The sequence below is a fragment of the Stomoxys calcitrans genome, chromosome 1 (assembly GCF_963082655.1).
Source record: "Stomoxys calcitrans chromosome 1, idStoCalc2.1, whole genome shotgun sequence".
Lineage (NCBI taxonomy): Eukaryota > Metazoa > Arthropoda > Insecta > Diptera > Muscidae > Stomoxys > Stomoxys calcitrans.
In genome coordinates this window covers 101,706,080-101,770,576 of record NC_081552.1, presented here as the reverse complement: position 1 = coordinate 101,770,576, position 64,497 = coordinate 101,706,080, and the positions used below count along the sequence as shown (strand labels likewise).

General features: G+C 40.1%; 1 protein-coding gene across 2 annotated transcripts; it reads right to left on the bottom strand.

Moving 5' to 3' along the window:
- Window positions 1-5,162: 5,162 nt before the first annotated feature.
- Window positions 5,163-57,480, bottom strand: LOC106092368 (E3 ubiquitin-protein ligase NRDP1). 2 transcript variants are annotated; one of them, XM_013259203.2, is made up of 6 exons: window positions 57,238-57,478; window positions 57,044-57,172; window positions 56,842-56,984; window positions 36,333-36,777; window positions 16,432-16,597; window positions 5,163-6,543 (listed from the first exon to the last, which is right to left on the bottom strand). In XM_013259203.2, exons 2-6 carry the CDS (start codon window positions 57,131-57,133, stop codon window positions 6,440-6,442), a joined length of 948 nt encoding a protein of 315 aa, XP_013114657.1. In that variant the 5' UTR covers window positions 57,134-57,172; window positions 57,238-57,478; the 3' UTR covers window positions 5,163-6,439. The 2 variants fall into 2 exon arrangements, with proteins under 2 accessions (XP_013114657.1, XP_013114659.1); XM_013259205.2 differs by lacking the exons at window positions 5,163-6,543; window positions 16,432-16,597 and adding an exon at window positions 35,956-36,273 and having other exon boundaries at window positions 57,238-57,480.
- Between the last annotated feature and the right edge of the window lie 7,017 nt (window positions 57,481-64,497).

The following is a 64,497-nucleotide window of genomic DNA, read 5'->3' as shown; positions in this document are numbered from 1 at the left end:
CCAGACGACTATGGCCAGATAGCAACCCACTTATGTCGGGGCTGTAGGCCTGGCCATTAATCGGGACACAGCTGCCAACCGGCGGTATATACACGTTGTATATCTCTATCTCGGCAGTACCAGACTTGACTGCTACCCCCATACATTCCATGTATGGGTCACTAGCGTCAAGCGCAGGCGAGATAGGTCTATACTGCATGGAATGGTGTATAACGAAGGCCAATCCCCCACCTCCATTCCTTGAGCGATCCTTACGTAGCACATTGTAGCCGTGACAACTGTGCAAGCTGCAGGTGTTAGTCAGCTTTGTCTCCTGGATCGCTGCGACCGATATGCTCTTCCGACTCATAAAATCCACAATCTCATCAATCTTGCCTCGCAGTCCATTGCAGTTTAACTGCAGGAACGATACATTTCCCGACACTGGCCTGGCAATAGTAGGGCTAGGGTGCTGTCTTTGCATAAATTGCCGTACGGGAGAGGTCGGGGGGGTCACATAGTCCGACGACGAGGACGCCGAAGGCGACGACGGCGACGCTTGTGACCCACTGCTGGCTGAGTTCGCACAGCACCTAGCGACATAGCCAGTATGACTATACTCCCGTAGCGAAGTTAGGCCAGAGCAAGAACGGAAATGTACCCACTCCAAGCACCTGTTACACCTCACCGACACTGACCGATGATGAAGGCGGTTCTGGCAAACGGAACAGAACCAGGGTCCGGGGTTCTTTTCAATCCCGGCACGGACCAAAAGCATACGGAGAAGGCACTCCGGGATGTGCCTCTCCCATGACGAAAAAAGACGAACACGTACACTGAGGCGGCAGCCCTTGCCGATGAAGATTCCATCGGGTCAATCCGATACGTACAACCGGCTGCCATGGGATTGCTCGGCGTCCTCGTCGTTGGACTATGTGACCCCCCCGACCTCTCCCCGGCAAGATCGATGAGGTCATAAACTTTATGAGTCGGAAGATCATATTGGTCGCAGCAATCCAGGAGACAAAGCTGACCAACACCTGCAGCTTGCACAGTTGTCACGGTCACAATGTGCTACGTAAGGATGGCTTAAGGAATGGAGGTGGGGGATTGGCCTTCGTTATACACCATTCCGTGCAGTATAGACCTATCTCGCCTGCGCTTGACGCTAGTGACCCCTACATGGAATGTATGGGGGTAGCAGTCAGGTCTGGTACTGCCGAGATAGAGATATACAACGTGTACATACCGCCGGTTGGTAGCTGTGTGCCGATTAATGGCCAGGCTTACAACCCCGGCATAAGTGGGTTGCTATCTGGCCATAATCGTCTGGTTCTGGGGGATTTTAATGCGCATCACACGTCATGGCATTCTCCACTAGGTAACGACCAGCGTGGCATAGCTTTGGCAGAGCAGATAAAGAGGAAATTCCGAGACATCATTAACGCAGCAGCCGTTTGCTTTATACCAGACGGTCGAATACCCCAAATGCGACCCAATTTCCCGGCGCAAGCAGTGGTACTCGCACGAGCGTGATGAGATTCGTGCTATGGACCCGCTAACCCCAGAATCAGCGAGCTGAATCTGGAAATAAACAGGGTAGTCAACGAACATAAGCGGAATTTGTGGCTGGAACACTTGGAGCAATGTAACTTAGGCACCGGTGTAGGCAAACTGTGGGCTACTGTCACTCTCGAACCGCGGTAGACGGGACGACAGGACCTCGGTCACTTTTGGCGAGATAACCGTGACTGATCCGAAGAGATGCGCCAGGTTGTTCAACCGTTAATTTATTGTGCATCCCGAGAGAGACAGGGCAAGGAGGAGAGCCATTCGCCGTATTCGTGGTCTCCGAGCCGATGAACAGCCATCACAATTTACCGTGGGCGAAGTTACGAATGTCATCCGTGGCGCCAAATCTTCCAAGGCGTTGGGCCCCGACGGAATCTCTATATTGATGCTGAAGAATCTGGATTCATCTGGATTTGAGTACCTTACCACTGTTCTCAACCTGTCATTGAACACTCTTATAGTTCCCGATGTTTGGAAAATGGGCAGAGTGATCCCGCTACTGAAGCCTGGAAAAGACCCGAGTTTGGGGGAGTCGTACAGACCGATCTCCCTTCTCTCACCAGTGGCAAAGACGCTTGAGGCATTACTCTCCCCGAGACTCGTAGGAGAATTTCCATTCGCCGAGCATCAACATGGATTTCGGAGACTACACAGCACAACAACAGCTTTGCATTCGCCGTATTTGTGGTCTCCGAGCCGATGAACAGCCATCACAATTTACCGTGGGCGAAGTTACGAATGTCATCCATGGCGCCAAATCTTCCAAGGCGTTGGGCCCCGACGGAATCTCTACATTGATGCTGAAGAATCTGGATTCATCTGGATTTGAGTACCTTACCACTGTTCTCAACCTGTCATTGAACACTTTTATAGTTCCCGATGTTTGGAAAATGGGCAGAGTGATCCCGCTACTGAAGCCTGGAAAAGACCCGAGTTTGGGCGAGTCGTACAGACCGATCTCCCTTCTCTCACCAGTGGCAAAGACGCTTGAGGCATTACTCTCCCCGAGCCTCGTAGGAGAATTTCCATTCGCCGAGCATCAACATGGATTTCGGAGACTACACAGCACAACAACAGCTTTGCATGCCATCACCACACACATTTGCCGTGGCTTCAATCAACCCAGGCCATGTGATAGGACGGTCCTCTTGGCATTGGACCTATCGAAGTCATTTGACACGGTCAGCCATGCCAAATTATTTGAGGACATCGCCAACACGTCCCTCCAGCCAGGCCTGAAACGATGGGTCGCGAATTATCTGTGTGGTCGCCAGTCATTTGTGGAATTTTGGGATAAGAAGTCGAAACACCGTAGAGTGAAACAGGGAGTTCCCCAAGGTGGGGTCATATCTCCGGCTCTGTTTAACCTCTATCTATCCTCCATCCCACCCCCTCCAGACGGCATAGAGATCGTATCATATGCGGACGATTGTACGATCATGGCATCAGGCCCCCACCCATTGATGACATCTGCGATAGGTTGAACGTCTACCTCAACGAGCTTGCCTTATATTTCGCTGCAAGAAATCTGAAGATATCCACCGGCAAATCTTCAGCCACACTATTCACTACAAATACGCGTGAGGTGAATACTGAGCTGACTGTGATGGTCGATGGAGAAATGATTCCGACCACCAAGTGTCCCAAAATACTTGGCGTCACATTTGACAGCTCTTACACATTCTCCTCACATGCCACAGCAATCTGCAATAAAGTCAAAAGTAGAAACAAGGTCCTCCACTCGCTGGCAGCACTTGGGGTGCAGACAAAGAAACCTTGTTGACCACGTACAAAGCAATTGGCCAGTCTGTGGTAAGTTATGCAGCGCCGGTGTGGTCTCGTCAACTTTGTGACACGCAGTGGAATAATATTCAGATCTGTCAGAATGCCGCCCTCCGAACTGCGACAGGCTGTCTCCTCAGTTCTCATATGGACCACCTCCATCAGGAGACAAAGATCCTACCAGTGCGAAGACATAACTACATGCTGTCTAAGCAATACCTTTTGGGCTGTTATCGCAGAAACCATCCAAGTCATCATCTTGTGGATAGATACCCACCGCCCAGAAGCCTTAAGGTAGATCCACACGATCTAGAGCGTGAGGTTCAGCGCTACAAGAGAGAACCTCTAGATCAAGCGGCATATCAAGCGGGTCTGAACAACATTCATGCAGACACGGTAGCAGACGCGGTAATTGGCTACCGGGTGAATGTAGTCCTTGGAGAACGACCGCCACCCATTGCACCCGAAGAAATCGACCTCCCCCGGCAAACCAGAGTGGTTCTGGCTCCATTACGTTCCGGCAGATGCAGCCGCCTCAATTCCCACAGAGCTAGGATTGATGCCGACGTGCAAGATGTATGTCCCGATTGTAACCAGGGACCGCACGATACACGTCACCTGTTTAACTGCCCGGCCAGACCCACGCACCCCATCTTAGTCGCAGAGTTCCTGGGTCTTGACACTCAACAGAATCAAGCAGACGAAAGATAGGACACAATAAACTGCTACAACAACAACAATACCATGAAATGTACGTTCTTGAATGACATGGTGGAGTATTTCATCGGCAAGGGCTGACACCTCCGTGTACAACAACAACAACAGCCTTGATAGATGCACAAACATATTCTCCGTTTAAACTAATCCTCAATGGAAATGGATATTCAAGCCGGACGAGTTCGGCGAGTATTTACTTGCGCTGTATTATGAAACCTTTTCGCAAAGAAATCTCCTCTTGTATTCTTTTTTCCCAACACATTTTTCTTGCTCGATTGTAGAATTTTTTTCTCTGAGTTTAGTGTTATTTTTTCAGAGTCGTTTTCACCGTATGGTTGACCAAAACGCATATAACACTTTGTTTGCTTATGCTTATTATTCATCAGTGATAATAATCTTAGATACAAAGACATTTCAACAATATTGAGTTCATTTAAGATTTGAATGATTGCTGATACTGTTTTTTACAAGTCTTATATTTGAAATCATACTAAGACTAATAGGAAAAAGCCAACTAATTTCAAAAAAAGCAAAAGATGAAAATTACAATTTATGTCTGTTGTTCTTACTATGTAAACTCTAATACAATATTTAAAAACTAACAAAAGATTTAACAAAAATGTATAAATGTATGCAATAATATTCGTAAAAACACTTAAGGTGTCGAGATCGCTTAAAATAAATTAGTGATACTTAGAGGTGGAATTTCAAATGAAACTGCTATTTCTGTCTCTTATCTATTCTCTTTGTAAAATTATGTAACATAAACATTTTGAAGTATTAAAGAGAGACACGAACAAAAGAAAATAACATGAAAAAATACACTACTAATTTCATTGAGGCCAATTTAGAAATTGAAACGAAACTTAGTGTGTGTGAGGATGAATGTAAAGTCATGGAGGCATATGAATTGTGTATGTGTGTGTGTGTGTGGGTATTGCAGTGTATGACTGACTTCCAAAATGTATCAATGCAAAGTTAAAGTTAAAGTTCTGAAACAAAGCTACCGTGGGCTTTGTTTACACGTACAATACATAATTTATTTTTATTAAAAGATTGGTACCATATTCGGTTTTCGCGGTGAAACTCCATATAAAAAAATAAGCGGAAAATATTGATGAAAAGTGTTTATTTCGCTATAACTAGTTTTTTCATCTAGGGGAAATTTACATTTCACGACGCCCAAAAGTAAAATAAATACATATATAATTGTAACTAAGTGTTTGTTAGTGTAAGTGATCTTGTTCACACGTACTTACTCGGGATGGAAAACAATTTAGTGTTTATGGATGCAAAAATAAGAAAGAATTTGTTTATAAATATAAATATGCTTCTAAAACTAAAAAAAAAAAATAAAAAATGTTTCTTTCATAACAAGCTATTGCAAGGAATCTGTACGAAGTGATAACGATTGCGAAATATAGTGTTGTGCTTTTGGTCTTGCAATTGCAACATTGTTTTCAAACAAATGGAAGATGCTGGCAAGGTTTTTGAAAAGTTGTGCTTATTTAACTTATACCAATGAAAAGCTACAAAATTTAGTTATATTTACAAGTAAAAGCTGCATTCGTTTCTTTTAAAATAGTTTTGTGTTTCATCATTTATTAATTTTGAAGGGGTGGGTTTTGACTGAAATTACAACACATATGAATTTGAGAACGATCCACACACTCACAATTTGTGTGTAACATGTACGTGAGCAGCTTATCAACTGCTTGATTGGTGTCATATTAACTTTTATATGCAAATGGCAACATTTTGGCCAAGAAATCCAAACAAATCAAACGTGGTAATATTGTCAAACCACCGATAGAATGAATCAAGGAAAGTTTTTCAAAAAAACAAAAAACCTAGTACCCACCTAAAAATGTTTAAAATATCAAATAAGTGATAAGAATATTAAAAATGTTACCAAAACATAGTTAATTTGTTGCCCTTTTGTTATCCATTGTATGTGCAAAAGCAAAAAAGCATCAACAATCTAACTGATGATTTGTTGTTTTTATGTTGCGTTAAAAATACTTTACCGATACATTTTGAAATAGTATACAATGTAAAAATGTAGTATTGTGGCGTTTTGAAACACAATACATCGTTCGAATAAAAAGAAACTAACATTTCGTAAGTCACCCTATGTTTGCAAAAAATTAACACAATATTCATATGCATTTTGAATGATAGTTAACATTAAAATCGGTGAAAGATTCAATTTGGTTTCACTGTTCGTTTTACAATAATTTTGAACTTAGAACATGGTACGTACATATATACCTATGCAGGTATTATTACCGTAGTAAGGTAGTGAGTCTGAAGCATTTCAAAGACAATGTATAACATTTCGTTTGAAAAATAATTTTTAAATTTTATATATATGTTTATATTATTTTGTTTATTCTATGCCATGAGCAAATATCATTACAAGACCAGGCTCGACCATTACATCCTCCGACATGTGGGAATTATCACAACTTAAAACCAAAACAGCTTGCTTGCCTGCAAATGAAAGAAGAATAAAACAAACATGTGTAAACCTAGTCGATACTGTATTGGGTTTCAATTGATTGTATTGTAATTGACATCAATTATAATAAAGTAATTGACATCAAAAATAAAAAAAAAAGTTTGCATATTATTTTCCAAATTGGGCCTCATTAAGAACTCATGGAAATTCATTTTTTTTACATAGTAACCGTTGAGTGGAGCGGACATGTTTTAATTTCGCTCCTTGAAGAAAAATGTCCGTATCTGGGAATGGCAAGGAAGCACACCAGAGTTGACTTATGCAGTCATCGATGTCGGGAGTGCATCTGATATGATTTCACCAAATCATCGGTCCCAAGTGGAGCATCTGGTAAACGAACGGCTTTTCGAACTTGGGTTCAACTCTAAAGGGAGTCCACCCATACGAATTATGAGCTGTGTCAGCAGCTCAAAATTCAAAATGTTCAAAAAGTTCGTTGGAAGCATCTACAATACCTGGGCCCTTGTGAGAAAGATGGACATCCCACAGTTCACAAAGGCAACGAAACGCATGATGGACAAAGATTTGGTCGTGGAGAAATGAGAGGCCTTCCACAGGGAGGAGAAGGAGGAATGCACACATTGTGGTGAGCATTCATCAAGTCTCCGTGACAAGTTTGGCTACGACTGAAGGCATGGCGTATTATAGGGGACCGACGACGAGACAATAACCGACTCAGGACATGAGGTATTTTAAGGGTGCGATACAAACTTTCACCACATTTCGTGGGGTAGTACCATTAATAAGTGGGGCCAAGCCCTCTCAGAATTGTTGAATACTAACGATCTAATAGCATAACAACATTGGTAGCACCGCTACCTCTGCTAATAGGATGAGGTTAAAGATGTGACAATATGTTCGGAAAATCTGATCGATGAGGTTCAGGATGGAGACCCTACAGTCTCCATGGAGTTCTCTTTCTCTGACCATCGCTACACTGGTTTTAGAATAGCACAGCCAGCGCCGAATTGTAATGAGTTGAAAACAACTGGATAAAATTCAGAAGACTGATCAGAAGAAGACTTGGGAAGATAATTAAGATTGTCGAAGCATGGAAGACATTAACTCCAATGTCAACAAGATTACGACTGCAATAGTGGGGTCTTTCGAAGATATTTGTCCTCTTCGAGAAAGGAAATCAGCCCAAAGGAAACCTGGATGACCGGGGAGATACGCAACATTGGGAAAGAGGTCCACAGACTTTACAAAAGAGCACGCACACCGTTCACGGCATATAATAAGATTACCAAAGCGGCAAAACGTGTCTCCTGGAAGCTTTACTGCGACCAGGTCGATAGCGTTAATGACGCCCAAGATTATTAAGTTTCTCTTAAAAATCCATGCCCAAACTGAAACTTTAGTAGACGCCATGGGAGTGAGAGCAGAGACAACGGATGACATGTTGATGCTTTTGATGAATACGCATTTTCCCCAGGATACGAAGGGGCTCATGGAGACACCGGAATCTTGGAATAAAGAGGTTGATCGAAGGCTTATCATTACGGAATTTATGGTAAAGGAAGCCTTGAAGAGCTTCAAACCATTTAAGTCACCCGGAGCTCATGGAATATTTCCGGCGTTACTACAGAAGGAGGCCCACTTCCTGGCGCCCCATCTGGCCACAATTTTAAAGTGTGCATAGGATTTGCATATACTCCGAAAGCCTGAAAGAAGGCAAGGGTAGTATCAATACCCAAGCCCGGTAAGGCAAATTATGCGACACCAAAGGCCTACAGCCTTAAGCCTTACGTCCTTTCTACTCAAAGCCAAGGAACGTATTGTGGATACCATGATAAAGAGTAGGACATCCAGCGAAATGCTCAAATACAAACAGCATGCCTTTGTCAAAGGAAGGTCGGTGGAGCACGGGATTGTACATAAAATAGAAGAATCCTTCGATGCCAAGACGTACACACTGGAAGTATGCATTGACATCGAGGGGGTTTACAACATGTGCGGACCGACACACTATGCTACGGAACAGATGGATAAATTGTGGGTCTCATTACATAAATATAAGGCAGCAAGTGGCACAAGGTGGGGCATGTTATCGTCACTCCTATGGGTGACCACCATAAATGACCTATTATGGATGCTGACTCAAGAGGGATTTGAACCCTTCTGCTACGCGGACTATTTTATAATACATCTAGGGGTAAGGAACCGAACCAGCTATGCAGAAGGTCCGAAAGGATCTTACATATGGCACACGACTGTGCTAGACCTAGGGGTCTCAATGTTAACCCAGAGAAGACTGAAATCTGCCTGCTCACGACGAAGACGAAGATGGGCCACTTTGACGCACCACGTTTCCTCAATAGAACGATTTCGATATCTGACCAGGTCAAATACTTAGGAGTGATCTTGGACAGGAAACTGAGTTGGAAGTGTCACATTTAGCAGCGTACCGAGAAGACTCACAGATGTTGGGCATTATGTAGCCGGGCCATAGGCTCGAAATGGGGCCTGAATGCCAGGATAGTCCACTAGCTCTACAGGAACGTGATTAGACCGGTACTTACTTTCGCCTCAGTACTTTGGTGGACTGCGATGGAGAAAAAGTTCAACGTTAGGATAATACTTCTACTCAAAAGAGGTATCGCACTGGGCACGGACTCGGTTATAAAAAGAAGGCCCCTTACCATTGAGCTTAAACTTGAATCGGACTCCAATCATTGATATGTGAGAAGTTTGCCCCTTTTCCTTAATGGAATGTTCATGTGCAAATTTGCATTTGAAAGGGTAATATTACGGGTTCATAGAACATGTCTTGGCATAGGCGGAGCGATAAGGACCAAGCCCATCAGGGCACTGGAGACTATTCTAGTTATCCGACCCGTAGACATACAAATTAAGTGCGAGGTTATACTGCGGCTATGAGACTTAAGGCGATGGGAGAATGGATTGAGGACAGGAGCAGCTCATACCATCGCCGTATAATCGAGGCGACCTGGAAGCAATGGAAGAGCTTTCCGATCGGATACCTTAGACGACACTTGAGGTCGAGTGCGAGGCACTGCTCTCAGTGGCACAGTCTTGGATTGACGGCACCGTAGTATTGCCATGTGGAAGATCATGTTACACGGAAGGACCAAAGCTAGAGGATGCAGTCCTACTTAAGAGCGTTGTCGACGAACCCAGCGAAACGACCGGTTGGACGAAAATCCTATGGGGAAGATGATGAGACAACGGAGCATTTCCTATGTCATTTTCCGGCTTACAAGGCTAACAGACACCGCTACTTAGGTGGGGTCACAATACCAGAGATGAACCAACTTAGGGGCGTGGTATGGAAAACAATTAAGGATTTTGTAAATAGCACGGAATTCCTAACTTAGATTTTCGTGGTTATGTCCATAGTGGCCTTTGGTTGTTGTTGTTGTTGTTGTAGCAGTTTATTGTGTACTATCTTTCGTCTGCTTGATTCTGTTGAGTGTCAAGACCCAGGAACTCCGCGACTAAGATGGGGTGCGTCCACAGGGATCTGGGTCTGAGTCGAGTGGGTCTGGCCGGGCAGTTAAACAGGTGACGTGTATCGTGCGGTCCCTGGTTACAGTCGGGACATACATCTTGCACGTCGGCATCAATCCTAGCTCTGTGGGAATTGAGGCGGCTGCATCTGCCGGAACGTAATTGAGCCAGAATCACTCTGGTTTGCCGGGGGAGGTCGATTTCTTCGGGTGCAATGGGTGGCGGTCGTTCTCCAAGGACTACATTCACCCGGTAGCCAGTTAACGCGTCTGCTACCGTGTCTGCATGAATGTTGTTCAGACCTGCTTGATATGTTGCTTGATCTAGAGGTTCTCTCTTGTAGCGCTGGACCTCACGCTCTAGATCATGTAGATCTACCTTAAGGCTTCTGGGCGGTGGGTATCTATCCACAAGATGATGATTTGGATGATTTCTGCGATAACAGCCCAAAAGGTATTGCTTAGACAGCATGTAGTTATGTCTTCGAACTGGTAGGATCTTTGTCTCCTGGTGGAGGTGGTCCACATGAGAACTAAGGAGGCAGCCCGTCGCAGTTCGGAGGGCGGCATTCTGACAGATCTGAATATTATTCCACTGCGTGTCACAAAGCTGACGTGACCACACTGGCGCTGCATAACTTACCACAGACCGGCCAATTGCTTTGTACGTGGTCAACAAGGTTTCTTTGTCTGCACCCCAAGTGCTGCCAGCGAGTGACTTGAGGACCTTGTTTCTACTTTTGACTTTATTGCAGATTGCTGTGGCATGTGGGGAGAAAGTGTAGGAGCTGTCAAATGTGACGCCAAGTATTTTGGGACACTTGATGGTCGGAATCAATTCTCCATCGACCATCACAGTCAGCTCAGAATTCACCTCACGCGTATTTGTAGTGAACAGTGTGGCTGAAGATTTGGTGGCGGAAATCTTCAGATTTCTTGCAGCGAAATATGAGGCAAGCTCGTTGAGGTAGACGTTCAACCTATCGCAGATGTCATCAATGGGTGGGGGGCCTGATGCCAAGATCGTACAATCGTCCGCATATGATACGATCTCTATGCCGTCTGGAGGAGGTGGGATGGAGGATAGGTAGAGGTTAAACAGAGCCGGAGATATCACCCCGCCTTGGGGAACTCCCTGTTTCACTCTACGGTGTTTTGACTTCTTATCCCTAAATTCCACAAATGACTGGCGGCCACACAGATAATTCGCGACCCAACGTTTAAGGCCTGGCTGGAGGGACGTGTTGGCGATGTCCTCAAATAATTTGGCATGGCTGACCGTGTCGAATGCCTTCGATAGGTCCAATGCCACGAGGACCGTCCTATCACATGGCCTGGGTTGATTGAAGCCACGGCAAATGTGTGTGGTGATGGCATGCAAAGCTGTTGTTGTGCTGTGCAGTCTCCGAAATCCGTGTTGATGCTCGGCGAATGGAAATTCTCCTACGAGGCTCGGGAGGAGTAATGCCTCAAGCGTCTTAGCCACTGGTGAGAGAAGGGAGATCGGTCTGTACGACTCCCCCAAACTCGGGTCTTTACCAGGCTTCAGTAGCGGGATCACTCTGCCCATTTTCCAGACATCGGGAACTATAAGAGTGTTCAATGACAGGTTAAGGACAGTGGTAAGGTACTCAACTCCAGGTAAATCCAGATTCTTCAGCATCAATGTAGAGATTCCGTCGGGGCCCAACGCCTTGGAAGATTTGGCGCCACGGATGACATTCGTAACTTCGCCCACGGTAAATTGTGATGGCTGTTCATCGGCTCGGAGACTACGAATACGGCGAATGGCTCTCCTCCTTGCCCTGTCTCTCTCGGGATGCACGATAAATTGACGGTTGAACAACCTGGCGCATCTCTTCGGATCAGTCACGGTTAACTCGCCAAAAGTGACTGAGAACATAAAGTGGAACTCCTTCTGACTGCCAGTGCGGGACACACACATAGCAGATATTCTATAGTCTCTTCTTCTTCGACATCCTCACAGCTTCGGCATATTGTTACTGGCAACCTCCAGTCTGTCAGCATGTTTCCCGGCCAAACAGTGACCTATCATGACGGACACAATGTCTGAGACGTTTGTTTGTAGACCTCTTAACGTCTAGAATAGGCCACATAATTTTGGAATGGTCACAGCCCCCTCTTTGTGACGATGTATCATTCGCTGTCCTTCGGGTCTGATCCTGAAGACTAAGCTTACATATCGCTAGAGACATACCCACAGATTCTAGCCCACTTCTCTGTTGCATCTAGAGCTTCTTGAAGTATTTCTCTTAGAATGCTGGGAAACTTTCGCCTAACCGCAAGAACCCGTCATCAGCATACGCAACTACTTTTACGCCTTTTTTTTCAGAGACAATAATATGTTGTTAATGGCTATATTCATGTAGAGGAGACAATACATCTCCTTGAGGTGTTCCTCTGCTGGTCCATCTTTTTAGTTCCATAGATCGCATGCCTGCCGTAATGCAGTAAGTTATTAATAAACTTTCTTACGGTAGAGTTGATTCCTAGAAACTCCAACTCCTTCATGATTGACGTCGGTCTAACAATATTGCAAGCACCTTCAATGTCAAAAAATGCTACTATTGCATATTCCTTGACATCGAGAGAACATTCTATTAGCCCACTAGTTCGTGAAGGGCTGTTTCAGTGGTTTTACCTTTACTATATGTATGCTGTTCACGAAACAGGCGATTTCCAGGGATCTTTGCCTTAAGATATGTTTCTTCAAACTCTCAAGAGTTGCCAGCATTAAGGATGGCACGACTTATAGGGCGAAAATCTTTCGCTTCCGTATGGTACAGTTTTCCTGCTTTTGGCAGGAAGTTAAATGACCTTCATGTCCCTCCATCCCACAGGTATATAAGCCAAGGAGCCAGTCTGTCGGACACAGTCTGTTATTCGACCGGTGATATATAATGAGGGCCCGGCGACTTAGGGTTAGGTTAGGTTGAAAAGAGGCTGCATATATTAATCCGACCCATGCCACTATGAACATACACCTAAGCCAGTAATCGGCTTGTTGTGCGCTCTAAAAACTATAAAGTAACATCTAAAAAAAAATGTTAAGTTAAGAATTCCGTGCTACTTACATAATCCTTAATTGTTTTCAATACCACTCCCCAAGTTGGTTCATGTCTGGTTTTATGTCCCCACCTAAGTGCCAGTATCTATTAGACGCGAAAGCCGGGCAATGACAAAGGAAATGCTCCAACGTCTCATCATCTGCCCCGCATGCCCTACACATGCTATCACTTGCCGAACCGATTTTACATAAGTGGGCTCGTAGTTTTATGTGACCCGTTATGATACCAATAGCTATACTGATCTCCTTCTTACTTCCTGGCGACTTAAAGGAGTCAAAACTTTTTATCGCTCAAAGGATTTTCGGCTCAGGCACAATTTCCTCAATAACCTCCGACGAATGAGTACCAGTGACAACCTCTTCTAGAGCCACGTTGTTTGTTGGAGAGTTTCCCGGGAAGTGTGTGTCTAGTGTTTCTTCACTAGTTCTAGTGTTTCCTCACTAGACATTGTCCATGCGTTCTTCGACTTCTGAATATATCCCACCTTAATAGGTCTCGAGGATAGGATCTACCTTAGCCTAGAGGCCTCAGATGTATCCTCCACGGAGATGTAGAATTCTACCCAGGGTTTATTCTGAGCCTTTCTCAGCTCGCCCTTATATTTTCTAAGCTCAGTCTTATGGATGTCCCAATCGTGTAGTGCTCTTGTGGCTCTCGCTCCATTGAAGAGTTTTCTTTTCAGTTCTTCCTTAGACCAACCAGCTCTGGGGTCCACCATGGCGGTCGCTGTTTGCACCTTGGCAAAAGAGTCATTCAGGGCCTTCGTGATCCGCTTGACAATTATGTCTATATCCTCCGCAGTTTCCCCTTCCTTTTCTGGTCTAGAAGAGATAGTCGTGCAGAATCTGTGCCGAAATCTATCCCAATCCGCATTTCCTCTGTTAAGCCGAAGGAACACTTCTGCAGCATTTTCCCCAAAGATGAAACTAATATACCGATGATCAGAGAAGCTATAGTCATCCAACACTTCCCAGTCGCATATCCGTCCACTTGGATCTTACGATACAAAGGTAACATCTAATACCCTCGCCCTGTTCCTTGTAATAAAGCTCGGTTTATTCCCTTTATTACAAATCACCAGATTGTAAATAATAATATATTCGATAAGCAGCTTACCGCTTTCGTTTATATCCGAATTTCTAGAGATGAGCGATGGGTAAATACCCAAAAGGTATTTGCCCGGTAAATTGGGTTGATACCCGGGTATTTACCCATTTATGCCCAAAAGCTGAGTATTTATAATTTTGCAGATATCTTGAGTATAAAAACATTTTCCACACAACTTTTGATGATTTCGTATTCTTTGTATAGAAACCTGACCCTCTGATCTCAAGATATCGGAATTGCCTTGAGGCAATAAAATGGTAATTTTTAATCCGATTTTGAAACAGTGAGTTCTGGTGGACCCTTACCCATTTCTGTCAAATGTGGTCAAGATCGGACCGTATTCGGATATAGCTGCCATATAGACCGATCTTCCGACATAGTGTACTGAGCCTATAAATGGAGCATTTTTTATCCGATTTTTAAGAAATTTTAAACAGTGAGTTTTAATACCCCTACACCTTTTTGTCGAATGTCGTCCAGATCGGACCATATTTAGATATAGCTGCCATATAGACTGATCTCCCGATATACAGTATTGAGCCAATAAGAAGAGAATTTTTCATCCCATTTCGATGAAATTTGGCACAAAGAGCTTTGATAAACCCCTACCCATTCTTGTTAAATGTGGTCCAGATCGGATCACATTTTGATATAGCTGTCATATAGACCATTCTCCCGATTTAGGGCATTGAGCCTATAAAAGGATAATTTTTCATCTGATTTTGACGCAATTAGAAACAGTGCGTTTTGGTACCCTTCACCTTTGCGTCGAATATCGTACAGATCAGACCATGTTTGGATATTTGGACCCAAGCATTGGGTATTTATCCGGTAGAAACCCATTTGTTGTTGTTGTCGAAGCCGCATATTTATGTGGAAGTGGCGATCCTCATCAAGCTCCTGTATTTTTCATCCCATTTCGATGAAATTTGGCACAAAGAGCTTTGATAAACCCCTACCCATTCTTGTTAAATGTGGTCCAGATCGGATCACATTTTGATATAGCTGTCATATAGACCATTCTCCCGATTTAGGGCATTGAGCCTATAAAAGGATAATTTTTCATCTGATTTTGACGCAATTAGAAACAGTGCGTTTTGGTACCCTTCACCTTTGCGTCGAATATCGTACAGATCAGACCATGTTTGGATATTTGGACCCAAGCATTGGGTATTTATCCGGTAGAAACCCATTTGTTGTTGTTGTCGAAGCCGCATATTTATGTGGAAGTGGCGATCCTCATCAAGCTCCTGTAGGTGAACAAGCTCGTTCCGGTCCTCTCCGTTCGATAACCGCTGATTGTCCGCGACTGCCGATGCAGCTACTCCGTATAGAGCATGCTACTATCCGCAACCCGTAGACGTGGACGGTAGGTCGCATCTAAGCTTTTCGTGATAGCAATGAACATCACACAGATCGGACCTCAATGTCAGGCAAGTGTGATGCTCACAGCTATACCATGCCGGGCCCATATCAGGTTGTTGTTGTTGTGGTATCAGTGTGTTTTACACCGTGGCGGCAGTCCTTGGCGATGAAGGATTCCATCGGGTCAATCCGGTACGTACAACCGGCTGCCTCCTATTGGTAGGAGGTATTCATTTTTAAATTGCGGCTTCCGGGGGCTCAAGAAGTCAAATCGGGAGATCGGATTATATGGGAGCAATATCAGCTTATAGACCGATTTAGACCGTACTTGGTACATTTGTCAAGTCATACAGGAATACCACAAAAATTGGGCTCAAGAAATCAAATCGTAAGATCGGTGTATATGGGAGCTATATCAGGTTATAGACTTATATATATATATATATATATATATATATATATATATATATATATATATATATATATATATATATATATATATATATATATATATATATATATATATATATATATATATATATATATATATATATATATATATATATATATATATATATATATATATATATATATATATATATATACATTCATTTTGAAGTATATATATATATATATATATATATATATATATATATATATATATATATATAAACTTCAAAATGAAAAAAATTTCGGCAGAGCCCGGCCGGGATTCCACCTGGACACACGGAGTAACAGCGAGAGCCGTTGCCGTTGTCTAGCGTTCGAAGCCATCAACACAACTTCCTACAAAAACTTCAAAGAAAATTATACATCATTCCTTCGCTACCTGGTACTCGCCGACATATATAATTGTCATAAATACGACGATTATTTTGCCTAGTTTCCAGTGAACTCAATCCACGCGGCCAGCGTCTTTCATGGCAATTTTCCATTAGGTTATCTAAAATATGTGGTGGGCAACCCGATTCTGAAAGAGCGCGCTTTATCATCATCTGAAAATAAATGAAAGGAAAAAGTATATATGTCTGTTATGTCTTAATTCAATCATGAAGTTTCCTTAAAAATATGTACAGTATATAGCGGATATAAGCACATCGTGTATAAAAAAGAAACTTTTTAAGGACATTTTCAAAACACCGTGTCTTTTCTTAGATCCTTCATTGTAAAATGATCTGATATAAGAAACAAACGTATACAAGAAAAATTTTTTAAACAACGAAGCTGATAACTCCACTCCGAAAATTCTCTAAGAACATTTTAATTATGAGAAATCGTTATGGTTTGACAACTTCATAGAAAAAAGAAAAAAAACATATGCAGCCCAAAAGTGTGTTTTCATGTGGATTTTCGAAGAGCAATAATGGAACTATCACAAATTTTCTCATTACTTCGAACATTGTGGGTTTATGTTGTGTACGTATCTGCATGTTTAAAAACTAGTTTCTTATATGCAATAATTCTGTATATCTGAGTAAAAAAATGTATGTGGTAAGATCCAAAGATATCTGGGATCAGATGTAAAAGGTTATATCCTTTAAGATTCAAATAGATCTACCATATCTAACTATATATATTTATATCTGATGCTAAATGTAATTATATCTGGTAGTAGATATAATTCGATATGGGGCCAAATATAATTATATCTGCTATACATAATTATATCCAAAGAGATATGCTATATATACACAAGTAAAAAAAATTGATATGGTCAGATCCAATTATATCTGGCATCAGATATAATTGTATCCGAAAAATTGTTATATATAATTATGGGATACAATTTGATACAATTAAATACAATTGTATCTCGAATTTGTCCCAGATGTAAACGGATCCAATTATATATAATAATATCTAATTGAATCTTAAATCTTAATTTAAAAAAATGACTGTTATGTCATTTACATGAATTTGAGTTTACTTTTACTCTTTGTGTTTGGGTTGCACTCACACCCAATATATCGTTAATGTTTAGAGTATTGAGCCGAAAAAGGAATATTTTTTATCCGATTTCTATGAAATTTGGAACAGTGAGTTTTGGCAGACCCCTACACCTTTTTGTTGAATGTGGTCCAGATTGGACCATATTTGGATATAGCTGCCATATAGACCGATCTCTTAAAATAAAGTACTGAACCCATAATAGGAGCATTTTTTATCTAATTTCGATGAAATTTGGAACAGTGAGTTTTGGTAGACCCCTACACCTTTAATTATATTAATTAAAAATATTTTTTAATATTTTATATTCTGTAACAATATTACATTTAGAAAATAAAACTCCAATATATCACATATTACCAATTGTTAACACCAACATATTGATCAAATTTTAAAAAATGACAAAATATATCACTTTTTGAGAATTAGAAACTTTTTTAGTAAAATACCTAACACTTTAGGATTACTTATAGGAATATATTATTTCCTATATTACGTAAAATAAAACCAGTAAGGAAGGGCAAAAGTCGGGCGGTGCCGACTATATAATACCCTATAAGTACAATGTGGGAGCTATTTCCAATTCTGAACCAATTTTGATGGACCTCGGCGATCAAATATATTCAAATTACAATAAGTACGGTTGAAAAACGACAACATTTTTGCCAAATTACCCAAAATCTTACGTACATATATGTGGGATTTCAAGCAAACTTTTCAGATAATGTGGTAGTCGTCAAGGAAAGCGTTGTGCAAAATTTTGGCAAGATTGGTCAAATAATGCGCCTGCAGCGGCTGTTGGGGTGAAAATCTAGCGATATACGATTTCTACGATATTCGCCAGTAATATCGAGTCATAAGAAAATCCTTCCTGCCGAATTTCGAGAGAATCGGTTAACAAAAGGCCATTTTATTGCAATATTACTGCAAATCGGACGAACATATATATGGGAGCTATATCTAAATTTGAACCTATTTCAAGCAAATTTCTCACATACGAAGTTTTGGGAAGATTGCTCAATAAATGCGCTTGCAGTGGCTCTAGGAGTAAAAATAGGACGATATATATATATGACGATCTAAATCTAAACCGATGTCCATGAAATTCATCAGTAATGGCGAGAGTCAAGAGCAAATCCTTCCTAACAAATTTCAAAAGAATCGGTTAACAAATGAACATTTTATTGCATTATTACTGCAAATCGGACGAACATATATATGGGAGCTATATCCAAATCTAAACCGATTTCTATGAAAATCGCTGGTAATGTCTGGAGTCATAAGAAAATCCTTCTGTCAAATTTCGAGAGCATCGGTTAACAAACGACCATTTTATTCTAGTATTACTGCAAATCGGACGAACATATACATGAGAGCTATATCCAAATCTAAACCGATTTTTTCCAATTTCAATAGGCTTCGCCTCTACCAAATTTTAAGACGACCGGATGAAAACTGCGACCTGTACTTTATACACAAATTAACATGGACAGACGGACATAGCTAAATCGAATCAGAAAGTGATTCTGAATCGATCGGTATGCTTATCAATGGGTCTATCTCTCTTCCTTCTGGGTGTTACAAACAAATGCACTAAGTTATAATACCCTGTATCACAGTAGTGGTGTAGGGTATAATAAAATGTGAGTAACTCTAAGTTAAAACACTGAAAGAACTAAATTCAGTTATTTGTAGCGCAAGATGTACATATATAAATATATCTTGTGCTATTTATTATTAATTTAATATTTAATAATATTTATTAATTATATCTAAGGCCACATATAATTATATCCGAGACAAGATAAATTTATATATAGCATATCTCTTTGAATATAATTATATATAGCAGATATAATTATGCCTGGTAACATACCCAATTATATCTACTACCAGACATAGTTATATATAGCATCAGATCAGATCGAACTTAATCTTATCGCAGATATATTTGGATCTGACCATAGTAATTTTTTTACTCAGGCATGATTCAAACACAGCCTTCTGCCTCACTCTACCACCATTGCCCGAAATATTAACGAAATTAACAACACGTGTTATAATGATATTTTACCTGAATTAAGTTCGATTAAAACGGTTGGTTTTGGACTTACGACTATTCTATGATCAGAAATCCACTTGCGTAAGTCCTTCTTAGCGCTAGCCATCCATTTTCTGAAAAATGATGAATTACATATGAACTCGAAATGAGTTCGATGGGAGGTAAAAGATGTACAAGTAATAAAATTTATATTCTGCCAATTTAATTCACTTGCGTAAGTCCTTCTTAGCGCTAGCCATCCATTTTCTGAAAAACGATGAATTATATATGAACTCGAAATGAGTTCGATGGGAGGTAAAAGATGTACAAGTAATAAAATTTATATTCTGCCAATTTAATTTCTCTTTGTAAGTGAAAATATTTTGAAAAAGCTGAATAACCTATGAAATAAATTTAATTGTACGCTAGACAATAACGCAATGATTGTGACTGAACGTGCATCTAATATGAAACCGGCTTTTCGCAGCTATAATCAAATTTTTGAGTTGCTCACTTATTTCATAATGTTGTGGGAAAATCTATCGCAGATGTAGCTGCTACTGAAAAACTTTGCAATTCATGTTCAAAACTTCTAAAATTTTTTTAAGAAATCTGCCTTAAACTCAAATCTAACGTCATCATTAAAGTAATTGCCCGGCTTTCGCGTCTAACATATACTGGCACTTAGGTGGAGACACAATACCAGACATGAACCAACTTAGGGGAGTGGTAATGAAAACAATTAAGGATTTTGTAAGTAGCACGGAATTCCTTACTTAAAATTTTTTTTTTAGAGGTTACTTTATAGTTTTTAGAGCACACAACAAACCGATTACTGGCTTAGGACTACGTCCATAGTGGGAAGGGGCGGATTAGTATCTGCACCCTCTTGTTACAAGAAAAACAAGAAATGTACTGTATATTAAATATTAATTTAAATGAAATCAACTGCCTCATAGATATTTGTTAAAAATTTAAAGAAACATTTTGCAAGGGGAATTCTACCCTACAATTCATCTGGTTATAGTCTATATACAAAGATTAAAAAAAAACATGTCAAACTAATCTATCAGACGCAATAATTGCAAAAGATTTAAAAGAATAACTAATTTTTAACTTGGATGCAATAATGTTAAATAAATAATTGACCAATTTCCCATAAAAAAAGCCTGTATTTATTTGCAAATACCAATAAGCCTTTTCAGTTTGAAGATGACGAGAAAGAAATAATTAAAAATGAATGTAAACGCATAATAAAATCAATTGCCACTACCTGTAAATGAATATCTATATCTTGTTTCGTACTACAAAAGCAGACGACAAAAATAAAGGGTGATTTTTTAAGAGCCATAGGAAAGTTTTTCGAAAAACAAAAAAAAAAAACAAAAAAAAACAAAAAAAAACAAAAAAAAACAAAAAAAAACAAAAAAAAAACAAAAAAAAAAATTCAGAAAAATTCATGAAATTTTTATTAGAATCGATAGTTCGGCTCACATAATTTAATGTTTAAAGATTATTTCATGCAAATGTTGACCGTGACTGCCTCTCAAATGGTCCATCCGCTTAGTCCAATGCGTTAATTGAAGCGGGGTTGTCTGTATAGACATGAGCTTTAACATAGCCCCCCAAAAAATAGTCTAAAGCCGTTAAAACGCATGATGTAGGTGGCCAATTGACCGGTCCCGAACGTAAAATAAAATATTCACCGAACTCGCCTCTCAATAAGTTCATAGGTACGCGTGCCGTGTGGCATGTGACACCGTTTTGTTGAAACCACATGTCATGCAAGTCATGCTCTTACATTTTGGACAAAAAAGTTGGATATCATCTCACGATAGCACTCATAATTCACACTTACGTTACGATTCCATTCATCTTTGAAGAAGTACGGTCCAATGATGCCACCAGCCTATAAGTCGCACCAAACTGTGTCTTTTTCTGGATCCATTGGTGGCTTTTGCATGCTTAAATTATAGACCAAACTGAAGATGTTCGACAGTGAAACAAAACACGAAACGTGCGTGCACTGCTAGAACAACGAAACGTGTGTGAGCTCTTTAAACCAGTGTTGCCAAAAAGATAAAACTAAAATATCACCCTTAACTTTGTCTGAAGCAAAAAGTACAATACATGCATTGTTCAAAGTGCACTCACTGAAATCTTAATCAATCTATTTTTGCATTCACTCATCTCGTTGCCTAAATGTCTTATTATCTATTTTACTCAGTTCTCAATTGTCGCATACAATGTTGTATTTTTAAACGAAGAGTTCAGTTCTTGAAATACTCTACGATTGTTAGTGTGTCTCGAAAGCAGAAATGAATGGTCTTGCGCAAGCCTTTGATCAACATGTAAAAAGGTAATAAGGTTGGTAGTATGTTAACTACCATTTATGTATAGTGTGTCATCGCCAACAACAAGGGATGGTGTTTTTGCCACATGTCTATATGTGGAGTTGGCGATCCCCGTCTAGCTCCTATAGGCGAGCAAGCTCGTTCAGGTTCAAAGGACAGATCAGGCCATGGGCTATTTTTAGAGGCGCTAATTACTCGCCTTGTCATATCGAGCATCATCGGCACTCAGTATATATGCTTTAGCCGGTGCCGCTAGGCCTCTCACTGAGACTCTCCGCTTGATACCGCTGATTGTCCGCGGCTGCAATTGCAGCTACTCCGCATTCCACTATCCACAACCTGTGGACACGGGAAAGGAAGTGTTCCGGATAATCGAGTTAAATTTTTTACTCTTTTTCACATAGATATTTGTTTTTTTTTATTTAATGTGCACACTTAGAAAATATAATACCCACCACCATAGGATGGGGGTATACTCATCTAGTCATTCCGTTTGTAACACCTAGAAATATTCGTCTAAGACCCCATATTGTATATATTTTCTTGATCGTCTCGTCGTTCTGTACTGATCTAGCCAAATCGGTCCATAACCTGATATAGCTCCCATATAAACCGATCTCACGATTTGAGCCCCTGGAAACCTCAATTTTTGTCCGATTTGGCTGAAGTTTTGCATGTGGTATTCCTGTATGACTTCCAATAACTGTGCCAAGTACGGCCCGAATCGGTCTGTAACCTGATATAGCTCCCATGTTAACCGATCTATCGATCATCCTTGTTCGGTTCCTAGAAGCTTTAATTTTTTGGTATGTGGCATAAAATTATGCCCTACAATTTAATTTATTTTGTATAAATTTTTAGCAAAATCCACGATCCCAAGATTCGGCCCGGTCGAACTTAGCAACGCTTTTACTTGTTTCTTCCTAACCTTTGTAGTTTCTGCCAAAAGCATTTCTTGTATTTAATACCCACCACCATAGGATGGGGGTATACTAATCTAGTCAATTCGTTTGTAGCACCTCGAAATGTTCGTCTAAGACCCCATAAAGTATATATATTCTTGATCGTCTTGTCGTTTTGGGTTGATCTAGCCATGTCCGTCCATCCGTCTGTCGAAATCACGATAGAGCTCGAACGCGTAAAGCTAGCTGCTTGCAATTTTGCACAGATACTTAATATTGGTGTAGGTCGTTGAGGATTGCAAATGGGCCATATCGGTTCAGATTTAGATATAGTTCCGATATAAACCGATTTGACTTCTTGAGCCCCTGGAAGCTGCAATTTTTGTCCGATTTGCATATAGTGTTCTATTACGACTTCCAACAACTGTGCCAAGTACGGTTCAAATCGGCCTATAACCAGATATAGCTCCCATATAAACCGATCGCCATATTTGGCTCCTTGAGCCCCTGGAAGCCGAAATTTTTGACCGATTAGGCTGAAATTTCGCATGCGATGTCCAACAACTGTGCCAAATACGGCCAAAATCAGTCTATAACCTGATATAGTTCCCAAGTAAACCGGTCTCTCGACCATCCGTGTTCGATTCCTGAGCTTTAATTTTTGCTGATTTGACAGAAGTTTGATAAGTAGAATAAAATTATGTCCTATCTATCCTACATCTATTTTGTATAAACTTTTAGCAGAATCCATGGTTCCCAAGATTCGCCCCGGCTTAGCACGCTTTTACTTGTTGAATTTTATCTTGTTCCGTAATGTTCGAGGATGCAGGATATTCCAAAAAGTTGAGCAAGGTGCTGGATGCAATTATGGCATCTTGCAATATCGTTTTTGTATCAATTACATCATCTTCATCAGAATCAGGAGAGCTTATCTCTGTTTCATTTTCATCATTATGACTTGTCATACGTATATGTTCTTCATCAGACAAAAGTGGAAATGAGGGCATATCGTTATTAGTGCTCTTTTACTTAAATACAAATGCAACAACAACACACGCTACTAGTATTGGTGGCGATGACTTGCGATGTTGAATCAGTAAGCAACGCATGGTGTTAAAAAAAATGTGTGTCGTCAAATACGAAGACCGAATAAATTTGCCATCACATTCGTAAATATCTAAATACGAGTTTATACATGTATTTGGCGATTTATTTATAACAGTTCTGGCGTTTAAGTAAAAAAGCAAGACATGAGTTTTTTGAGATTCATTTTATAGGTTTATAGATATGATTAAAATGTCAGTTTAGATAAAGTGGATTTTTTTAAATTTTAGAATTTTATTGAATGTCTGTACCACGAGACATAAAATCTTATAATTACAGTACAGGATGAATTATGCCATGAATTATCCGAATTAACTAGTTTACATATGTATATAATTAAGTTCAAATTATTTAATTAAAAATAATAAATATAATTTAAAAAGCAAACAAAAATATGTAAAACAAAATAAAAAAGGAATTTGAAAACAAGATTTAAAAAGAAAAGGAATGTACTAAAAATTAAAAGAAAATTGGCAAGTTATATTGTTATTAAAATAAGTGAGAAGTTTCTTTTCAAAAGCAAACACGTTCCTTATGATTTGTATTGAGATATTTGGGTTTTCATTTTGCAATAATCTTTTGTAGGAATATTAGTGATCTAATTCGGAGAAGAATATTAAAACCAACCCCATAAAAAGCATTTCCAAGATGAGAAACATGCTGAGTTCTCCTTCGTCCATAGACATAACGCAAAATTTTGTTAAACGATACGTTTAATTTTCGCTGGATTGATGAGTCGCAATTAGCGAAGAGTTCACCTCCTTATATTAAACCGGGAACCAGGAAGGATTTCGCTAAAAAGGCTCGGATTTGAATTGGAGTGGAGGGGTGTGTGGCCCATAGTGCACGCAGCTTCGCATATATTTGGCCGACAATGACATTCACATGGTCAGACCAACATAATGTCTTGTTAAAGACAACACCTAAGTTCCTTGCACTAGAAACAATATAAATATTCTGATTATTTATGACTTTATCCGGATCTTGTATTGAGAAGTGCTTATTTTTATGGATTATAAGACATTTAGACTTCTGGGGATTTAAAAGAAGTCCATTCGCCGTAGCCCACTCATATACATGAGAAAGGTCTTTGTTGAGTTTCGTTATGCATTCAAAAACCTTATGCACGGAACCACTTATATATATTTGTACGTCGTCTGCAAACATCATAACTTTGCTGTGAATTATTTGAAGTGGAAGATCATTTGCGTATAACGAAAACAGTAACTGTCCGGTTATCGAACCTTATGGAACTCCTTTAGGCCCTAGCAAGGATCTAGATCTCGTGTTGCCTACGCACATGGATTGAAAACGGTTACTGAGATAAGATACTATAAGGCTGGTCGATGTATAAGAGAACCAAAAAAAAAATCCGTAATTTCATGTGATTAAAATGATCAACAGTATCAAATGCGTTAGAATGATCAAGCAGCACGAGAAGCCTAAACTCATTGTCATCAATGGCATTTATTATTGGATTAGAAACCTCAACCAATGCGCTAATACAGCTATGAACGGCGCGAAATCCCGCTTGTCTATCAGTCAACAAAAACCCACTGAGAAGGTATGCCAACACTTGTGTATGTATTGTAGAATCTTTTCGAAAACTTTTGATATATGTATATGACAGAATTAAAATGGGACGAAATTCATTCTTTGATTTTGGAATTGATATAATTTTGGCGTGTTTCCATTTGGTGGGATATATGCTTGAGATCAGTATAGAAGTGAAGATGTGTGTTGAATAAGGTAGAAGTTGAGGTAGCACAATCCTTAAAAACTTAGGGTCAATATCATATTACTACAATTTAAGAGTTTCATTCAAACAGTATTATTTTTGTTTATTCATTAAAACACTACTATTTGTTTTCATTAGTTGATGACGTGGCAAGCGAGAGATGGAGAAACATAGAATCAGAAGAGCGGAAGATAAAACCAAGTAAGGATGCCATATGTCAATAAAACAAATGTTTTATTTGAATGGAAAAACGGGGAAAAGGCGCCCTAAGGGAAACATTTTGGTAAAAATAGTGAACATAGGGAAAAAACAAAAAAAAAAGCGCCGCATTAAAAATTGGTGAAAAGATTTTTTTTCATTTTTCAAGTTTTTTGCCTGTTAGGGCGAGATCATTAAAGACGAGCTCAATGATCGGAGATGCAAATGGAAAAGGAAAGCCAAAGATAGCAACACACACCAAGTATAAAGTATTTATCGTATTAAACATAAAAACAACTCAATTGCTCCCACTATTTTAGTCAAATGGACTTCGCCTTATGAGAAAAACTTCATTTTAAAAACTATCGCCATAATCAGAAGGATATTATTCGCCTAAGTATGCTGGGTTTTAACAACAATGGTCCGGTATATATAAACGAAAATATAAAAAGAAACAAGTAAAGGCGTGCTAAATTCGGCCGGGCCGAATCATATATACCCTCCATCATGGATCGCATTTGTCGAGTTCTTTTCCCGGCATCTCTTCTTAGGCAAAAAAGGATATAAGAAAAGATTTGCTCTGCTATTAGAGCGATATCAAGATATGGTCCGGTTTGGACCACAATTAAATTATATGTTGGAGACCTGTGTAAAATGTCAGCCAATTCGAATAAGTATTGCGCCCTTTGGGGGCTCAAGAAGTAAAATAGAGAGATCGATCTATATGGGAGCTGTATCGGGCTATAGACCGATTCAGACCATAACAAACACCTATGTTGATGGTCATGAGAGGATCCGTCATACAAAATTTCAGGCAAATCGGATTATAATTGCGACCTCTAGAGGCTCAAGAAGTCAAGATCCCAGATCGGTTTATATGACAGCTATATCAGGTTATGAACCGATTTGAACCTTATTTGACACACTTGTTGAAAGTAAGAATAAAATACGTCATGCAAAATTTCAGCCAAATCGGATAGGAATTGCGCCCTCTAGAAGCTAAAGAAGTCAAGTCCCCAGATCTGTTTATATGACAGCTATATCAGGTTATGAAACGATTTGAACCACACTTGGCACAGTTGTTGGATATCATAACAAAATACTTCGTGCAAAAATTCATTCAAATCGGATAAAAATTGCGCCCTCTAGAGGCTCAAGAAGTCAAGACCCAAGATCGGTTTATATGACAGCTATATCAGGTTATGTACCGATTTGAACCATACTTGGCACAGTTGGATATCATAACAAAATACGTCGTGCAAAATTTCATTCCAATCGGATAAGAATCGCGCACTCTAGAGGCTCAAGAAGTCAAGACCCAAGATCGGTTTATATGGCAGTTATATCAGGTTATAGACCGATTTGAACCATACTTGGCACAGTTGTTGGATATCATAACAAAACACTTGATGCAAAATTTCATTCTAATCGGATAAGAATTGCGCACTCTATAGGCTCAAGAAGTCAAGACCCAAGATCGGTTTATATGGCAGCTATATCAAAACGTGGACCGATATGGCCCATTTACAACCGACCTACACTAATAAGAAGTATTTGTGCAAAATTTCAAGCGGCTAGCTTTACTCCTTCGGAGACTATAGAACACCTTCTGTGTGCGTGTCCCGCACTAGCAGTCAGAAGGAGTTCTACTTTAGGTTCTCATTTCTTTTGAGGATGGCGATCTGGATGGCTTTTACGGCGATCTGGATGATTCAACGGCTGCTCCTACGAGCAGCCAATAGAAAAAGAAAACAATTGGCTTCAGCAAAAAAGTATTAAAATATGCCTAAATCATTTTGGAATAAAGTTATTTGAACAGATGAGTCAAAATATGAACTAAAAAATTGCAAAAATCGGAAAAGAGTGTGGTGTGAACCAACACAAAGGCTAAAATCGAAAAACCTTATAATACTGTATGACTTAGTGGAGGAAGCCTCCTCTTCAGGAGTTGGTAGGCTCATAAAAATGTACTCTAAAATGACTGGAGAGCACTATGTAAATATTTTGGAAGAAAATCTTTATAGCAGTGCGGAGGAAATGGGTTTGGGGGAGTTCATACGAATCCATTTACTCAAAATGCTTGATGACACAAATCAGGACATACATTTAGATCAAATGGTAGATGAGACATAGCATATTATAGACCTGAAAGCAGAAAACAAAAGAATACCTAAAAAAACATTCTGAATTTTGGAGACCCGCGCTACGTGAAATTTTGTCTATTTCACAAAGACAACTTCTCTATCAGCACAAAAGGTGGCAAGCTGTCAAAAATCTTTAAAGACGAAAAGGGCAAGAAATTCGAACTGAAGAAAATATTTAATATAAATGAAGTATCAACCACCAGAAATGTACAGTTTTAAAACCTTCGGAAGTTCACCACCCTGAAGATAAACTCTAGCCCGTTCGTTTACAAATCCAATATGACAATAATATCAATTTTAACGTGGCACAGCATCGGAAAACCAAAAGCCTTGACAACTCAAGACAGCGCCTACGATGCAAACACCAAGATTAATCTACTGACCAAGTTCGACTGCAACGTGACAATAGGTGACGTTACAAAGTCCTTACATTGTTATATCACAGATATAGAAAAGCCATACATCATAGGAATCGACTGGATCCAATCTTTCAAAATCCAGAAAATACCCTTTTTCACATTTTTTGAATTCCAAACTGTATAACTTTTAACTAAATTATCAAGTATTGACACTTCTGCCGCAAAGTCCTTGTAAATATTGTCACGAATCCAAATCATGCATAAAAAGGAAATCGAGCCACAAATGCCTTCGTCAATTGGTCTCGGTCAAAATTGTAGAAAAGTCGAATATCCCCCAAACCATTGGAGATATTGTAGACCTCAGGCGGACTTTTTTGTAGGGATTTTTGAGCACTGTCCAGCAAAAAAAAATTGAAATCGGATTACAAACCGGATTACAAGATTTGGCATCCGAAATAGCGTAGTGACTAACTTTAAGGGCCTTCCAAAAGCCGCCCGGACAACCTAGGGCTTCGCTAACACCTCAGATCTTTAGCCGTTCTCACACGGCATATTTTTTACAAGTTTGTTTTTGTGATTTTCTCCCGCTGTGCGGTAGGTGATAAGTAATATGGGCATATGTGAGAGAGCTAAGCAAAGAAACGATTGCATGAAGTTAAAAATCTCAGCGTTGCCACTACAATAAAATTTTCCGACGAAAATTGTTCAAAAAACCACAAAGTTTCTTCACAGCCGAACAAAATTGTAAACTAAATCAAAATACTCGCAATATTCTTGTAACTGTTATTATTTATTTAATAATATACGATAATATAACCGGATTTGTATTTGTACAAAATAAGTTTTTTCCGGAGTATAGGTCTCTATCGGGTAAGAATGTTAGGGCGACCAAAACTTCTCCCTTTTCAAAATTTGTCAATTTCGGGAAATAACAAAATGGGGTAAAAATGCTCAAAACCTCAAATGAGCAGATCGACATATGTCAGCTATATTTATATATAGTCCGATATTAACCACATTCTATCGGAATATCTGGGGTACTTTTGCAACTCATTGTTCCAAATTAAGGCTGGTACTGTTTTCGTTTTTCACCATTCAAACCTCATGTTTTTCGCGATTACTTTTTTCAAACACTACACATATATCAAAGATATTAACATTTTACCATAAGTAATAAGGGAATGTCCTACTGAATGAAATCAGCGAGTTTTTTGCTCTAAACTAAGTACTCGGCGAAAAATGTCGCGGAAAGTGAATGAAGTACCAGCCTTTACAGCGAAGTGCGATTGTTATGGGCTTAAGAACCTTAATCGGTAGATCGGTCTATATGGCAACTTTATTTAAATATATTCCGGTTTGGCCCAATCTCGAACTTAACTTGCGTTTGGAAACGAATATGGTTCTGTTCCAAATTTCAGTCAAATGTCTTAATTCTTGACGGATGGACATAGTTAAATCGTCTTAGAATTTTACGACGATCACGAATATAGGGTCGGAAATGGAAATTTCCATATGTATTGAACAAAACGACTAAATGAATATACCCCCTATCCTATGACTTTGGGTATAAAGATACAATTCCGACAAAAATCTACCAAAATCGAAATGGGCCGACCATCCGTCCAAACCCTAAAAATTGAAAGTAAATTCTACCAAATTTGATACAAAAGGCCCGTTGCAATCAACGCTGTAATTCAGTGGGGCACAAAAAAAATAGGACCGTATGTGTAAGATGATCTCTTCAAATTTTTATACTTCTCTCTACAAGTAAAATTTAGTTTATTCAACTAAAACTTTAACGTTTGTATACCCGACACCGAATTATGGGGGTATATTTGTTTTGTCATTCCGTTTCCAACACATCGAAATATCCATTTGCGACTATATAATGTATATAATCCTGAACGTTGTAAAAATCTAAGGCGATCCAGCCATGATCGTCCATCTGTCTGTTGAAATCACCCTACAGTCTTTTAAAATAGAGATATTGAGCTCAGGCAGGTTAAGTTCGAAAATTGGCTATATCGCCTATTTTTTGCACAGTAGTTCCAACAATTATATATATAGCAGATATAGTTATGTATAGCATCAGATATAATTATATATGGCAGATACAATCGGATCTAATTAGATCCAATTTTATCTTATCCCAGATATATTTGGATCTGACCATATCATTTTTTTTACACGGGTATGACCGTTTTATGACCGCGGTATGGGCGATCATAACGCCCAATCTTGATTTTGGGCCTTATGTCCGTTGGGCCGCACAGGTCGCCCAGCTCGTCGCCCATGCCATTAACTCGGAACGCGTCGACCCGAAAAGCTTCGGGTTAACCAAGTTTTTTGACGGCAGTCCTCTGGCCTTCACTGATAAATCGTCTGCCCTTACTACGCTATGGCACCCAAACAATGCGGATCGTGCCATTCTCAGAGAAGGCGTTAATCTTCTTATACTCCATGACTTTTCTTGACCTTTGCATCCTGGTTGTTACTGCCCTAATGGCTAGTTTATGTCCGTAAAGATGTTCATACTCGACGTCCTCGCGATAACACCACACTACCTTACGCATCCCGTGATCGCCCGGATCTCCGCCTGCAGGACCGTATTATGGTTAGGCAATCGAAAACAGAACTCAGTCCCTGGGTTCTCAATATAGACCCCCAGGCCCACTCTGTTCTTTAGCTTTAATACATGTGTGTAGCATGATCTCCCAGATTGCAATACCAGAGTTCCGTCAATCCAAGACTGTGCCGCTGGTAGCAGTGCCTCACACTCGACTCGAAGTGTCGTCTAAGATATCCGATCGGAAACCTCTTCCATTCCTTCCAGGTTTCCTTTCGTCGCCTCGAATATGAAGCGATGATATTACCTGGCGCTATTCTTCACCAATGCTCCCATCACCTAAGTCTCATAAGCGCAATAACTGCCTCACACTTAATCTGTATGTATGTATAAGGGTTGGATATCTAGAATAGTCTCCAACGCCCTAGTAGGCGTGGTCCTCATCGCCCCACCTATCCCATGACAACATGTTCTTTGAATCTATTACACTTTTTCCCCATCGCAGTCCACCAAACTACTGAGGCGTTAGTAAGTATTGGTCTAATCACGCTCCTTAGAGCCAGTGGACTATTCAGGCCCCATTTCGAGTATTTGGCATTGTCAGATATCGAAATCGTTCTATTAAAGAAACGTGGTGCCTCAAATTGGCCCCTGACCACAATCGGGACAAACATCCTGCACATTTGCATCAATCCTTGCTCTGCAGGAATTGAAGCGGCTGCAACTGCCGGATCGTAATTGAGTCAGAACTACTCTGGTTTACCGGTCAATTTCTTAGGTGCAATGAAACGTTTGGTTTTAAACTAAAGTTTGTGCTTAATTTGACCATTTGTTGTTGTTGTACCTGTTTATTGTGTTCTATCTTTCGTCTGCTTGATTCTGTTGAGTGTCAACACCCAGGAACTCTGCGACTAAGATGGGGTGCGTCCATAGAGGTCTGGTTCTGAGTCGAGTGGGTCTGGCCGGGCAGTTAAACAGGGGACGTGTATCGTGCGGTCCCTGGTTACAATCCCGACATACATCATGCACGTCGACATCAATTCTTGCTCTGTAGGAGTTGAGGCGGCTGCATCTGCCCGAACGTAATTGAGCCAGAACTACTCTGGTTTGCCGGGGGAGGTCAATTTACTCAGGTGCAATGGGGGCGGTCATTCTCCAAGGACTACATTCACCCGGAAGCTATTGTCTAGGCTCACTTGATACGTCGCCTGACCTAGAGGTTCTCTCTTGTAGCGCTGAACCTCACGCTCTAGATCATGTAGATCTACCTTAAGGCTTCTGGGCGGTGGATATCTATCCACAAGATGATGATTTGGATGGTCTCTGCGATAACAGCCCAAAAGGTATTGCTTAGACAGCATATAGTAATGTCTTCGCACTGGCAGGATCTTTGTCTCCTGATAGAGGTGGTCCACATGAGAGCTGAGGAAACAGGCCGTCGCAGTTCGGAGGGCGGGAGGGAGGGAAGCCACGGCAAATGTGTGCGGTAATGGCATGCAAAGCTGTTGTTGTGCTGTGCAGTCTCCGAAATCCATGTTGATGCTCGGCGAATGGAAATTTTCCTACGAGGCACGGGGGGAGTAATGCCTCAAGCGTCTTTGCCACTGGTGAGAGAAGGGAGATCGGGCTGTACGACTCGCCCAAACTCGGGTCTTTTCCAGGCTTCAGTAGCGGGATCACTCTGCCCATTTCCAGACATCGGGAACTATAAGAGTGTTCAATGACAGGTTGAGGACAGGGGTAAGGTACTCAACTCCAGGTGAATCCAGAATCTTCAGCATCAATGTAGAGATTCCGTCGGGGCCCAACGCCTTGGAAGATTTGGCGCCACGGATGACATTCGTAACTTCGCCCACGGTAAATTGTGATGGCTGTTCATCGGCTCGGAGACCACGAATACGGCGAATGCAAAGCTGTTGTTGTGCTGTGTAGTCTCCGAAATCCATGTTGATGCTCGGCGAATGGAAATTCTTCTACGAGGCACGGGAGGAGTAATGCCTCAAGCGTCTTTGCCACTGGGGAGAGAAGGGAGATCGGTCTGTACGACTCCCCCAAACTCGGGTCTTTTCCAGGCTTCAGTAGCGGGAGCACTCTGCCCATTTTCCAGACATCAGGAAGTTTAAGAGTGTTCAAAGACAGGTTGAGGACAGTGGAAATGTACTCAACTCCAGGTGAATCCAGATTCTTCAACATCAATGTAAAGATTCCGTCGGGGCCCAACGCCTTGGAAGATTTGGCGCCACGGATGACATTCGTAACTTCGCCCACGGTAAATTGTGATGGCTGTTCATCGGCTCGGAGACCACGAATACGGCGAATGGCTCTCCTCCTTGCCCTGTCTCTCTCGGGATGCACAATAAATAGACGGTTGAACAACCTGGCGCATCTCTTCGGATCAGTCACGGCTATTTCGCCAAAAGTGACTGAGGTCCTGTCATCCCGTCTACCGGGGTTCGAGAGTGACTTAACAGTAGACCACAGCTTGCCTAAACCGGTGCCTAAGTTACATTGCTCCAAGTGCTTCAGCCACAAGTTCCGCTTATGTTCGTTGACTACCCTGTTTATTTCCAGATTCAGCTCGCTGAATCTGGGGTTAGTGGGGTTCATACAACGAATCCCATCACGCTCGTCTGCGAGTACCACTGCCTGCGCCGGGAAATTAGGCCGCACTTGAGGTATTCGGCTGGTATAAAGCGAACGGCTGTTGCGTTAATGATGTATGGGAATTTCCTCATGGACACTAGCACATCAGAGGGTGGCAGTTCACTGAAGCCAGTCCAATCGGCCTTCTTATGATTGATAAACGTCCGGCGCTCAGAGGTTATGAAGTCGGGTGGTCGGTCGATGGTGAGAAATATTGGGAGGTGGTCTGACCCCAAAGAGATGACGGCTTGCCAGGATACGCCACTCAGGAGATCAGGGGATGCAATGGAGATGTCTGGCGAGCTGCTGCACCTCCTCGTAATCCTAGTGGGGGCATCCTCATTCACCGTGCAAAACGTGGAGCTTTCAATCTGCTGTACCAAAGCTATGTCACGCTGGTCGTTACCTAGGAGAGAATGCCATGACGTGTGATGCGCATTAAAGTTCCCTAGAACCAGACGATTATGACCAGATAGCAACCCACTTTGTTGGGGTTGTAAGCCTGGCCATTAATCGGGACACAGCTACCAACCGGCGGTATGTACACGCTGGTCGTTACCTAGGAGAGAATGCCATGACGTGTGATGCGCATTAAAGTTCCCTAGAACCAGACGATTATGGCCAGATAGCAACCCACTTTGTTGGGGTTGTAAGCCTGGCCATTAATCGGGACACAGCTACCAACCGGCGGTATGTACACGTTCTATAGCTCTATCTCGGCAGTACCAGACCTGACTGCTATCCCCATGCATTCCATTTAGGGGTCACTAGCGCCAGGCGAGATAGATCTATATTGCACGGAATGGTGTATCACGAAGGACAATCCCCCACCTCCATTCCTTGAGCGATCCTTACGTAGCACATTGTATGCGTGACAACTGTGCAAGCTGCAGGTGTTGGTCAGCTTTGTCTCCTGGATCGCTGCGACCAATATATCTTTCCGACTCATGAAATCCACAATCTCAACGATATTGCCACGGAGTCCGTTGCAGTTTAGTTGCAAAATGATACATTTCCCGGCACTGGCCTGGCAATATTTGGGCTGGGATGCTGCCGTTGCGTATATTACCGTACAGGAGAGGTCGACTACGAGGACGCAGAAGACGACGACGCTTGTGACCCACCGCTGGCTATGTTCGCATAGCACCTTGCGACATATCCAGTATGACTATCCTCCCGCAGTGAAGTGAGGCCAGAGCAAGATCGGAAATGTACCCACTCCATGCACCGGTTACACCTCACCGACACCGACCGATGATGGAGGCGGTTCTGGCAAACCGAACAGAACCAGGGTCCGGGGTTCTTTTCAATCCCGGCACGGACCAGACGCGTGCGGAGAAGGCACTCTGGCATGTGCTTCTCCTATGACGAAAAAAGACGAACACGTACACTGAGGTAGCCCTTGCCGATGAGGCTTCCATTGGGTCAATCCGGTGAGTACAACCGGCTACCATTAGATTGTACCAGCCGTAGATTTCTGCAAAATCAACTTTTTTTTGTTTCTTTATTTCTTTGCGAAATGCCGTTAAACGATACATCATGTTGAGGATTTTTAAACACAAAACAGTATCAATACATATTTTGAACATTACATATTTTTCAACGCTGAACGCCTAGAATCCTGGCGATAACATCAGAAAACAATATTCAGCGGTGGTTATCCCCTTCTAATACTGGCGACATTTGTGAGGTACTTTTCCATGTACAAAGTTTGGGGGAGAACGGCACGCCGTTAGGGCTCGGATATAAAAAGGAGCCACCCTATCAATGAGCTTAAACTTGAATCGGACAGCACTCAATGATATGTGAAAAGTTTGCCCTTGTTCCTTAATGTCATCCCGTGCCGGGATGACTATGGGCACCACACGGATTGGAACTCTAAGTTCCGTTTTCTCCACAAGTTGCGGATTGTGGAATGCTCCATAACGGCTGCAACTGCAGTCGCGGACAATCAGCAGTATCGAATGGAGAGTCTCACTGATAGGCCGGCTCTTGCTTAAGTATTGAGTGCCTGCGATACTCGATGTGACAATGTGAGTTATTGGCGCCTTTAAAAACTAATTGTCAAAACGTTCTCGCGGCGATCGGTCCTATGGACTGGAACTAGCTTGCTAACATATGGAGCTGGACTAGGATCGTCATCTCCACATACAAATGTGGTTACAACAACAACCACTAAACTAAAATTTTCTTTACTCTACCTATTATGCTCAATTCACGCATGTTCTTATTCTCTTGGCTTCAGTCGAGAGCAACAAATGAACACATGCATGAGTGTACGTATCATTTTTCTGTTTTCAAATTTAAAACTGTTATATTCCGCTTCAATGCTAGACAAGAAAGGAAACGTTGTTTAATTTTCTTATTACTACGTATAAGACTTTTAATGTATATGACTTTTTTTAGAAGGCGTAAATCACACATACAATCTCAATTTTATTTTGTCCACCTCTGGTGTACAACTGCAACGACAACAACAACAGCCAGTGCGGAGTTCATTAGCTCAGTCTTTTGGACCAAAACGGGCTTGCGAGGATCGCTACATCCACATTTAGACATCGGGGTTTTGCCTTTTTTGGCAATCTTGTGAGCCAAAAAAGCTTATTGGTATAAATGATAATTTTCGTGAAAAATTCGACGGTATAAACCTTTTTGTCCAACCTGGGTAAAGTGATCTGGTCTCTCAACATTATATGTTCACTCTATTTACTCTATTTGTATTGTACTTCGTTACCTGTAGTGCATCGTCTGGTGTGGATATCATACCGCCCCAACGAGTAACACGAGCTCTAGCCAATGTGCTGCTCCAACGAATAACCTCATCACGTTCCATTTGATCGGCTATAGCACGCATAGCAGGGTTAGATACACGCATGGCACGCATAAAATCTTTAAATAGCTGCAGTTCTCGCTTTAGCTCATTAATTGTTAAAGTTTGATCGGCAATTTCTGTTTTGAATTCCCCAATTTTTTGCTGTTGGGTCAAAATCATTGTGCGCAATTCGCGAACACAGTTGTGATCTTTTAACTCATCTTTGGGTATGACAAATCCGCAACCCTTTTCGCACGGTAATGGTTTTTTCGGATTATGTTCACATTCTTCCAAATGAGCGTTAAGGGCGTCAAGCTTTAGGACCAATGTGCACCCATAAGCGGCGTTATCGCATGTTATGGAAAGTCTGTAAATAAAAATAAAAGCAAAATTTTTTAAATTGGTGTGTTTTAACTGATTTTGTTGTTTTAGTTTTTAAATCCATGTTATATTAGCATTTAAAGTTTGTATTGTTGATTCCATTCAGAAGCATTGTAACTATATAGGGCTTCCATGAGGCTAGTGACTGAAATGTTGAAATAAAATAAAAACATAAAATAAAAGTATTGTTTTACATATGGGCAGATCCCTGAAACAGTTTGCCAACCAACGAAATTTCAAATAAATTCAAATGAATTCAATGTTAGAGTAGAAAATGAATTAATCTATAAAAAAATTTGGAGTTTGATTGTGTTAACCTTTTTACGTGTTCGTATACCACAGTAAACTCAACATAGATGGACCAAACTATTTAAATATTTTTATCCTTTTTATATTCGTCAGTTCTAGTAAAGAAATAAATAAATTTATTATTTTAGAAACATAAATATTTAACACGCAAAGTCAGGTCCATGCGTTGTAGCGTGCGTCACGAAAAATATTTTGTTTTTTAATAGTCATCCTTCGTCAAAACGACGACGCACGACGGCTATTATTATTGTAAACAAAATAAGAATGACTTTTCAGGGTTTAAAACAATTTTAATATTATTGTCCATAAATTGTGTGGTAGGAGGGTCTATATTTCGATTTCTTTTTCATTATAACCCAGAACTGTCATTTGATTTGTGGAGCCCTCAGAGGTCTTATCCCATTTGGCTAAAATTTGGAAAACGAGTTACATTTACGCCTTCGAATACCCTTTCAATTCAGAGAATAGCACAGCAAACACTTTTAAAGTTGAGGCAAACTATGTTATGTTGCTAAAAAGCATTTGACCGGCTAGCTGTATCGCGATTTCTGAATCGCCATGAATCTTCATCAAATTAATCATGGTGCAAGGTTCTTTGATGTGCTATTATTCTTTGAATAGCAAGCTTGAACAAAATGGTTTAGAGCCGGACAATATGCTGTAATGAAATCTTAAGTTCATGTATAACTGATCTAAAGGCATAAAATCTCTCTTAAATGTTGTTTATATACAATAACATACATTGTTCAGCTGAACTCTTTTAATTTATAAGCTAGTGGAAAAGATATAGTGTTGTTGTTGTTGTAGCAGTGTGTTGTACACTGAGGTTCGTCACGCAGCGTGTTTTATATAGAGTTCACGACTTTAGACAAATATTTGTAATAGTTTTGGGTTTTTTAGACACAAATTTAAAAATTTTAAAAAATGAGGTTAGCTACGCAAAATACGATACCATTTTTTGTAGCGCACGTCACACAACTTTGTGACCACTTTTTACAATATATGGGAGAAATTGTTTTTCTTTCGAAAGTACTTTCAAATCTCTTAATTCACTAAAAAGATTAAAGTTTTTTTTTTACATCACAAAAAATCATTGAGGTTATTTTTTGAGGTTAGGATTTTCATGCATTAGTATTTGACAGATCACGTGGGATTTCAGACATGGTGTCAAAGAGAAAGATGCTCAGTATGCTTTGACATTTCATCATGAATAGACTTACTAACGAGCAACGCTTGCAAATCATTTTCAGTGAATCATTTTCAGTGAAATCATTTTCAGTGAATCGACAAATTTTGTTCAGCGATGAGGCTCATTTCTGGTTGAATGGCTACGTAAATAAGCAAAATTGCCGCATTTGGAGTGAAGAGCAACCAGAAGCCGTTCAAGAACTGCCCATGCATCCCGAAAAATGCACTGTTTGGTGTGGTTTGTACGCTGGTGGAATCATTGGACCGTATTTTTTCAAAGATGCTGTTGGACGCAACGTTACGGTGAATGAACACATTTCGAACCGAACACTGATTTTGGTAATAAAATTCAATGATTTGCAAGCGTTGCTCGTTAGTAAGTCTATTCATGATGAAATGTCAAAGCATACTGAGCATCTTTCTCTTTGACACCATGTCTGAAATCCCACGTGATCTGTCAAATACTAATGCATGAAAATCCTAACCTCAAAAAAATCACCCTTTATATTTCAATCGAAAATTGCGTACGCAAAATTCGCTTGAAATGGCCAAATATACACTAACCGCGAAACCCACATCAAATTTTTGAAGCGTCCGTCACACAAAAAAAATTTTTTTCATTCGAAAGTATTTTCTATTCGCTTAATTCACTAAAAGTAGTAAGATTTTTTTCACATCACAAAAAAATCTTATTTATTTATTTACAACATATTACATAAAATATATTTACACAATACAGAAAGAGGCGCCGGGTAACGAGGACCATGGGCGCCCGCTATGTGTAGAAAATCTGTCCAGTTTAAATTTAAGGTGGAAGGAATCAAAATTCGGGACTATACCTCGTTGATGTTGTGTCATTTTAAAGATTTGTTAATTTGTGCCAAAAAAAATGTATATCGCTGCAGTTAACAATTTGCAATAGAATCTCAACGTTAATAATTTGCTTTATAGGCTTGAGTATCTTCGAGTAGGGGCACTCCACAAAGATGTGCTTAACTGAAATTGGAACGCTGCAAAAGGTGCATAAACGCAGTGAAGTTGTGTCGTAGTAATGCCTTGTATGGAAGATAGCTTTGTTCACTCTTAGTCTGGCTAGTAAAATACAATCGCTCCTTTTGAGGTGGGGATTGGAATGGGATCTGATAATTTCAGAATTTATCTCCCGTAAAAAGGAATGTGAAATGCTCCACAAATTTAAGTTTTTGATATTTCGGAGAGCTCTGCATTGGTTTATAATAGCACTTGGGGAAACTTGGTGCGACAATAATGGTAGTTTTCAAGCTCTTTTGGCCAGTTTATCTGCTCTTTCATTACCAAGAATACATGAGTGTAAGGAAATCTAGAAAACTGTAACCTCAGCAGGCTCGCACAAAAAGAATGTAGGGGCCAAAATTTCCTTTCATGATTTCATATAATGCTCTTGCAGCACTAAGACTATCTGTGCATATTAATGTGCTAGAAATTTTTCGAGTAAAAGAAATATAGCTGCGAGCTCTGCTGTAAATATGCCTGTTCCATCAGATAGCCTTGTTTCATAAACAGCCCCGTGGTCTCTACTAGAAATTTGCTTAACTACAGCGAAAGTAAAAATAATTAGTAAAATGAATTAGATGGGGGAATATTCCGCTATTTTAGCCGCCAACAATCAGTGGAAACAATCTGACGCAGTTGAATTTTTCTTATATTCGCGCAAATCTATTTTTATTTCGTTTTATTTATTTATTTGTTTTTAATAACTCCTTATTTAAGTAGGGATATCTAGAGGGGCCGCGTCACCTCCTAAGCCCGCTAAATGGAAATATAACCCAATAATGACAATGTGGGATATATTTACGGACCATAGCAACATAAGGTTGAAATGGAAGGTATTTGGGAGTAGAGCAATATTATATCCGAAATATCTGAAAGGCCGTACCAGCACCCCCAAACAGAATTTATTTCCTGTCCGTGCAAGTGTAGGGCTCAGATAAAAAAGAGAGTGAAAGAAGGCGCAGCAGAGCGGGTCCTGTCCAGCTAATCTATTATATAACAATAAAATTGTTGCGCTTTTTTTGTTTATTTGTTTGTCTGTTCCGTATATACGCAATATACACTCACGAACCATTTCTCCACACACCTAAGGTTCCCGGATAAGAACCACGTCAAATCCCCCTGCCATCAAGAAGACCTTTAGTGCCGCCGAAGCGGCTTTACAATGGTGGAGATTTATCTGTAGAAACCGGATCATAGTCAGGATTCAGAACTTCCACCACTGTTGATTCAGCCAGGAGTTCATTCTCACAAGATTTGTAAGATCTTGTCAGGTGAGAAAGCTGTGGAACCACTCTTATTCAGGACACTGGACACTTAGGGTGTGAACGATTCCTCCTTAGATGCTTCACTAGCTGCTGCTGTCGAAGTACTTTTTGAGGTCCATGCTGGCGCACACCTTCAACCCAGTCCAACCGAATGACTCACCCACACAGGGCTTGTCGGGTCAAGTTTCGATGCCATCCCCTCCGGTCTCGTTGTGGCAGGGGGATTTTTAGTCTCCTGCTATCCGACAGACTTTAGCGATGTGGTCGATAGTTCCTCCTGATTCCCTAACGCCACCGATTTTATAGACCTTCAGTATCAACTTGTTGATTCCGTAGGATTCAACTCCTTCAGACTTTTTTAAGTCTGCGAGCCGGAGTTTAGTACGAATACTGCATTGATTTCAATTGAGCATTGATCCCCAAAGGCAATTAGTCTTTATCGGCCCTGATGCCAGCCTGCATCATCACAAACTGGGGCAGACCCAGTTTGTGAGGCACTGGGGCAGACCCTGATGACAGTCTGACAGTCTGGGACTGCCCGGTCAGACCCACTCGACTCAGACCCAGATCCCTGTGGACGCACCCCATCTTAGTCGCGGAGTTCCTGGGTCTTGACACTCAACAGAATCAAGCAGACGAAAGATAGAACACAATAAACTGCTACAACAACAACAACAGTCTGACAAGGAGGAGAGCCATTCGCCGTATTCGTGGTCTCCGAGCCGATGAACAGCCATCACAATTTACCGTGGGCGAAGTTACGAATGTCATCCGTGGCGCCAAATCTTCCAAGGCGTTGGGCCCCGACGGAATCTCTACATTGATGCTGAAGATTCTGGATTCACCTGGAGTTGAGTACCTTACCACTGTCCTCAACCTGTCATTGAACACTCTTATAGTTCCCGATGTCTGGAAATGGGCAGAGTGATCCCGCTACTGAAGCCTGGAAAAGACCCGAGTTTGGGGGAGTCGTACAGCCCGATCTCCCTTCTCTCACCAGTGGCAAAGACGCTTGAGGCATTACTCCCCCCGTGCCTCGTAGGAAAATTTCCATTCGCCGAGCATCAACATGGATTTCGGAGACTGCGCAGCTCAACAACAGCTTGCATGCCATCACCACACACATTTGCCGTGGCTTCAATCAACCCAGGCCATGTGCCAGAACGGTCCTCGTGGCACTGGACCTATCGAAGGCATTCGACACGGTCAGCCATGCCAAATTGTTTAAGGACATCGCCAACACGTCCCTCCAGCCAGGCCTGAAACGATGGGTCGCGAATTATCTGTGTGGCCGCCAGTCATTTGTGGAAATTAGGGATAAGAAGTCGAAACACCGTAGAGTGAAACAGGGAGTTCCCCAAGGTGGGGTGATATCTCCGGCTCTGTTTAACCTCTACCTATCCTCCATCCCACCCCCTCCAGACGGCATAGAGATCGTATCATATGCGGACGATTGTACGATCATGGCATCAGGCCCCCACCCATTGATGACATCTGCGATAGGTTGAACGTCTACCTCAACGAGCTTGCCTCATATTTCGCTGCAAGAAATCTGAAGATATCCGCCACCAAATCTGAGCTGACTGTGATGGTCGATGGAGAAATGATTCCGACCATCAAGTGTCCCAAAATACTTGGCGTCACATTTGACAGCTCCTACACTTTCTCCCCACACGCCACAGCAATCTGCAATAAAGTCAAAAGTAGAAACAAGGTCCTCCACTCGCTGGCAGCACTTGGGGTGCAGACAAAGAAACCTTGTTGACCACGTACAAAACAATTGGCCGGTCTGTGGTATGTTATACAGCGCCGGTGTGGTCTCGTCAACTTTGTGACACGCAGTGGAATAATATTCAGATCTGTCAGAATGCCGCCCTCCGAACTGCGAAGGCCTGTTTCCTCAGCTCTCATGTGGACCACCTCCATCAGGAGACAAAGATCCTACCAGTGCGAAGACATAACTACATGCTGTCTAAGCAATACCTTTTGGGCTGTTATCGCAGAAACCATCCAAATCATCATCTTGTGGATAGATACCCACCGCCCAGAAGCCTTAAGGTAGATCTACACGATCTAGAGCGTGAGGTTCAGCGCTACAAGAGAGAACCTCTAGATCAAGCGGCATATCAAGCGGGTCTGAACAACATTCATGCAGACACGGTAGCAGACGCGGTAATTGGCTACCGGGTGAATGTAGTCCTTGGAGAACGACCGCCACCCATTGCACCCGAAGAAATCGACCTCCCCCAGCAAACCAGAGTAGTTCTGGCTCAATTACGTTCCGGCAGATGCAGCCGCCTCAATTCCCACAGAGCTAGGCTTGATGCCGACGTGCAAGATGTATGTCCCGATTGTAACCAGGGACCGCACGATACACGTCACCTGTTTAACTGCCCGGCCAGAACCACTCGACTCAGACCCAGATCCCTGTGGACGCACCCCATCTTAGTCGCGGAGTTCCTGGGTCTTGACACTCAACAGAATCAAGCAGACGAAAGATAGAACACAATAAACTGCTACAACAACAACAATAACAACAACAACAGTCCATTGACTATCCCACTCCAATTATTCCTAGGTATGCAGCCCTGTTCTTCTCCCTTGTCCACAACTGCCCTCACCAAACTGTCCCTAGCGACATAAGCAAAGGTTCTTGGATACACCTCACTATGTTCGCCCTAGTTCTTTTAGGCATGGAATGCCCTCCAGTTGACCGCAGCCATTTAGCTGACTGCGGTGCAGTTTCCAAATCTAGGCCTGTGCAGCCTATTAGTAAGAGTCTTATATTCCAAGTTCTTAAAGAGCGTGTTGGTTTCCCGGGGAAGGCCGATGGCCTAGGCAAATTACAGGCATGCGAAGAAAGAATAGGTTCGGCCTTGTCCTTAAGACTCAAGCCAGGTGTCTATGTCAAAAGTCTCTTCTGACCAGTCGTCTGTCGGCTAGTGGAGCCTGGAGCAGCAGCTCCACTAGTCGAAGTTTAAGTAGCAGACAACATTCTACGGCCTGATACCACCACCGCAGCTGATGGTTCATTGGAGCCCATTCTAAGTCCCGGGCTCTAGATCTGCCGCTCCATTGAAAACAGACGCAGATCATCAACCGCCTAATGGATACCACTATCGTAGCTATCCTTGAGTGAGTTACAGGAAAATTCTTGCGGAGAGAAATAACAAAACGTCAGCTCCACTCAACGGTTCAATTTGCAATTAAACCGAATTTGATATCCAGTTTTGAGGCTAAGTGTTTGAGGGTCGTTTCACCCCACAAACTCCCTCTAAACCAATGGCAATTGGGGCGCAAATAAAAGAAATTTGAGAGAAGGGCACGATGCTGATATTTTTTCTGGCCGCCCCACCCTTTATACCCCTCAAAGCGGATATATTTGTGGATTATGGCAAAAAGGGGCTCAAATCTGATATCTTTTTAATGACCAAGTGTTTCAGGAACGCCTCACCAAAATTTCCCCTAAACCACACATATATACCGACTATAGCAATATGTGGCTCAAATGTGGTTTTTGTAGTTTTTAAAAACGCCAGATCTCGGAGATTTGTGCGGCAATTTAAGCGAAATTTAGTTAGTTCATAGTACCTCAAAAACATAAATTTGGTATCCTTATTTAGGGTGAGATATCTAGGGGGCCGCGCTACCTCCAAAGCCCGCTAAACGGAAATATATACCAATAATGGCAATATGGGGCTCAAATGAAATGTATATGAGACTAGAGCACGAATCTGATGACGGTCCACCTTAGCCGCAAAAATACCCCCATACCACATATTTACTGGCCATAGCAATTTAAGGCTCAAATGATAGGTATTTGGGAGTAGAGCACCAGTATGATATCCACATTGGGACGAAATATCTGAAAGGCCGTACCAGCACCACCAAACAGAACTTTCCTGACCAATCCCATGGCAGGCGGTTATACGTACCGGATTGATCCGATGGAACGCTTCATCGGCAAGTGCTGCCGCTTCGGTGTACAACACACTGCTACAACAACAACAACACCAGGACTTTCCTGACCGTGCCAGATAAAAAAAGGGGGTGAAAGAAGGCGCAGCGGAGCGGGCCCTGGCCAGAAAGTTAACATAAAACTTAATATATTTCAAATCATTAATATAATTAAATAATAAGGGCTCGCTAATATCATCCTCAACCTGAACATTCTCCATCCTGTTGCTCAAATAGGTCTTAAAAAATAGTAAAACAAGTGAAAAGTAATTTGGAGGTAATTTTATCAAAGCCTGGAGCCTTAAAATCATGTAAATCCTCCATTACACTTTCAACGACATCTGAGGAAACAGGCTCAAAATAAAAACATTTATTTGTTGGGACCAACGTTCGAAAAGCGTTTATATATACATATGGAATCGGAAAAATACTAATTAAAATGTTGTGCTTAGTCTTTAACGGACAGCAATACTATCAGTTGAAAAGCTGTGGAGCGTGGATCTATGCTTTCCTCACCGCTTATTCAAAAACCTCCATGTTTTCTTCATATCCCCATCGCATTTTTGTAAATTATGTTATAATAATTATTCATCAAATGTTAACTTCATTCCTAAATAACCTTGCCTATCCTTTTAAGAACATCACAATCGTATTTTTTATTTCTTTTTTCTTTCTCTGTGACAAAAGTTTATTTTTATACTCTATTAAACTTTCTAAGGTATCTATCTTCCACGGATTAATTTTCCATTTTATACTAACATGTACCGTAGAAACAGTTGAACACTCCTATAGTGCTAATGAAAATATCTCTATAAGATCTTTACTCAACTCAGAGCACGTACTTTTTTTCATCGACATTGAGGTTCATATCTAGAAATTCCCCAATACCATCATAAATTTATTATACAGTATTTTGCACATATTGTTCGCAACGCAGACTCAGAAAGCTTCAGTGTGCAAAAAATCATGTTGTGATCGGCAAAATTATTTTCAATTGAATTAACCAATATAAATTACTCTAAATACTATCTAAGGAAGATTTACTTGATGGGAGAGCAATAAATTTGTGGGAAGATTTATATAATAAATTTACATCTATATCCCCCATAAATATGCATGGAGAATTATTAAATATTAATAATATATTTTCCAATATATTCGAAGGAACCATTTTATGGTCTGTAAATAGAGTATATAATTAAAGGCTTATTATTAATTGCAATGTTGGGTAAGGAGAATGCAATCACATCAACAAAATTGTCGCTTTGATTAATTAAAACTTCAAAATTTAGATTATTTTCAATATAAACACTAGTCCCTCCAAAAACATCTTTGGTACAACAGTGAATTGCAGCAAAACTATCCATAGCATATAAGTTAGTGAGATTGCTATCCAACCACGTTCCCTGGGCAGCACTAATTGTTGGAGGGGTAGTTAATTCTCCAATAATTCTTTTAAACTCATTAAATTTATTAATTGAAGATATTTTTCTAGCATCGTATTTAAATATTTTTTATTAAATTCATTATTCTAAAATTCATTAAATGCATTTACTTTACAAAAATAATTTAAAATCATAATTAAGAATTAAAAAAAATTTTATCTAAAATATAATTGTAGGCTACGATTTTGATCCATTTTTTTCCCATTCGCCATCAGAACATATAACTTGTTCATCCCCAGGAATTCTTCGTTGACAAGATGCAATACCAGCTTGGATAAAATATGGTCGACATCATCCATCGAATTTAAGCGTATCGCCTGTTAATTCCTTTCTCTTTTTGCAAAAATGATGCCATGTTTGGCAAAAACATATTTATATCCCGCAGATTTTTATGACTTCGAGTAATTTAATAGTTTCAACGATTCCTTACTCAAAAAATCATTAACAATCATTAACCCTATGGTCTGCAGCCGGACAATATCCGATTGTATAACATTTAAATTTTAAAACAAAAATTACATTTTAAAACAAGTGGACTTATTCCTTACACCACACAAGATTGACTGAAGCTTATTGTCTATTGCCTATTAGATTTTGTATTAGGTTTCTATATATTGGTGAACAGTGGTTTGTATTCGATTTGTAGTTCATTCGTTCGTCAGTTGGGGTGTTCATAATGTGTAGCATTTCTAGTGCGTATCTTCTTCTGTAATTTGGTTTTTGCGCCAATATCTTGGTATCCTTAAAATTTGGTATGTTTCCCCGAGTTGCACAATGGGCTGTGAGTGCAGTCTTCTGTTCCAAAGGCTTATCTTTCACCTTTTATCCGATTTATGAGCGGAAACCTTTGTCTTTACTTTTTTTGTCGTGCCAATATATGCTATTGGGCATAAATTGGACTTGTCCCCATGGAGCTTATTTTTATACCACGATTGATTTCACATCCTTCCTTATCTTAGTTTAAGTCTTGCTAATAGGCAGTTGACATAATTGCTGCTTTTTAATGCCAGTTGGTATGATTCCTTATTATAAATGTTGGAGTTGCTAAATCTCTACGAAAAGCCTGCAAGTTCCTTCGTATCCTTATCTTTTTTTCCTTAACGTGTTTTAATAGGTCAGTTACCGTTTTTCTTGGGAAATCATTTTACTCCAACATGTTTCGAATTTTCCTCTCATTATCGATGTGGAAGGATTTGTCGCTTATTTTGAGCACCCTATCGATAAAATTTGTGGCAGTGTTGATTTTTATCTTCATTGGATGCTTTAAGTAGAAAAACTCATCAACTTTCCGATGCTTTGTTTTTCCGTGACAACTGAGCTTCAATTTGTTGCTTTTCTTATAGATTGTTGTGTCTGGGTAGGGCAATTTGACATTCTACGGTAAATTGAATTTGTTGAATGAGCTTACTATTCGGAGAGTGTATTCTACTTAATTTCGATTATGCAGAATATGTCATCTACATATTTGGTCAGAAATCGCGGTTTGCTTGTTAGTTTATTAATACAATTATCTAGAAGTTCCTCCATATATATAATCGGCTATAATGGAGAATCCATTGGCATGTCCTTTTTCTGTTCACAAAACTTGTCTTCATGCATGAAATATCTGGAATCTTTTGTAATAAATTAACAATTTCTATAAATAAATCAATTGGAATTTTTGTATATTTGTGAACAATTGTTCATTTTCGATACTGCCAGATTGACAATTACACTGTGGAACAAGAATACCACATCGAACGAGACTAGCAATTCCGTGTCCTTAAGTTCTTGGTCGTTGATTTTTATTTTGAACTCAATTCCATCCTTATGCTGCATATTGAGTCTTTTGTAACATTGTCTAATATATCTGTTATGTACTTCGATAATTGGTATGTACGCTACTCCTTATTTTTTTGCCCACTCTTGGAGAGTAGTTATGAATTGAGTTTATTCTTACTCTTTGTGTTTCACTCACACCCAACATATTGTTCATGTTTAGATTAACTGACACGGGATAACTATGAGCATCACACTGGCTAGAACTTTGGGCTCCAAACTGTGTGGTGTTCTTCGTTATCATGACAAGGTTAGCTCGGAGCTACCGGGCGCGTCCACAGGTTGCGGATAGTAGAATGCTCTACACGGAGTAGCTGCAACTGCAGTCGCAGACAATCAGCGCTATCGAGTGGAGAGTCACAGTGAGAGGCCGGGTGGCACCAGCTCTTGCTTAAATGCTGAGTGCCTATGATAGTCGATACGTCAAGGCGAATAAATGTCACCTTTAAATAACCAATGGTCATCATGTTCCCGCGGCGATCGGCCGTAAAGACCGGAACGAGCTTGCTCACCTATAAGAGCTTGTCGAGGATCGCCACCTCCACATGCAAATGTGGTTACAACGACAACACCATTCCCACTGTTTAATGCATTGCCTGAGGGAGACGAGTGTGTTCAAACTTTGGAGAGCAGAGAAATGCAAGAGAATGCGAGTGTGAGATTAGTTTGATAGACAATCACTTACAGAAAGGTAATTTGTGTATGAGATTAATTTATTCTAAACATAGTGGGGGAAACTCGGTAAATTTCTAAAGGAAAATGAGAACATTTTAATACTAAACGCAGAACCAAATACAAATTTGCCCATGAACATTCCATTAAGGAACAGGGGCAAACTTTTCACAAATCAATGAGTGCTGTCCGATTAAAGTTTTAAGCTCAATGATAAGGGATCTCCTCTCTTTGTGGAGATGTTTTTACATGGCTGCCATGCCAAATGGTTCAGTACCTCCCAAATAGCGCCAGTATTAGAAGGGCACACCCACCGCTGAAAATTTTCATGATGTTCTCGCCAGGATTCGAACCCAGGCGTTCAGCGTCATAGCGGACATGCTAACCTCTGCGCTACGCAGATAATGGAAGAAAAACTGTGGCAATGAAGAAAGACGATTATGACGCAAAATTTAGGGGTACCCTTGGAGACATCTGTACGTATAGACGACTAAAGAGAGACCCAACATCAGGAATTAAATTCAAAAACAACAAAATTGTAGACATCCTTTTGGTTCGGAATATCATAAACACGACGGAAAGGAACAAGTTATTTAGTAAAAGTGCCAACGCTCCAAGCATATATTCACCAAAAATCCATAAAACAGGTACCCCACCTAGGCCGATATTTATTTATTTCAACATCAATACATAGAAAGCCTGTTTCTCCAAAAACTCCCCTATCCGAGTAAAAAAAAGTTGATGTGGTCAGATCCAAATATATCTAGGATAAGATAAAGTAAGAGCTAATTAAATCCAAATGGATCTGCCATATCCAATTATATATAATTATATATAATGCTTTATATAATTATATCTGGAAGTATATATAATTGGATATGGGACCAGATATAATTATATCTGCTGTATATAGTTTTATTGAAATAGATATGCTATATATAACTATATCTGGCCTTGGATATAATTATATATATGACTTGCACTCAATCTTGCACTAAAAATAATATAACACTTTCAGTGTTATAATTGTATAGAAAAATAATGTATTAACAATAGTAATCCTAAAGTATTAGACATTTTACTAAAAAAGTTTCCATTTCTCAAAATTTGATCGATATGTGAATGTTGGTATTAACAATAGATAATATGTGATATACGGGAGTTTTATTTTCTAAATGTAATATGGTGACGGAGAAAAATATTTTAAATATTTTATCGAAATCGGATGAGAAATGCTCCTTTTAAGGACTCAATACTCTATTTCGGGAGATCGGTCGATATGACAGCTATATCCAAAAATAATCCGACCTTGACCACATTCGACAAAGCAGTGTAGAGACCTATTAAAACTCACTGTTCCAAATTTCATCGAAATCGGATAAAAAAATGCTCCATTTATGAGCTCAATAATCTAAACATGAACAATATGTTGGGTGTGAGTGAAACACAAAGAGTAAGAATAAACTCAATTCATAACTACTCTCCAAGAGTGGGCAAAAAAATAAGGAGTAGCGTACATACCAATTATCGAAGTACATAACAGATATATTAGACAATGTTACAAAAGACTCAATATGCAGCATAAGGATGGAATTGAGTTCAAAATAAAAATCAACGACCAAGAACTTAAGGACACGGAATTGCTAGTCTCGTTCGATGTGGTATTCTTGTTCCACAGTGTAATTGTCAATCTGGCAGTATCGAAAATGAACAATTGTTCACAAATATACAAAAATTCCAATTGATTTATTTATAGAAATTGTTAATTTATTACAAAAGATTCCAGATATTTCATGCATGAAGACAAGTTTTGTGAACAGAAAAAGGACATGCCAATGGATTCTCCATTATAGCCGATTATATATATGGAGGAACTTCTAGATAATTGTATTAATAAACTAACAAGCAAACCGCGATTTCTGACCAAATATGTAGATGACATATTCTGCATAATCGAAATTAAGTAGAATACACTCTCCGAATAGTAAGCTCATTCAACAAATTCAATTTACCGTAGAATGTCAAATTGCCCTACCCAGACACAACAATCTATAAGAAAAGCAACAAATTGAAGCTCAGTTGTCACGGAAAAACAAAGCATCGGAAAGTTGATGAGTTTTTCTACTTAAAGCATCCAATGAAGATAAAAATCAACACTGCCACAAATTTTATCGATAGGGTGCTCAAAATAAGCGACAAATCCTTCCATATCAATAATGAGGAAAAAATTTGAAACATGTTGGAGCAGAACAATTTCCCAAAAAAATGGTTATTGACCTAATAAAAAAACGTGAATGACAAAAAGGATAAGGATACGAAGGAACTTCCACCGAAAATTTATAAAATGACAAAATATATTTCAGCCTTTTCGGCGAGATTTAGTAACTCCAATATTTATAATAAGGAATCATACCAACCGGCATTAAAAAGCAACAATACCGTCAACAGCCTATTGACCAAGAGGACAAGTCCAATTTATGCCCAATGGCATATATTGGACGACAAAATTAAAACTAAAGACAAGGGTTTCCGCTCTTAAATCGGATAAAACGGTGAAAGATAAGCCTTTGGAACAGAAGACCGCACTCGCGGCCCACTGTGCAATTAGGGGACACGTACCAAATTTTAAGCATGTCAAGATATTGGCGCAAGAACCAAACTACAAAAGAACATACACACTAGAAATGCTGCACATAATTAACACCCCAACTGACGAAAGCATTGACTACAAAACGAACACAAACCACTGTGCACCAATATATAGAAACCTAATACAAAAATATAGGCAGTAGACAATAAGCTTCAGTCATTCTTGTGTGGTGTAAGGAGAATAAGTACACTTGTTTTAAAAAGTAATTTCTGTTTAAAAATTTAAATGTTAATAAAATTTATATTTTTGTTTTTGTGCTTTTGTTAAATTCTGTTCTATGTTACTATAACCTTTTTAGTTATCCATTCCCTGATGGAGATTACCGGTGGAAATCGAAATATTGGTAATATTTTAAATAAAATAATCAATAAAAAACAACACCAACATCTGTTTTTGATAATTGTACATGACCTCAAGCCAACCATCCAAGATATTTTAATCAAAAAAGGCCAACAATACACAACCCGATTAAATAAAGTTGATATGGTTAACTCCAATTATGTCTGACATCAGATATAATTGGATCCGAAAAATGGTTATATACAATTGGATCTTATTGGGTGCATTCTTATACAATTTGATTCAATTGTATCTCGAATTTGTGCCAGATATAAACAGATCCAATAATATATAATAATATATTGGGTTGCCCAAAAAGTAAGTGCGGATTTTTCATATAGTCGGCGTTGGCAAATTTTTTCACAGCTTGTGACTCTGCAATTGCATTCTTTCTTCTGTCAGTTATCAGCTGTTACTTTTAGCTTGCTTTAGAAAAAAAGTGTACAAAAAGTATATTCGATTAAAGTTCATTCTAAGTTTTATTAAAAATGCATTTACTTTCTTTTAAAAAATCCGCAATTACTTTTTGGGCAACCCAATATAATTGGATCTTAAATCCTAAATTAAAAAAAAAAACATCATATCTCTTTGGATATAATTATATTAAGCAGATATATTTATACCTAATCCAGAATTACAATCAGACATAATTATATATAATTGGATATGGCAGATTCATTTGGATCTAATTAGATCCAACTTTATCTTTTCCCAGATATATTTGGATCTGACCATATCAATATTTTTGTACTAGGAAATCCTATTAATATAATAAAACCTCGGCCGCTGGGGTCCTTTATGGGCAACATCTGCTGTTCCTTTTCAATCTAGTAATGATTGAAACAAAACTTTTGACGACAAAAAATGAACAACCATAGATTCTTCAAATGTAATTAAAATAATTTTTAATATTTTACATTCTGCAATCACATTACATTTAGAAAATAAAACTCCCATGTATCACATATTACCAATCAATCCCATGGTAGACGGTTGTACGTACCGGATTTACACGATGGAGTTCTTCATCAAGGACTGCCGCCTCAGTGTACAACACACTGCAACAACAACAACAACAATTGTTAACACCAACAATCACAAATTTAAAAAGATGAGAAAATATCTAAAGTTTTTAGAATGGGACGGTTTGTTAGTAAAATGCCTAATAATTTTGTATTACTAATGCGAAATATATATATATATATATATATATATATATATATATATATATATATATATATATATATATATATATATATATATATATATTGGTTGAAGTAAGTGCGTAAGTAATATATATATATATACATATATATATATATATATACATGTACAATTTCAACCAAAATCCGCCGAGTAGCGGAAAGAGGCGAAATACATGCATACACATATGCCTGCAAAGGCAGTTGCAGTGCTTCCACACATATATAAACACCATTTGAAAGTAACCTTGTGTACAATTGGCAACATGTCATGCACCTCCCATTGCCCGAAATACGCCTGGTGAATGTCCTGCAAAATATGTCCACCACCAATTAAATGAGACCTACTGTTAAAGTTGTTTTTGCAGCACTGCGAAAAATAGGACATTTGTATGACCTACAAAAAACAAAAAATAGACAGAACAATTTTTTTTTATTTTTCGGCAATATTATTTGACACATTTTGCCCCCTTTCGCATGTTAATTATTATTTTAATACCGCTTCAACATTTTTTGAAATCCACATTTTGTTGCCAGCGTGATTTAAACTCAGGTTCCTTCAAATGCACCAACTCAGCCACCACAAAAATATAATGAATGGAAAAATGTTTACTTTAAGAAGAAAAAGAGTTGGTAACCCTGGTCGAGTTTTTTTACTTACCTTCGTGTTTGTGATTTAAAATAAAATTTTTTACTTGGTTTTTAACCATTTTTCACGCTTAACTTTTTATACCCACCACCGTAGCATAGGGGGTATATTCATTTAGTCATTCCCTTTTGCAACACATCGAATTATCAATTTCCGGCCCTACAAAGTATTTATATTTCGGATCGTCGTAAAATTCTAAGACGATTTAACGATGTCCGTGTGTCTGTCCGTCTGTTGTAATCACTCTAGAGCCTTCAAAAATTGAGATATTGAGCTGAAATTTGGCACAGATACGTCTTTTTGATGCACGGTTTAGTTTTTGAAAGGGCCTAATCAGACCATATTTGAATATAGCTGCTTTATAGACGGATTTTTCGATAAAGGGTCTAATGCCCATAAAAAAATATTTTTCGCCCGATTTTGCTGAAATTTGAAACAGGCTTCCCAACAACTGATCCAAATATGGTTCAGATCGGTTTATATTTAGATATAGCTACCATATAGACCGATCTCCCTATAAACGGTCTGAAGGCCATAAAAGCTTTATTTATTACCCGATTTTGCTGAAATTTGCAACATTGAGTTATTTGAAGCCTCCCACATCTGACCTAAATATGGATTACATCGGTCCATATTTAGATAGACTGATCTCCAGATAAAGGGTCTGAAGCCCATAAAAGCATTTTTTTTACCAGATTTCGCTGATATTTAAAACCGTGGGTAGTTTTACGCCTGCCAACATAGGACTCAAATATATTTCAGATCGGACTATATTCAGATATAGCTGCGATATTGACCGATCTACCGATAAAGGGTCTGAAGCCCATTATTTATTACCCGATTTCGTTGAAATTTGAAACAGTGGTTAGTTTGAGGACTCTCGATGCCCATCCCGAATATAGTTTGTATCGGACAATATTTAGATATAGCTTCCATACAGAGCGATCTGACGATGAAGGGTCTGAAGCCCATAAAAGCTTTTTTTTTATCCGATTCCGCTGAAATTTGAAATACAAATTTCAACAGTGACTTATATCTATTAGACCACTCAATGTCCGTGCCGAATTTGGGTGCGTAAGTTATCCAATTTTCACCAGATTGTGGGTATCCAAAGTTCGGCCCGGCCGAACTTAATGCCTTTTTACTTGTTTGTTTTGAATTAATACTATACTGCAGTACCAAAGTTTTTCAAATACCTCAGACAAGCAGGCACAGTGTTGTAAATAAACGTACAATTTGCAGCGAATGTAAGCTGGAGATCGAAGAAAATGAAGGAACGATAAACGGCGATAAATTCAATAAAAGCTTTCATGCAGTGTGTACGAAACTGAATGAAAAAGAATTCAACAACCTTCTAACTCACGAAGAAGAATTTGTTTGTCATATCTGTGGTGGTAGCAAAACCAACAAGCAAAGCAACCGGCAACCAAAAACCCAACAACAACAATAACAACGTAACAATATCCATAACAAGTGAATTAAATACAATGAGAGAAGAGATGAGAAACCAACTGGGCGCAATGAACGAAACAATGAATTTTATGTCGAAGCAGTATGATGATATCTTGAAGAATGTAGCAAATAAGAGAAGGATTGAAGCAATGCTAAAGGAAAACAATTCGCTTAAAGCAGAGGTTAATTCTTTAAAAACCTCGATTAAATTTCTAAATGATCAAAGAGTACAAAATTACTGTTATTACTGGTGTCAAAACAAAAGCAAACGACTCGGCAGTAGATGCTGTCATTAAGTTGTCAAGTGGTGTTGGTGTTAAGATGCAGGCCGAATCTATTGCTGATGCGTATTTTTTGAATAAAAAAGGAGTTAGTCAAACGGTAGTCGTTAAATTCAATTCAAACAAGTAAAAGCGTGCTAAGTTCGGCCGGACCGAATCTTATATACCCTCCACCATGGTTCGCATCTGTCTAGTTCTTTTTCCGGTATCTTGTTTTAGGCAATCATAAGACAAAAGAAAAATTGCTATGATATTGGAGCTATATCAACTTATGGTCCGGACCATAATTAAACTGAATGTAGAAGTCGTTGTGTAAGATTTCAGACAATTCGAATAAAAATTGGGCCCTTTAGGGGCTCAAGAAGTAAAATAGGGAGAACGGAGCTGTATCAGGCTATAGAGCTATTCAGACCATAATTGAATCGTGTGTTGAAGATCATGAGAGAACTTGTTGTACAAAATTTCAGCCAAATCGGATTTTAATGACGACCTCTGGAGGCCCCAGAAGTCAAAATCGCAGATCGGTTTATATGGCAGCTATATCAGGTTATTGACCGATTCGAAGCTAACTTAGCACAGTTGTTGGAAGTCATAGCGAAACACGTCGTGCAAAATTTCATTCCAATCGGTTAAGAACTGCGCCCTCTAGAGGCTCAAGAAGTTTAGACCCAAGATCGGTTTATATGGCAGCTATATCAGGTTATGGACCGATTTGAACCATACTTGGCACAAAAGTTGAATATCATAAAAAAACACGTCGAGCTAAATTTCATTGCAATCGGATAAGAATTGCGCCCTCTAAAGGCTCAAGAAATCAAGACCCAAGATCGGTTTACATGGCAGCTATATCAAAACATGGACCGATATGGCCCATTTACAATCCCAACCGACCTTTGGACCCCACTAACCCCAGAATCAGCGAGCTGAGTCTGGAAATAAACAGGGTAGTCGACGAACATAAGCGGAACTTGTGGCTGAAACACTTGGAGCAATGTAACTTAGGTACAGGTTTAGGCAAGCTGTGGTCTATTGATAAGTCACTCTCAAACCCCGGTAGACGGGATGGCAGGACCTCAGTCACTTTTGGCGAAATAGCCGTGACTGATCCGAAGAGATGCGCCAGGTTGTTCAACCGTCAATTTGTTATGCATCCCGAGAGTGACAGGGCAAGGAGCAACATAATACAACATATTTAATACTCAATAACTCGTCTTATTTAGAGTATGCGTTTTACAACAGATTTTTGTTGGTAGTAATGTATGCGAGTTCTTACGAACTATATATGATTTTCTCTGTTGGACTCTGACAAAATTCGTGTGTTCAAATATAATGTTAAAAAAAAGACAACTTGTAATATTTTCACACAAATTGTGTATAAAGTATACATCCTCAATCCTCTAAATTATTAAGCAATTTCACTTTATACATTTTAAGATAAACGCATTATTTTTGTTGTTGTACCAATGTGTTGCACACTGAGGCGGCAGCCCTTGCCCATAAAAGATTTCCTGGGGTCAATCCGGTACGCTCAACCGGCTGCCATGGGATTGAAGATAAAAACAAGATAATCCATTGTTATTTTCTACCTTTCTGTTACATACTCATAATCAATAAGTAAATATCTCGAAAACTAAATAAGTCTTTGAGATTCTGAAAGTAATTGTCTTAAAGTTACAAAAACTGACCATAACTCAAGAGACTTGAAAATGATATTAGTAACATAACTCATGAAACTTGAAAATGGTATAGTATTGAGTCGGCGATTCATCTTTAATGTCATTGGTAACTTACCGCGATAACAGATTTCGTAAAATTCTTGGAACCGCTCTTAAATTGGCTGTTGTTAATGAATTGCGATCAACGGGACATGTTGGTTGACGGGAAAGCCACTCATTTATGCATGCACGACAGAATGCATGTTCACACATAGCAGCCTAGCAGAAGGAATATTTAAATTCCAACATTTGATTAATAAATGCAATCGCAAACAAACCTGCAAGGGCTCCTCCAAGACTCCGGAACATATGGGACAAGTTAACTCCTCATCGACCTCGCCCTGGAAACGATGTAGGTCATAACCCATTGCTGCTGCTTGATTTCCTCTTTAACTGCCTCTATCAATCTATAATGTATAGAAATTGTGGAGGTTGAAGGTGTTGCGACAACTACAACAAATACTTTACTTACGGTGGTGTTTTACACAAACAATAGCAGCAAGAATTTGCACTATCACGAACAAAGTTTAAGTTTAATTTCAAGTGAACGTTTAATTTTGCTGCAGAATTAGATTTTATGTTGATGCTTGCGAGTTGTGTACAAAACTAAAACTAATTTACCGACCATTAATTAATTAACTTTTTCTTCTCTTCTTTCAATGTTTGGTCTCTGTCCATACTTGAGCTATTTATCGACTTTCCATTAGTCGATTTTTCATGTTTAAATGTTGAAGTCGATTTTATATAACGAAAAGAGTCGATTGTTAATGGGGACCTTACATGGCACATCAATCATTATTCCATCTATATTAATTTAGTACTATTGGGTTGCCCAAAAAGTAATTGCGGATTTTTTAAAAGAAAGTAAATGCATTTTTAATAAAACTTAGAATGAAATTTAATCAAACATACTTTTTTACACTTTTTTCTAAAGCAAGCTAAAAGTAACAGCTGATAACTGACAGAAGAAAGAATGCAATTACAAAGTCACAAGCTGCGAAAAAATTTGTCAACGCCGACTATATGAAAAATCCGCAATTACTTTTGGGCAACTCAATATATAGTCACAGATGTTTAATATTGGTTGTTGTTGTTGTAAACACATTTGTATATGGAGGTGGCGATCCTCGTCAAGCTCCATATTTGAGCAAGCTCGTTCCGGTCCCGGGTTCACTAATAGAAGGTTAGGTCACTTGCGGAAGTGGATTAGCCCCGTTAACACCATTGAGAATATCAAATCTACTGATTGAAGAAGTCATCAAATAGGAGAAAACGCAAACAAAAATAAATGTAAAAAGGGAAAAAGTTGACATCCTCAATGCCAAGTATGGCCAAAAATTAAAAAAAAATTTATATCGGCTCATAGCTTAGCTTAACCTTATTCGAGGAATCCTGTTCCAGTCTATAGAACCGATCGCCGCGGGAAAGTTGTTGTTGTTGTAGCAGTTTATTGTGTTTTATCTTTCGTCTGCTTGATTCTGTTAAGTGTCGAGACCCAGGAACTCTGCGACTAAAATGGGGTGCGTCCACAGGGATCTGGGTCTGAGTCGAGTGGGTCTGGCCGGGCAGTTAAACAGGTGACGTGTATCGTGCGGTCCCTGGTTAAAATCGGGACATACATCTTGCACGTCGGCATCAATCCTGGCTCTGTGGGAATTGAGGCGGCTGCATCTGCCGGAACGTAATTGAGCCAGAACCACTCTGGTTTGCCAGGGGAGGTCGATTTCTTCGGGTGCAATGGGTGGCGGTCGTTCTCCAAGGACAACATTCACTCGGTAGCCAATTACCGCATCTGCTACCGTGTCTGCATGAATGTTGTTTAGACCCGCTTGATATGCCGCTTGATCTAGTGGTTCTCTCTTGTAGCGCTGAACCTCACGCTCTAGATCGTGTAGATCTACCTTAAGGCTTCTGGGCGGTTGATATCTATCCACAAGATGATGGTTAGGATGGTTTCTGCGATAACAGCCCAAAAGGTATTGCTTGGACAACATGCAGTTATGTCTTCGCACTGGTAGGATCTTTGTCTCCTGGTGGAGGTGGTCCACATGAGAACTGAGGAGACAGCCTGTCGCAGTTCGGAGGGTGGCTTTCTGACAGATCTGAATATTATTCCACTGCGTGTCACAAAACTGAAGAGACCACACGGGCGCTGCATAACTTACCACAGACCGGTCAATTGCTTTGTACGTGGTCAACAAGGTTTCTTTGTCAGCACCCCAAGTGCTGCCAGCAAGTGACTTAAGGACCTTGTTTCTACTTTTGACTTTATTGCAGATTGCTGTGGCATGTGAAGTGAATGTGAAAGAGCTGTCAAATGTGACGCCAAGTATTTTGACACTTGATGGTCGAAATCATTTCTCCATCGACCATCACAGTCAACTCAGTATTCACCTCACGCGTATTCGTAGTGAACAGTGTGGCTGAAGATTTGGTGGCGGATATCTTCAGGTTTCTTGCAGCGAAATATTTATTTATTTCATTTCATGCAATGCGATAAATATTCACACTAAGCATAAGACGTACTTTTTCTAACATAAGTTAAAAAACTACTCAATTAAAAATAAAAAAATAAAAAACTTAAAAACATAGAAAATGGAAAAAAATTGTAACCTATATAACACTTACTGAATCTAGATAAAACTAAATAACAAATAAAAAACAAATTACTAAAAATTATAAGCAGTAACTGATTAAAAAAAATCCTACTCAAAAAAGATCAACGTAATTAATTAAAAAATGATTAAACCATAATAAAAAAAGTAATACTTAAACCACAATATACAAAAAAAATATCACAATAATATTCTTGGCTTTGAAAACAAATTATCAAGAATTATAAACAAAAGAGCTTGAAAAAAATAATTAAAAAAGATCACTTAACAATAAAAAAGAATTAAACAAAATAGAAAAAAAAAGTAATACTAAAATCAAAAATTGAAATAATAAATAATAATAAACAATAATACGCACGATAAAAATTATCCGTTAAAGTTGTTGACAATTTGACAAAAAAATTAAAAGCGCTGTAAGTGTAGACGAAGACGATTTGATAAAGATCTTGTTGAAAAACTGAAATTCTTTAAATCCGTAGGCAACGGGTTGTACAAACGTGCAACTCTTACAAAAAAAGTACTACTCAAAAAGTTATCTACCCTTGGAAGAACCAACTGATTAGTTCTGGTAGAATGACAAAAATTAAATTCATTAACAAGAAAAATGGGAGACCGACATTTCAATAACTTAAAAAGAAACAAAAGCAAACGATAATTAACATACGACGGGAAATCACAACCGATAAAACGACACACAGGGCGTTATAAGAACACGACGACCTACACCGTAAACAAAACGAATCATATTGTTAAAAGCAACCTGAATACGATGCATGCTCCCTTGCGACGCACTGGAGTACACCTCCAGACAATATAAAATGGCCGGCAAAACTAATGCATGCGCCAAACGCTCCCTCACAAAGAGCGGTAAATATAAACTCGTGGTATACAGGCTTCTTAAAGAAAAGTTAACCTTAGACACCACGAAACTAACGTGCCGATCAAACCGAAAACCTATCATCCAGCTGAACACCAAGACAATCAATGCTTTGCACAAATTCTATATCTACACTATTATATCTAACACTAACATGATTGTGACAGCCCGAAGATAAAAAAGGGCTTTAGTTTTAGAAGCGTTAACACTGAACCTATTCTCCGCCATCCACTCACGTAACGACTCCATCGCAAAATTAATTTTCGTCTGAAAAACATTCAAAAATCGGTTATCACCCTTAAAAAGCAATTGGATGTAATCAGCATATGCAAATGGAGTGCACCAACAATCCAGACGAGAAAAAACATCATTGACAAATAACACAAAAAGAAGTGGACCTAATACTGAACCCTGAGGAACACCGCTTCTTACAGAAAGAACACTACTACATTTACCATCAACACAAACAAACTGGCTCCTACCTGTAAGATACGAGCATAACAATGTAGCCAGACATTTGACATTTAATATCTTAGACCAAATAGGTAAAATAGAAATCGGACGGAACTCTTTCAGAGCGTGATAAGACTGTTTTTTCCCAACGGGCACTATTTTGGCTAATTTCCAATCGGACGAAAAAGAAGAAGTCTACAAAATAGAGTTTACAAGATGTAACAGATGACAAGACACAAGAGGATAGACTTTCTTAAGAAATTTTAATGAGAAACCATAAAATGAATCAAGTTCGTTGAGGTAGACGTTCAACCTATCGCAGGTGTCATCAATGGCCTGATGCCATGATCGTACAATCGTCCGCATATGATACGATCTCTATGCCGTCTGGAGGAGGTGGAATGGAGGATAGGTAGAGGTTAAACAGTGCCGGAGATATCACCCAACCTTGGGGAACTCCCTGTTTCACTCTACGGTGTTTCGACTTCTTATCCCTAAATTCCACAAATGACTGGCGACCACACAGATAATTCGCGACCCATCGTTTCAGGCTTGGCTGGAGGGACGTGTTGGCGATGTCCTTAAATAATTTGGCATGGCTGACCGTGTCGAATGCCTTCGATAGGTCCAGTGCCATGAGGACCGTCCTATCACATGGCCTGGTCTGATTGAAGCCACGGAAAATGTGTGCGGTGATGGCATGCAAAGCGGTTGTTGTGCTGTGTAGTCTCCGAAATCCATGTTGATGCTCGGCGAATGGAAATTCTCCTACGAGGCACGGGATGAGTAATGCCTCAAGCGTCTTTGCCACTGGTGAGAGAAGGGAGATCGGTCTGTACGATTCCCCCAAACTCGGGTCTTTTCCAGGCTTCAATAGCCGGATCGCTGCCCATTTTCCAGACATCGGGAACTATAAGAGTGTTCAATGACAGGTTGAGGACAGTGGTAAGGTACTCAACTCCAGGTGAATCCAGATTCTTCAACATCAATGTAGAGATTTCGGCGGGGCACAACGCCTTAGAAGATTTGGCGCCATGGATGACATTCGTAACTTCGCCCACGGTAAATTGTGATGGCTGTTCATCGGCTCGGAGACCACGAATACGGCGAATGGCTCTTCTCCTTGCCCTGTCTCTCTCGGGATGCACAATAAATTGACGGTTGAACAACCTGGCGCATCTCTTCGGATCAGTCACGGCTATTTCGCCAAAAGTGACTGAGGTCCTGTCATCCCGTCTACCGGGGTTCGAGAGTGACTTAACAGTGGCCCACAGTTTGCCTACACCGGTGCCTAAGTTACATTGCTCCAAGTGTTCCAGCCACAAATTCCGCTTATGTTCGTTGACTACCCTGTTTATTTCCAGATTCAGCTCGCTGATTCTGGGGTTAGCGGGGTCCATAGCACGATCCCATCGCGCTTGTCTGCGAGTACCACTGCTTGCGCCGGGAAATTGGGTCGCACTTGGGGTATTCGACCGGCTGGTATAAAGCGAGCGGCTGCTGCGTTAATGATGTCTCGGAGTTTCCTCTCGGCCACAACCACATCAGAGGGGGGTGGCAGTTCACTGAAGCGGCGTTTGGTATACTCTCTGAAGCCAGTCCAATCGGCCTTCTTATAATTGATAAATGTCCGCCGCTCAGAGGTTATGAAGTCGGGTGGTCGGTCGATGGTGAGAATTATGGGGAGGTGGTCTGACCCCAAAGAAATGACGGCTTGCCAGGATACGTCACTCAGTAGATCAGGGGATGCAATTGAGATGTCTGGCGAGCTGCTGCACCTCCTCGTAATCCTAGTGGGACATCCTCATTCACCGTGCAAAACGTGGAGCTATCAATCAGTTCTGCCAAAGCTATGCCACGCTGGTCGTTACCTAGGGGAGAATGCCATGACGTGTGATGCGCATTGAAGTTCCCTAGAACCAGACGATTATGACCAGATAGCAACCCACTTATGTTGGGGTTGTAAGCCTGGCCATTAATCGGGACACAGCTACCAACCGACGGTATGTACACGTTGTATAGCTCTATCTCGTCAGTACCAGTCCTGACTGCTATCCCCATGCATTCCATGTAGGGGTCACTAGCGTCAAGCGCAGGCGAGATTGGTCTATACTGCATGGAATGGTGTATTATGAAGGCCAATCCCCTACCTCAATTCCTTGAGCGATCCTTACGTAGCACATTGTAACCGTGACAACTGTGTAAGCTGCAGGTGTTGGTCAGCTTTGTCTCCTGGATCGCTGCGACCAATATGCTCTTCCGACTCATAAAGTCCACGATCTCATCGATCTTGCCACGAAGTCCGTTGCAGTTTAACTGCAAGAACGATACACTTCCCGGCACTGGCCTGGCAATATTAGGGCTAGGATGCTGCCGTTGCGTATATTGCCGTAGAGGTCGAAGTGGTCACATAGTCCGACGACGAGGACGCTGAAGGCGACGACGACGACGCTTGTGGCCCACTGCTGGCTATGTTCGCACAGCACCTTACGACATAGCCAGTATGACTATACTCCCGTAGTGAAGTGAGGCCAAAGCAAGATCGGAAATGTACCCACTCCATGCACCGGTTACACCTCACCGACACCGACCGATGATGAAAGCGGTTTTGGCAAACCGAACAGAACCAGGGTCCGGGGTTCTTTTCAATCCCGGCACGGACCAGAAGCGTGCGGAAAAGGCACTCCGGAACACATACACTGAGGCGGATTCCATCGGGTCAATCCGGTGCGTACAACCGACTGCCATGGGATTGTTATGGCCGCGGGAAAGTTATGGCCACTGCTTATTTCAAGGCGCCAATAACTCGCCTTGCCATATCGAGCATCATAGGCACTTGGTATTTATCGAGATATATTCATTTACAGGTAGTGGCAGTTGCCCAACAACAAAATATTGATTGCACTATCTGTCAAAATCAGTGATTAGTGCAACCCTGATTTCGTTGTTGTTGTTGTAGCAGTGTTGTAGAACACTGAGGCGGCAGCCCTTGCCGATGGAGAACTCCATCGGGTCAATCCGGTACGTACAACCGGCTGCCATGGGATTGATGCGTGTATGTTACTAGTTCGCGCCATTTTTTTGAGGATCATCCCACTATCCACAACCTGTGGATACTGAGCTTCTCGTAATGACGATGAACACCACACAAATCGGAACTTAGAGTTCTAACACGTGTGGTGTTCGAAATCATCACGTGCCGGGCATAATATAGGTATCCAGTGGACAACAGGCGAATGTATTACATTTGGAATACATAATAGAATTCGTTATAAGATTGACATCTTCTATTATAAAAAAAATAAATTGTTGCGCTTTGTTTGTCTGTTCCGTATAGACTCAAAAACGGCTCAAACGATTTTTATGAATTTTTTCACAGATGGTAGAGTTTGAGCCCCCGGTGAAAATAGGGTACTACCTTTTTTTATATCCGAAGGGTAGCGGTCCCTCCTCCAAGAGGGCACTTTTATCGCTTTGGGCAATATGGGTATCAAATGAAAGGTATTTAAGAGTAGAGTACAAATCTGACACAAAAATTTTTTTTTTGGTGTCTGAGGTCCCTCTTCACCCCCCCAAAACCACCAGCATGACAAATTTTTCTGATTAGGACAATATGGATATCAAATAAAAGCTATTTAAAGGTAGAGCCCAATGCTGATATAAAATTTTATTCCTTTGTGTAGGTGGCGCCTCCCAACCCCTCAAAACCCATCAAAAGAACATTTTTACCGATTGGGACAATATGGGTATAAAACGAAAGATATTTGGAAGCTGAGTACACATCTGT

Coding starts and splice junctions, on each gene's coding strand:
- LOC106092368 (XM_013259203.2), bottom strand. CDS start 57,133: ATGGGTTATGACCTACATCGTTTCCAGGGCGAGGTCGATGAGGAGTTA. Junction 56,985..57,043: donor TCTTGGAGGAGCCCTTGCAG/GTTTGTTTGCGA, acceptor TCCTTCTGCTAG/GCTGCTATGTGTGAACATGC. Junction 36,778..56,841: donor TTACGAAATCTGTTATCGCG/GTAAGTTACCAA, acceptor TTTTATTTACAG/ACTTTCCATAACATGCGATA.